Below are 68,221 nucleotides of genomic sequence, written 5' to 3' on the forward strand. Positions count from 1 at the left end.
CCCTCAATAAATATTTTATTAATCTTTAGACTTCGGGACGAGCCGTTTAGCGAATTTCACGGTTTTCCCCAAAGATGATAACGCGTAGTTGCTGTAGGCGCGTATTTTAATAATATTACTTTCCTAAATTCGGGTGCACATTTATGTGACCCAAATCCAAATCTCAACGAAGTCGAAATGTGTTAACAATCACGGGTGCATTGGTGCGACGTGATTCGAGATGCGTTTTCACGACGTTGCAATTCTTATTAAAAATAAAAATAAAAGCGTTTGACTGATAAAAGCACATAAGCTAGAACATGTTTGAAATCAGATAAAATCAAATACAACAGTTGAGCGACCGTGCTAGAACCACGGAACCCGGGAATGCCTAACACCTTCTCCCGGGTTAACAAGAACTCCTTACTTGGATTTTTGGTTCGCGGACTGTTAACAGAGTCATAATTTCCTCGGATCNATAGGCAAGCCTGTAGGCATTTCCAAACTTGCAATCCTAAACTATTTCTAGGACTTAATTTTTTTTCCTAATCCTAACAGGTTTTTAAAACCAATAGGCAACTGCTAGGGTCATTACTCCTGAGTTTATAAATTGCTTGTCTTCTGCATATTCACCTAGACACCCTGCCTCAGGATACATTTTCAAGTTTTGGCAATCAGGAGCCCGCCTGGAGAACAGAGGCATTTGTTCCAAGTTTTAGCAATCAGGAGCCCGCCTGGAGAACAGAGGCATTTATTTTCAAGTTTTTAGCAATCGGGAGCCCGCCTGGAGAACAGAGGCATTTATGTTCAAGCTTTAGCAATCAGGAGCCCACCGGGAGAACAAGGGAATATTTCAAATTTCAGCAATCAGGAGCCCGCCTGGAGAACAAGGGAATACTTCTTAAGCGTCTGCAGTCAGGAGCCCACCTAGAAAACGGACACATGTTTCAAGTGGTAACAATCAAGCATCATTCGGAGGAATGGCAGCAATATCGCCAATCACAATGCAAAACAACAACAGGAATACCATCGGAAGATTACAAGATACAAGTTCAAGGCAACACAAGAACAAGTTACAAGACATTGACCCTCTTGTAATTCGTAGATCATAGCTTAGGCTAGCTTCTTTTCATTTTAACATGGTGTAATAAGGAGGTCAGCGAGCAGTAGCAACAGCAACAGCAGTGAAATCACAGCTCCTGGTAGTCCCAGCTACCAAACCTTCCCGAACTACACTGACCTGATTCCTGTTTAGCCCAGGATATGTAGGCGAGCTCTGAAGCAGGGTGCGGTCAACTCTTTCAAAGTGCTTCACATGGAATATGCGAACGGGCAAAAATCGCTCGTTTCCGCTCACTTATCTTTGCACGAACTCTTCGTGTTTCCGGGCAAAGAGGGGCAGCTGTGAGCACGTGATTTTTGCCCTAAGCAATAATTCCCAAAATTTCAAACAAAACAATTTCTTTAGTATTTTGTAATTTTTTGTGAATTTTGTGGCATTTTTTGGTAATTGTTGCATTTTTATTTGTGCATTTTAATTCATATGAAAATACAAAAATATGCATTTTTGCATTTAGGATTTAATTTCATATTTTAGTATTAATTTGTTTTAGAACAAAATGTTAAGAAAATAACAAAAAGGGTCCATTTTGCATTTTTTTTTGTATTAGTTTGCATTTCTCTTTAGGAATTAATTAGGAAATATAATTGTTAGAGTCAATTTGTTTTTAGTTTTATTTTAGCATTTTATAAAATCAGAAAATAAAATACAAAAAGCAAAATAAATAAATACAAGAAAACAAACAAAATATAATAAGAAGGCTGCCCTGAATTGGGCCATTGTCAGTAAATTCGGAGCCCAGGTATTAAATCAACCCCCAGGCCCAAAATTACATCAACCCTGAACCAGCCCACTTTTACCAACCCGGTCCAGCCCCTTAATGTCTAAACGACACCGTTTTTGGTTCTTGAATCATGACCGTTGGATCTCATCAATCCAACGGTCAAGAACTAACTAGGTTTATTAATATAAAAATGTCCTAAAATTCCCCCTACCCCCTTTCCTGTCTCAGAACACCCCTCAAACCCAAAACCTAATCCGCGCGCCTTCCGTCATCGCCGCCGGCCGGAAATCGTCTCCGCCGGCGGCCTACCTCCAAATACTCCCAAAAATACACCACAGCTGCTCCTCACCGTCCCCATTATGAATCCAGCCTCGCTCTTTCTCAAATCCCATCCGAACCCCTCGAATAACCAAAGCAGTGGTCGCCGCCTCCGGCGTACACGGCGGCGCCACCACCAAACGACCCCAGCTTCACTCCATGTGTTCTCCCCAAGGTTTTCTTCCCAAATCCATAACCACTTTTGTCCAAATCCTCCTACATCTCCTCATATTTGAGATCAAAATAGGAATTCAAAACCCTAATTTTCAAATCGCGGATTTCTGTCTATTTTTGGACTGTGATAGTCCTTAGTCTTGTGTTTCTCATAGAAACACATGATTAAGGACAAGTTCCAGTCCAAAGTTTGCAAAGACCTGGCCGAGTTCATAATCCAATTAGGTATTTTTGTTTTTTCCCTTTCTTTTAATTCTGATTTTTTTGTTTGTTTCTTTTATTTTTCTGTTTTGTTTTTATTTTTATTTTTTGATTTAGTATGTGTTCTAGCCATTTTAATAATTAGTGCAGTATTTGATTTTAAACGCATGATTATAATTAGTCTGTTTCGATAATTTTGTTTCATTTTAATCTTAGTTTAATTGTTATATCAACTCTGTTTGGATACTGTTTGGCTTTGATTAANAAGTCCCGAGCCATTGGTCTAGAACTTGCCCTGAATGTTTGTTGAGGCAAAATCTTAAGTGAAATTTGACTTGGGAAGTGATTATAGGCTCTCTTGATCCAAATGATAGTTGAACAAATTCCATAGCCTACCAATGATATGATCCCTAGTTAACCCTTTTGAGCCTTAGACCTTTTTCTTTCAAGAACCATGTTACAAGCCTATACCCGTTCTAAAAGATACCCTCTCTTGGCACCCGATCTTTCCTTGAGCACATGGCAAATGTATAAGTTTGGGGGGAGAGACGAGGATGACAACAAAGTGGTATAAGGCACAAAAATGAAGAAAAGGAAAGGCAATGAAAAAGAAAGAAAATCAAAAAGACAAAAAGAATGGTCAATGTGAGAAAGAATAAAAAGGGATTCAAGAAAAGTAAAAGAAAGAAAGGTGTGGAAAGTTGAAAAAGGAGAAAAGAATTGAAATGCATAAGAAAGAGTGACAATGGGTCTCTCTAACCCTTTGGAAAGTGGTGAAATGACTCAAAGAGTCAAGTGAATTGTGCGAAATGAATCAAAAGAAGTGCTTAAGGGAAGATGGAACCCACTTAGACCAAAACATTTCCTACCTGAACCAAAAGCCTTCACAATGACTCCACAAAAGCCCTATATGATCTTGAGTTGAATGAAGCTTACATTAGTGGATACTTACATAAGGGGAAAGCATATGGTACCTAGAGCCGGACTTGTGACCTTTTCTTGAGAGAGATGAGTGAATTCCCATTAACCTCGATTTGTGTGGCAATACTCTATAAAGATGAGGTTTGCTTAGGGAGAGTTGAGGAAGTGTAAGTTTGGGTTCCACAATGACTAAAGTAATTGAAAGAGTTCGTTGATGTGTTGAGTCAACTCTTGATGCTCTTGTGTCACAATTGATCCATGGTTTTTCAAAGGTTAAATGTCGTTAATGATGCATTCGTATTGAGGGCAATGGTTAGTCCCAATTGATGCTTGTTGAGGTTACATTAGGATAGCTGAAAATTCTTGATTTGTTTGCTTGAAGACAAGCAAAAGCTTACGTTTGGGTGAGTTGATAACTAGGGATTTTGACGTGTTTCATGCTCCTTCTTGCTTATGCTTTGATTATAAATTCTTACAAAATAGTCCCAAAAGGCTCAGAAGTTGTTCTTGATTGCAGGTTTGATCGACAAAGTGACGAAATGTCAAACATCGGCTCGAAAGGAGTGAAACCTGCTTAAGTACCTAAGACAAGGCAAAACTCAGGAGAACAGGCCTAGTGCGGTCGCACTACTCTTTGTGCGGTCCGCACTAGAGAGATTTAGAGAGTCAGAAATTAAGGCTTCAAGCAACGCGGCCGCATTCCATTATATGCGGTCCGCGATGAAGGCATCGCGGCCGCACTACCATTATGTGCGGTCCGCGGAAGAGAAGTTCAGAGAGATGAAATATGCCCAGATTCAAGTCATCGCGGTCCGCGGTCATTATTTTGCGGACCGCATTGGAGACCTCCGCGGCCGCGGTCCATTCTGTGCGGTCCGCGGAGCCTGAGTTCAGAGAGCCAAGACTTCAAGACCAAGAGCCTAGTGCAGCCGCAGTCCATTTTGTGCGGCCTGCACTGACCCCACAGGAGCATTTTTGTCCAGTTTTTCGAGCTTAGTATAAATAGAACCTTTTTCCATTTTTAGGGTAATCAGTTATTTTATTTTAACAGCTGCTCTCGCGAGAACATCATCTGTAGCCATTTTTGGCATCTTAGCTTAGTTTTAACGATAGATTCTTGTATTTTACTTTAGTGTTAAATTAATATGTATTTTTCTTCATCTATTTCTCTATTTTCTTGTTCAAGCATGAGTAGCTAAACCCATTAGCTAGGGTTGTGGCTCAACCCTAGTGTGGGTAATTGATGGGTGTTGTGATTTAAGGTTAGATTGAATATGGGTGTTTGTATTGGGTCAATTTTATGGTTTAATTTATGAATTGGTGGTTGCAAACACTGGTTTGTGCTAAGTTAACTTGGCTCTTCTTGAAGAGAGCCTAAGTCTCCAAAATTGACCCAACAAGGAATTGGGATGGACTCAAAAGAATTGATAGTCCCAATTAAACGGTTAAATCTCGAGAGAGTAATTACCCGACTTGAACCCTAGTTGCTTGAGCTAATTTGTCTACCCATTTGGTCTCGAGAGAGTCAATTGGGCAAAATCACTCTCTCTACCGAGAGGTGTGAGAGTGGGTAAAATTGTGCAACGGTTATACATATTTCCCCAATCGTGTCAATCAAACCTTAGAAGCAATTACCCATCAATTAGCCACCTAGGTGAAGGTCACTACCCTAGTGCCCCTTAATCCATTAGATACAACTTGTAGCAATTTATTCTTATTTTAATCTAGTTGAATTTTCAATTAGTAGTTTGATAAAAATAGAATCAAAAAGAAAATCCAAAAATGAATAGAAGACCAATTAAGAACACACACGCGATCCTAAGCTAAATAGATACTCAACTTCAATCCTAGCTCTCTGTGGATTCGATCCCGACCCACAAATCGGGTAAAAGTTATTGTGACCCTCTCTCGCTACTTTTTAGTGGTGCGGAGTTGGCAGCGATCAATGACCTCAGGGTCGAAGCTCCAAATTAGTAAGTTCTTAACGAGGCAGCACGGAAATCATGAAATATCTCCAAAAAGAAAGCGTCCCGAATACTCGGAGACTGGCGCCAAAGAACTCGGCATACGCGCGACCTCAGGGTCGGAATCTCCAAAGTCGTAAGCCCTCAATGAGGCAATCCCGAGCTCACGAGTAACGACTCTCAAGCCAAAATGAAGTCGATGACTCGGAGACTGTCGCCAATCGCCATTCAGCTAAAAACTCGAGGCCATAAGACCATGAGCGGGAAGACTAGGTCTTGTAAAACTTGCACAAAGCAACAACACAAACTGTAAGACCTCAAAAGGCATGAAAGTTTTGTAAGACCTTACTACAGGCATAAAATTGATCTCGAAGTTCAGGCTATATATCGAATTTGTAAGACCCCTAAAAACGCATACCCTCGATATAGATGCCTAAACTACAATACTCGGGACCAAAAAATGGCTCCGGCCAAACATAAATGACTACGGTCATACGGCTGCACCAGCCAAACTAACGCGACTCAGTGACGCCCGACCGTCGCTACAAAATCATAGGCCATTACTTCGAATCTACTTCGAAAAGAAACGGTTAAACAGGCTACCCTCAACGGACAAAAGAGCTTCGACCATGTCAGCTCCAAATCATAAGGCTTCGAGCTACTCAGCCTACGAGGCAAACCTTACGAGGTGATCGAACATCGCCGCAAATGACTGGAAATCAAGGTTCTTCCCGAACTGACGACAGGTCAGGCAAAATCATTGCAAAAATCCTTAACGAGAGAAAAATAAAGCCTACATATGCCTAAGGGCAAAGCGTAAGAGCCATTGTCACCAGCCTAGCGAGCCTCAGGGCCACACATATGTCTAAGGGCAAAGTGTAAGAGCCATCATCGCCAGCATACATAAAAGATCGCTTCGATCGAAGGAGTAAGAGCCATTGTCGCCCGCCCAATACTAACGTAAAACTTGAGGGTCAACTGAGCTCGAGTCGTAGCCTGACTTGGAGACTGAATCCAAAAGAGTTAAAACGTAATAGCCACTTCGCCGACCCATGCAAACATAAAAAGCTTGAGGGATATATGAGCTCGAGTCGAAACCCGACTCGGAGACTTTGCCCGAAATAGTTGAGCAAAAGCATAAGTGCTCAAATTCCTACTTAAACCACAGGTCACATCGACCGAGCGTGTAAGAGCCCCCGGGCCTGCCAAATGAGCCCCAGGGCCGTATCACGAATCTAAGGATTCTCACTAAACCAGTCCACCTAGCCATAAGCAAAACAGAATGGGGGTACAGAAGAACTAAAGCCGCAAAGGGTTTTTCTTTTCAGGTTCATACGCGGAAAAATACATTTTCCATCTACAAATATACTCTAAAAAGGTACCACATATGGGATGGCGAGGTCTATGCCCCAACCCCGAGAGCTACAGCCTATCGGCCTCATCTTCACTTTCCTCGACATCGGACAGGAGTAACAGAGCATCGCGCTCGTCCGCCCTCGCTCGCGCTAACTCTTCCGAGAGAACAAAACCCCTGACACTGATCTCCTCGAGTACCTTTCTCCGAGATTTGCAACGAGCATATTCTTCGATCTTCTCTCCACGATCAAGGACCCTCTTCAACTCGGCTTGGGCATCGGTAGCGTCCTTCAAATGAATCTCCATCTCCTGATCGGCCTTAGTACAGTTCAGTACCGCTACGATCCGGGCATCAACGATCTCAGCCCTAACCTTCGAGAAGTTCGGATTCAAGCTTCGTGGTCATATCCACTTGAACTGAAGCGTTGCCATGAGCCAAGCGGAGTTGGACCCCGAGGGCTGAAAGCTTAGCCGATGCATCTTCCTCCTCTGAGGCTTGGACCTGCGCCCGAGCTCTCAGCTTGCTACAGTCGTTCCTGATTCGGTCGGCCTCGCCCCTAAGATGCTCCAAGGCCTCCATCTTTTTCTGCAGCTGAGATAGGCGAAGATTTAACCTTAGAAGTTAAGAAGCGAAACACGTACTCAACCAGGACGGGAAGTTACCTGCTCCATCAAATAGCTCTCATAATTCAAGCTCCGGTACACCTCGCATCGCCAGTATGCCAACTCGGCTTCCTTCTCCTCACAAAGGAGCCTAAGGGATCTACCCTCATCCAGGGCTTTCCGAAGCTGAGCTCCATGACGGAGCAGCTCGGACCTAAGCCTGTCAAAAGCCTGCAAAATGAAAAACCCGGTAAGAAAGGGAAGATGCGGATTCGGGAGGCCTATGACAAAGCTCACCTCAAAGTGAAGATGGAAGACTTCCTCGAAGGCCAAGCACACATCTGTTGATCTAGCCCCATCAGCCCAGGAAGAATCGACCTCGATCGAAGCACGATCACTCGGAGGAGCCATCTTTTCAGAACCAGAAACCTCGGGCGCGACAGACCCGGGCGATATTTCCGTCTCGAAGGCCCGGCCCCATTTTGCCTTGACACAAGCGCCATCTCCCTACAAGTACGTTTCCAATTTACTATTGACATCCTTTGGCACGAAAGCCTACAATCCCTCCTCCTCTCTAGAGGGGCACAGCCTCGCCCTCGGATGCTCTTCGATACCTGCAGCAGCAAGAATAATACATAAAAGGGAAGAATGTCTCTCCAGATAAACAAGGGACAAGGAAAGGCAATATACACACGCACTACGACGTTTTGCTTCCCATCTTCCCTGAGATGCAGCTCGCCACCTACGCTTGTCGCAAGTCGAGTGGGTCGCCAGCTTCCGAATCCAAACAGGCAGATCAAGAACTTCGCCCGGTGCCCATGAAATCGCTGCTGAAAAGAAGGAAACATGATTATGAGACTAGCTTTCAACATGAACAAATTTGAGAAAGCATAGGACGCTCCACCCACGCGTATAGTTCCATTCTTCAGGGAATGGCATAAGCTCCATGGGGATAACGTCAGCCGTCCGGACCCAGACGAACCGACTAGTCCACTCTCGATCTCCGCCTTCATCATCATCAACAACAAAAGGCGTGGACGAACGGCACCGCAAGGTTAGCAGACCTCGAAGATGAAAGGGCCGGTACAGCCCGATGAGATGGTTGAGCGTGAATTCAAGCCCCGCCTTCTCCACAAAAACCCTCATCATCGACACAATTCGCCAAAACGACGGGTGTACCTGTGCTAAGGTAACCTGATACTTCACACAAAAGTCGAGCACGACCCTATCAAGAGGTCCCAGTGTGAAGGGATACGTATATACATTCACGAACCCATCGGCAGGGTCAGTGATACCCTCGTCCGGGGAAAGCACCTGTAGCGCTACCTCCTCTCCCCATCGCGTTCTCTCCTCACCAACTCAAGGTGCTCCTCCCTTATCAAAGACGTAGTCTTCAAGATAAACTTCCGCGGGTCCTGAGCACTAGGAGCGGAACTCTCCCCTCTCTGACAGGCAAACCCCGAAGCAGCAGTCATAGCTATGGCAAGACTAGAGGAACTAAAGCAGGAACCTGCATAAACACTCCGGTACTAAGTTAACGAAGGGCTCGACGCCGAAATGGAAGGAAATATCTAAAAAGTGGATCTCCCAAGAGGCGGAAGCAACCCCATATATACGTAGAAACAGCAATAGCCCGCCTACCCGATATATAGCCCGGGAGGCCAATGACTTCGAATGCCAGTCCCGAGGCAGTACTCGACCTCGAGGACCTCCACCAACATGAAGCTAGTCTTTAAGAAGCCAACAAACACCATCTCCAGTCCCGAGGTAGTACTCGACCTCGAGGAACTTTATCAACATGAAGCTAGGCTCCAAAAAACCTCCAACACCATTATGGGGCCCGAGATAGTGGCCGAACTCGAAGGGTCCCCCCGAGAAGAGGAACAGGAAATTCGAGCTCCGCCCACAGAGGCTCGACCTCAGGACACCGCCTAAATCTGGGTAACCCATCGTTTGGGACCTATCAACAACGTCTTAAAAAGGTTATCTACGCCAAGTTCAAAACAAATCTCCAGGTTTCCAAAGCCAACCATCACTCAAACACCGCCCTCAATAACTTCAAGCCTCACAGTACTATCTCCGTGTGACTCGAGGGTCCCGACGGCCCGGGTCTATCAGACCACTTCAAGCTTGGTCCAAGGAACAACGGTGGGCTCAGAAAGGAGCCATTTCTATCGACCAAAAACCGAAAGGAATACTCGCATTCGAGTTAGATATTGATCAACGTCAACAAAGGCATACATTCAGGGTCCCCGCAAAAAATAAAAGAACATAACAAACATCAAAGGCAGAAATCGAGAAGTATCTTTATATTTATGAAAATTTGCTGACAACAGCCCTCGAGAGGTCCTTACATATGATTACAAAGGCCTACAAAGGTTTCCTACACAGAAGCAAGGAAGCAAGAGGGAATATGCGAAGCGAAAACCTAGTCTACCCTCGAAGGTCCATCTCCGGTAGCAGTATCTCTGAAGTGCCGCCTCCCCGAGCTTGCGTCCTCAAAGGTGATACCTTCGACTGCCACCTTCTCTAGGTTCCCAGCCCAATCCCTCAAAATAATATCTCCGAGGGAAAAGACGAAGAAGAGGAAAGGGGGAGGACGCAGAAGAGGCAGAAAAAAGAGACATAGCCCGTCGAAGCCGAAGGTTAAAGATCCAGCGAGCCCCAGTCTCGACAGCCGTTTGTGCCATTTTATCCCTTGGGAAAAAACCCAAGGAATGAAGTGCCACACTAGGCCAGGGTAGGAAAGTGAGCAGCGATGTAGAATCCGAACGCCTGTCCATACCGGAAGAAACCGGCCGCCGCTGTCTCATCGCCTCGAGCCGATGATAGCAGTAATAGCAGCCGTAAAAACAACAGCAGTAGCGTCGAGATGGTATAATCTCGTTCTACATGGAGAAGCTCGGGCAAAAGGCCACTACGCAGCCGATAAGAATGATGCCATACAACCTCAGGGCCGTGAACCCCAAGCATGGCGGTTAATAATAAAAGAAGATGGTGAGAAGATAGTGCAGGAAAACAGGTGAATGAGTGAAAGAAAACACTTAGCTGAAGAAATAGCGCCAGAATACCCCTATTTATACGGGAAGATCACACGGTCTTCGATGCCTTTGAAAGACGGATCGGCAGGTGCAGTCAATGTGTTCTTGAAAAACCAAATCGACGGCGGTAATGCCACTTTGAAGAACGAGAATCGATAGCGCATTGAATGACACCAAAAAGATAATACCAAGGGATTTCCCGGGTGTCACAAAGGCCCGCGTCATAGGTTGCGTTACCGATATGGCATCGGCACGGGGAACTCAAAGAGTTGGTCGTCAAAATTCATTTCCTATCGCTTCGGTCTAGGAAACGCGGAGACTATCTGTATACGGCAAAATTGGAGGGACCAATTTGCCGCCATCGGAGGATTTCGGAAGATCGCCTCGAGGCCGCAAAGATGCGCTCGAGTCTTCTCCCTCGGAGCCCATCGACACCCGACCTTAAGAGGATATTGGTCGGGGATAAAGTAAAAATGGGAGTTCCCAAGATGCGGCTAAGTCTGACAAAGCCTAGCCAGGTTATTCTGAGCCCTAATCGGGGCGTCACTTCCAGCCTTCCCATCTCCACACCTTTACAGCTAATGTATGCCTTACCATATAAGTTTCTCCCCCTTCAATATAAAGGGGATTCTGATTATTTTATAAAGGACGGATGTTGCTCCAAAGACTCTACATGAAATATATGATAACTCTCTCTCTTTCTCTCTAATACACTCTCTTGATATTGTTGCTCTATCTTATTATCTTCGTACTCGCTTTAAATTTATTGCTTGTTATTGGCCATAAAGATCCTCCTTTAAATATTATTACATCTGTTAGCCCTTCCCCGATCTCCCCTGATAACTCGAGTCCTAGCTCGGGACCCGACCTCAAGGCCCCAAATCGACTAGCTCGAGGCCCCGAAAGGCTATCTCTCGATTCGATTACCGCTTTATTTTAGCTCGCGTCTCACCCTTAAACTATACACACATAGCATCAACTGCTCCACAACTAGCATAAAAATATATCACGTATTTTTAGAGTCCCATCAACAAAACTAATTGTTATTACCATTTTCACCGTAAACAAGACTAAGTGTCTCAATTCACTCTAAAACCTCTCCGGACTTGAACCAACTAACCCGGTAAGTCAAAATACAGCTGAAGAACACAAAAGGAGCAGGAAATGGGGGAACAAGGCTATAACTCTCGAAATGACCGAACGGGTCGTTACATTCTCCCCATCTTAAACAAACATTCGTCCTCGAACAGGTCTAGAAACATACCTTAAGTATCAAATAGGTGTGGATATCTGCTCCGCTTCTCCCGCTCGGTCTCCCAAGTAGCCTTCTCCACGGTTGACCTCTCCACTGCACTTTCACTGAAGCTATATCTTTTGATCTCAACTTTTGGACATGCCGCTCCAAAATAGCCATTGGCTCCACATCATAAGTCAAATAACAATCCAACTAAACCGTGCTGAAATCCAGAACATGCGATGGATCGCAAATATACTTTCGAAGAATAGAAACATGAAATACTGGATGGACACTCGATAAACTAGGAGGCAAAGCAAGCTCATAGGCCACCTCCCCAATCCTCCGAAGCACCTCAAAAGGCCCAATGAACTGAGGCCTCAGCTTGCCCTTCTTCCCAAATATCATAACACCCTTCGTGGGTGAAACCTTCAGTAGAACCTTCTCCCCAACCGTATAAGACACATCACGGAACTTTCTGTCGGCATAACTCATTTGTCTTGACTGCGCCGTGTGAAGCCGCTCCTGAATCAATTTCACCTTATCCAATGCATCCTGAACTAAGTCTGTGCCCAATAGCCTGGCCTCACCCAGCTCAAACTAACCCACTGGAGATCTACACTGCCTCCCATATAAAGCCTCATACGGAGCCATCTGAATACTCGACTGATAACTGTTGTTATAAGCAAACTCCGCTAGTGGCAGAAACTAGTTCCATGACCCCCAAAATCAATGACACAAGAGCGCAACATGTCCTCCAAAATCTAAATAGTGCACTCGGACTTCCTGTCTATCTGAGGGTGAAATGTTGTGATCAACTCAACCTGAGTGCCCAACTCTCGCTGCACGGCCCTCCAAAACTGCGATTTAAACTGCGTGCCTGTCTGAAATGATAGAAAATGGCACTCCATGAAGGCGAACAATCTCTCTGATGTAGATCTCAGCCAACCACTCTAAAGAATAAATAGTACACACAGTAAGGAAGTGCACGGACTTGGTGAGCCGATCCACAATCACCTAAATAGCATCGAACTTCCTCGAAGTTTGTGGGAGCCCAACTACGAAATCCATGGTGATCAGCTCCCACTTCCGCTCTGGAATGTCTATCTGCTGAAGCAAGCCACCCGGTCTCTGATGCTCGTATTTCACCTGCTGACAGTTGAGACACCGAGCTACAAACCCAACTATATCTTTCTTCATCCTCCTCCACCAATAGTGTTGTCTCAAATCCTGGTACATCTTCGCGGCACCCGGATGGATGGAATACCGTGAACTATAGGCCTCCTCTAGAATCAACTCCCGTAGCCCATCTACAATGGGCACACATATTCGGCCCTGCATCCTCAATACCCTGTCACCATCAATAGTCACATCTCTGGCGTCATCATGCAAAAACTTGTCCTTGAGGACAAGCAAATGAGGATCATCATACCGACGCTCTATGATACGATCAAACAAGGAAGACCAAGAAACCACACAAGCTAGGATCCGACTGGGCTCCGAAATATCCAATCACACAAACCGATTGGCCAAAGCATGAACATCAACAACAAGAGGTCTCTCACCAACAGGAAGGAATGCAAGACTACCCATACTCATCGTCTTTCTACTCAAGGCATCGGCCACCACATTGTCCTTTCCTGGATGGTACAAAAAAATAATATCATAGTCCTTTAGCAGCTCCAACCATCTCCGCTGCCTCAAATTGAGATCCTTCTGTTTGAAGAAGTGCTGGAGGCTACGGTGATCACTAACACCTCACAAGACACACCATAGAGATAGTGCCTCCAAATCTTCAACACGTGAACAATGGCAGTCAACTCCAAATCATGAACATGGTAGTTCTTCTCATGAGGCTTCAACTGACGCGAAGCATAAGCAATCCCCCTACCCTCCTGCATCAAAACACACCCGATACCGATCCAAGAAGCATCACAATATACTAAATATGAACTAGAAGCTGATGGCAGAACTAACACTAGGGTTGTGGTCAAGGCAGTCTTAAGCATCTAAAAGCTCGCCTCACACTCATCCGACCACCTGAAAGGAGCACCCTTTTGGGTCAATTTGGTCAAGGGCGATGTAATAAAAGAGAACCCTGCACGAACCAACGATAGTAACCCGCCAAACCAAGAAAGCTACGAATCTCTATGGCTGAGGACGGTCTGGGCCAACTCTGAACCGCCTTTATCTTCTTCGGATCAACCTGAATGCTCTCACTGGACACCACGTGCCCCAAGAACACAAATGAACTGAGCCAAAACTCACACTTGGAGAATTTAGCATAAAGCTTCTCCTCCCTCAACCGCTACAACACAATGCGCAAATGTTGGGCATGCTCCTTCTGGCTACGAGAGTACACCAGGATATCATCAATGAATACAATAACAAACGACTCGAGATAAGGCTGGAACACACTGTTCATCAAATGCATGAACGCTACTGGGGCATTGGTTAGCCCAAAAGACATCACAAGGAACTCATAATGACCGTATCGGGTTCTGAAAGTTGTCTTAAGAATGTCTGAATCTATAATCTTCTACTAGTGATACCTTGACCTCAAATCAATCTTGGAGAACACCCTCGCCCCCTGAAGCTGGTCAAATAAATCATCAATACGAGGCAAAGGATACTTGTTCTTGGTTGTGACTTTGTTCAACTGCCTATAGTCAATGCACATTCTCATAGTGTCATCCTTCTTCTTCACAAAAAGAACAGGTGGACCCCAAGGTGACACACTAGGCCGAATAAACCCCTTATCAAGGAGTTCCTGAAGCTGCTCCTTCAATTCCTCTAACTCTGCCAGTGCCATACGATACGGTGGAATAGAAATAGGCTGAGTGCTCGGCACCAAATCAATACCGAAGTCAATATCCCTGTCCGGCATGCCCGACAGGTCTGCTAGAAACACATCCATAAAATCCCTCACCACCGGAACTGAATCAATAGTAGGAGTCTTTACACTGACATCCCTCACAAAAGCCAAATAAGAAAGACAACCCTTCCCAACCATCCGTTGGGCCTTCAGAAATGAAATCACTCTACTAGGAACATAACCCGATGAACCTCGCCACTCAAGGCGTGGCACTCCCGACATAGCCAATACCACCATCTTAGCGTGACAGTCTAGAATAGTATGACACGGACACTATAAAAAAACTGGAATTAGCTACGAACGTTGTCGCTAATCTGTTGCTAAAATACTCGTAGCTAGAAGAATTTCTTGATAATCCGTTGCTAATCTATCGCTAAATGAGATTAGTTACGGATTTTTCTGTTTAGCTACCGAACTTGTTCGTTGCTAAAACCTGATTTTTTAGTAGTGGGAGACAACCAATCCATGCCCAATATAACATCAAATTCAACCATACTAAGCAGCAACAGATCCACTCTAGTCTCTAGTCCCCCAATAGTCACTACGCACGACCGATATACACGGTTTACAATAATGGTATCGCACACCGACGTAGATACATGAACAGATGATATAAGAGACTCACGGCGCGTATCCAAATAATAAGCAAAATACGACGACACATATGAAAAACTGGAACCAGGATCAAATAATACAGAGGCATCCCTGGCATCGGGTCTGGCAGGGAGTGCATAGAAACGGGCCTGACCGCCACATGATCGGCCTCCCCGTCTAGGGCGACCCCTAGTTGACTGACCTCCACCTCGAGCTGGCTGAGCGGGTGGTGAAGTAACTGGTGCTGAAGTCGAAGGCTAACTCCTCTACTTAGATGAACCTCCCATAAGGCGGGGACAGAACCTCTTGATATGACCCAAATCGCCAAACTCAATGCAACCGCTCCCTGTAAATGGCGGTGGGGACTGAAGGGAGCCCCGAGCACTAGGATACCAACTAGAAGGCCCCGACATAGATAAACCCTGAGCTGATGATGCATGAGTAGAAATATGAGCTGGAAGGGCACTGAGAGATGAATGGCCTTGCTGAGAACGATGAGAACCATGGCCAGATGCTGCACCACGGTGAACTGGGCGGGTCGTCTGAGCATGCCTGAAAGGACGACCTCTGCCGTGGTGAAACTGACCCCCAAAAGGAACACCACCAAAGCTACCTGAACTACGATACCTCTTGGCCTCCCTCTCAACCCACTCCTGACTGCAAATCAGCTCTATCTCCAGAGCAATGTTAACAACCTCCTCAAAAGTAGCACCGGTCACCCTCTCTCCAGTCATAAGCACCCGCAACTCAAATGTGAGGCCATCAATGAACCTCCTGATCCTCTCCCTGTCTGTGGGAACCAACTAAACCGCATGACAAGCTAACTCAGAAAATCTCATCTCATACTGCATCACAGACATGTCATCCTGATGCAACCTCTAGAACTGCCTGCACAGCTCCTCTCTGTGAGACAACAGCACATACTTCTCTAGGAAGAGAACAGAAATTTCCTGCCACGTAAGTGGCACTACACCAACCGGCCTACGCCTCTCATAAGCCTCCAAACAAGTGAAGGCAGCTCCAGTGAACTAAAATTTAGTAAACGAGACCCCACTGATCTCCAGAATACCTGTTGTACGGAGCATCCTCTGACACATGTCCAAGAAACCTTGGGCGTCCTCGCCCTTTGTACCGCTGAAAGTCGGAGGCTGAAGTCTCCCAAACCTCTCCAATCTATGCTGCTCATCATCAGGCATGATTGGAACCACATAGTCCTGAGCAGGTGCAACCAGCTGGGCTGGTGGTACCCTCGATGTCCGAAGCCCCTGAACAACCTGCCTTAGCTGTTGTGTGGGCTACACTCCTGCCCCTACCACGACCTCTACCGCGACCTCGGCCTCTCGCGGCCCCAAGTGGTGGTACTGGTGGTTGTTCGTCCTGACCGATAACACGTGTCCTCACCATCTGTGAGGGAATAGAAAAATAGAATTTTAGTTCCCAGTATCAACATATTCGTACGATAAGATTTCAAGAATGTGAAGTTTCCTAAGAATTCTACAGCCTCTCGAAAATAAGTATAGATGTCTCCGTATCAATCTGCAAGACTCTACTAAACCCGCTCATGACTCGTGAGACCTATATAACTTAGGCTCTGATACCAACTTGTCACGACCCTAAACTCAAACATGTCGTGATGGCAGGGGTGTAGAAGCCCCAAACATCGGGGTGTCATTGAGTCATGAGCCAATACTACAAACTGTTCTGATACTATCTCCAGTGATCAACAACAGAAAATAATTAGCAGCCACTACCGTGGCCAGAGATACCTGGATCTGCACACAAGGTGTAGGGGGTAACATGAGTACACCAACTCAGTAAGTAACAAGTCCAAACTATGGACTGATAGGTAGTGACGAACTTAACCTCAACAGGTAAATAGAAGTAAACTGTGCAAAAAAGTAAGCATGATTTCAATTCAAGTATTTAGCTCAAGCAGTAAAGTAAATACAGATCTGAACAATGTGAGGCATAAAGCTCAGCTAATTTCTATGTGCCAATGCACAAAATGTATGAAAATGCACCATGTACCTCCACTCTCAAGTGCTCAACCACTCGGTACTGTATATGGCCATCCGGCCCAGGGAAGATCCATCCCGGAATATATACACATCACTGACAACAGTCACTCAGCACCGAGGAAGGCCATTACAGCCCTGTGGAGAAGATCCATCTCCAGGTATCAATGTTTCGGACAATATCCATCTCCAGGGAAGATCCATCCCTCAATAATATCAACTGCGCTCACTTGGGGTGTGTTACAGACTCCGGAGGGGCTCCTGCAGCCCAAGCGCTATCATAATCATCAATATAGCCGCTGCGGCGTATAGCCTGATCCCATAAATGTCACTCATAACCAGGATCTCGGCCTCACTCAGTCATTAACCTCTCTAGTCTCACCACGGGCTCACAATGTCATGAAAATAACCCAGAACAATGATATGATGAATCAATAATTAACTGAGACTGAGATATGATATAAAAGAAAAGCATGATCATGATTGAGTATGGAATATAAAGAAAAAACTAGTGAGATGACAGCAAGAAACGACCGCTAAGGGTCCAAACAATACCGGCATAAGGCCTAAACATGATATCTACCATGATTTACAGCTCAACTACATTATCACATGAAGAAAACATGGCTATCAACAGGATAGAGTCACTAAACGGTGCCATGGAATCACACAGGCCACAATTCTCACGGTGCACGCCCGCACGCCCGTCACTTGGCATGTGCGTCACCTCAATACTAATCACATAACACATAGCTTAGGGTTTCGAACCCTCAGAACCAAGTTTGGAAGCGTTACTTACCTCAAACCAAGCCAAAATTCTACTTCGCGACGCCTTTGCCTCTCAAATCGGCCTCCAAACGTCCCCAATCTAGTCACAAGCAATAAAATACTATCAATATAGGCTAAAGGAACCAATTCCCCGAGAAAAATACCAAATTATAGGCTAAATGCCGAAATTCACTCAAACCCGGCCCCCAGGTCCACGTCTCGAAATCCAACAAAACTCACTCGAAATACAACAAAACTCACAAAACTAGGAAGCTCATTCACTCATGAGTCTAACCATACCAAATTTATCAAAATCCCACCTCATTTGGTCACCCAAATCCTCACAAATCCACTCTCCAATTTTCAAACTCTAAATTCCCAAATTTCTAGCTCAAATTCCCAATTAGATTATGAATAAAGACGTAGATTCATGAAATTTATACCATTATAGGTTAGAATTACTTACCCCAACATTGCTCCTTGAAATCCTTCGAAAAATCGCCTCTCTCCCGAGTTCCTCAAACCTAAAATCGAAAATGGAGAACAAAACCTCGAGTTGGGGTTTTCTGCCCAGCAAAACCGCACATGTGGTCCTATTTTCGCTTCTACGACACCGCACCTGCGGAATTTCCATCGCAGGTGCGGAACTCACTTAATGCACCAAGTTCCGCATCTGCGGCCAACCCATCGCACCTGCGGTGTGCACATGCGACCTCACCTTCCGCTTCTGCGGAAAAGACTAAACTCCTCTATGTCCGCATCTACGGCTCCCGAAGCGCACTTGCGACGTCGCACCTGCAGTCCCCACTCCGCAGGTGTGGAAACACAGCAGCAGCAGCTTCAGCTGTAATTTCCAAGTTCCAAACTCCCCTTTAACCATCCGGAATCACCCTGAGCCCCTCGGGACCTCAACCAAACATACCAACAAGCCATTTATCAACATACGAACTTAGTCGAACCTTTGAATCACTCAAAACAACATCAAAACACCAAATTACACTTGGATTCAAGCCTAAGAACTTCTAAACTTCCGAATTCCATAATCGATGCCGAAACCCGCTAAACCACGTCTGAATGACCTCAAATATTGCACACAAGTCAAAAATGACACCACCAACCTACTCCAACTTCCGAAAATCCGATTCGACCCCGATATCGAAATTTCCCGACCAAAATCGCCAAAATTCCAACTTTCGCCAATTCAAGCCTAATTCTACTACGGACCTCCAAATCACATTCTGAACGCACTCCTAAGTCCAAAATCACCTCGGAGCTAACGTAACCATCAAAATTCAAATCCGAGGTCGTTTACAGATAAGTCAACATCTGGTCAACTTTTCCAACTTTAACCTTCTCATAAGAGTCCAAGTGTCTCAATTCACTCTAAAACCTCTCCGGACCCGAACCGACTAACCCGATAATTCAAAATACAGTTGAAAAACACAAAAGGAGCAAAAATGGAAAACAGGGCTATAACTCTCGAAACGACCGGGCGGGTCGTTACAATAGTTCTCCTCCCAATTACAGCTTCCTGCTCCTGGCGACTTGGAGTCGCAGAGGAGTTCTGTGCAGTAATCAAGGTGGTGGCATATGAGTTTTTCTCTAGAATTGTTGGTATTATCTGGTTCGCCCTAGTTGGGGCAGTCTGTTGTTCACTGTTACGCGCTGGTGGATTGCCCCCCGGCGGCTCCATCTTGGAGGAGCTAGGTTTGCAGATGAGAGCTTTAGGTCGTGCGCGTGTCAATTAGTAATTAGTTAAAGTTAATATTGGTTGATTTAGAACATAGGTTAACTTTCTTTTTTTTTTTTTTTTGGCTCACTGTAATTATAAAGATGTGGACTAGATTTTAACATTTTAAAATGAACAGTACCATACCATTTTTTTGGTAATTTTAGTGATTATATATATTTAAAAATTCTAATGCTTGTTTTATCAATGTAAGAAATATTGCCTCTTAAACGGAATTTTGTAACTTTAGGTTGCAAATGAAAGATGTAATAGGAGTCAAACCTTTTTACAAAAGAATTAAAATTAAGTTTGGGCGCTCGGATTTAATTTTCATCGATAAACTCTCTAGCCAAAAAAAAAAAAAAAAGTTAAAAAGAGAAGGAAATTTTGAAAGGAAATAGATATTCAACTAAAACTAGTGCATATTCTCCTAAAAAGAAAAGGAGAAAATCCAAAAGAAAAGCAACACAAATAGAAATGTGTTATACAATTTGTTCTTCATAAAATATTACCAAACTATTCCCATATTAGGGGAACAATGAAATTAAAAGAAGATAAGGATACCACATAACGAAGTGTTAAATTAAAGGCGCAATAAAGATATGAAGTACTGCTGGCTTTGCTGTTTTCCTCTTCACTGTTCAAATCCCTAAAAGCAGATCAATTTCCTAATAACATTTCAGAAACATTTTATACGTGGATAACCATATTGTCATATAAATATAGTTAGCCATATGTTTTGTTCATTTAAATCGAAAAGTACATCGAAAGGGCAAATTAAGAAAGAAAAAGAATTATGATGATATCATGATAACACCATAATTTCCTCGTGGATATTCCACATGATCTCTGTATATTTTCTCTTCCAATTAGGTGTACTAGCACACACAAGATTTGAGATTGTAAATTATAATATTTAAATGCTACTAACTACTGTGAACATAACATACATCTATCAACAAGAGTTTGGTGAAGTGACAAGTATTCGTTTATCTTTAATCAGAAATTTCAAGTTCAAGTCCTGATATAAGTTGAAGTCGTTTTTGTTAGAAAGTGTTGTACTTCCCTCCCCTCAATATGGGACTTTCCCATGCAAATTCAAATTTAATCAGGCTCTAATACAGGTATTAGACACCAAGAGAAAAAAAAAATAGATATATGTGGGGCAAATGTGATATACATGCTTAAACAAATATATCTATGCAAAAATATATAATAGAAGATGGAATGGGAAGGGATAACTCATAGTATGTGCTTTGGAATTTTGTTTCTTAATGCAATAAACAATTTGGGTTTTTGTCCTAGTGTTGTCCAACCTATAATATAGATTAGAGAAAAATAAAAAAGAAAAAATTGAGATCCTTGATAAAAAGCTGTTGGTCATGAGTCATCTTGTTCTTCTTTGTCATTTTGTCCTAGTGTTGTCCAATGTGATGCTAACTAACTTTTGATGAACTCATTCATTTACTAAGATAATCCCATTTTTAAAAATAAATAAGTGCTTTTGTAGATAATGTAAGATGAAAGCATAATAGATTTGTACATAAAGCCAAAAAAAATACTTGAAATCATGATCAAACTAACATTCGAATTCGTGATTAGAATCTACTTGAGAAAAAAATGATGAATATATATGAATAACTACCCACTGTTCAAAAGCGCATTAGAATGAGTTAGAGATGCAAAATATAAAATAAAACTTAAACAAAGATTTACTCATGAGTTTTTGGGAAGAAGAGATACAGAATTTATAGCCTTATATTATTTGGATACATAGCACTGTTCAAGAATGTTATACTAGTTCGTAATGGAGAACGTAAGAGTTTAAATGGTTTTGGACTACATTTATCGCCTTAAATTTTTAGCTAGATTAGATATTCAATTCTTTCGCATAATATATGAGCAAAACCTTTGGTAAATCCATTTGCATAATTATTTATTGCTCTAGGGTTCTCTCTCAAATTAGCACATAGAGCCACTTTGGGCTTCTCTTTATACATCTCAAATCATCTCACAATCTACTAATATTATTTCAGCCTCAGTCACTAGCATGTTGAGCCTCATATATCGTAAAAATAACTGGATTGGTAATTTTTTGGTACAACTATTAGTGTTTAGTGATATTTAAAATTATAATGGCAAAGTGACTACTGATCCGATTAAATTGATGTGTTTGCTCCCAACTAAAATACCGAACAAAACTCTATCAATCTGTACCGGGATTCAAAACATTGATAAGTGGAACCTTAGTAAACTATGTTGGTGTGATGACCCGATAGGTCATCTTATGATTTAAAACTAAACTCTGTGTTCAGATACCTTAAAAACCTCATTTTATCCCTCCTCAATTTGTGTGCGCTGTCCGGACGTGTTTCCGGAAAGCTTTTGTATTGAAAGTTGATAAAAATAAGAACTTTTGATTAAAAACTTCATTTGAGGCGTTGGCATTTGCGAGCTTCTCATCGCAAATGCGAAGAGAAGCTGGGTCATACAGTCTTCGCAATTGCAAAAAATTATTCGCATTTGCGAAGTAAAGCTGGGAGGGGCAGTGATCGCAAATGCGATCATTTTGTCGCATTTGCAGAGATTCAAGTTCGCAATTGCGAACTTATCTTCGCAATTGCGAAGGCAGCAGATATGTGAAGGACCTCACATTTGCGATGGTCCCTTCGCAATTGCGAGCTTCGCAATTGCGAAGCTCAGGTCGCAAATGTGACATCTGCAGCTGATGGAAACGGACTTGAATGGGATTTTTCATTCATTCTTCAAATTTTCTAAACCTAAAACACAAGAGATGATTTTCCAAAGACCAATTCTTCCCCAAAATATTGGTAGGTGATTCTAACTCATTTTCTTTCAATCTTTCATTACATTTCACAAATCTTCAACCTAAAATCTAAAGTTTTCTTGGTGGATTGGGAATTTGATAAATTGGGAATTTAGACCTCAAATTGAGGTCGGATTCCAAAACCAATTACATATCTGGGCTCGGGTGAATGGGTAATCGGGTTTTAGTCCGAATTTCGGGTTTGGACCAAGCGAGCCCGGGTGTTGACTTTTATTGACTTTATCAATAATGGCCTAAATTGAATTCTTATTGATCGTAGGTGATTCCTAAGGCTTATTTTGAAACGTTTGGTTGGTAATTTGCTAGATATTGTTGGTTCGGAGGCGTGTTTGAAAGGCAAAGTTGTGATTGAGCTTTGTGTGGCCTTTGGAGCAAGGTAAGTGTTGTGTCTAACCTTGACCTGAGGGAATTAGGAACCCTCGGACTTTGTGTTATGTGAATTCCATGTGAGCGGCGTATATGCAAGGTGACGAGTGCTTATACGCCGCCGAATTATCCATTTTACCTGATTTATCGCTTTTCCTTAATTGTTTTCCCTCCTATCTTAATTGTTACATGCTCTAAATGTTTTCCATGCTTAATTGCTACGTGTTAATCAATATTTTCTTCTGTTAACCATGTTAGCTCTTTTCATAGTTCCCCTAATCCCTGCTATTTGCTTAATTTGACTTGTTCGTACCTTCTAGCTGTAAATTGTTGGTTTGGTCTCGCTGTGTGGTATTATTTGTGTAGATTCTATATTGAACAAGGTTCCGTTTTCTTGGTTCAGTTGGTATCTATTTATCGTAAAGGCCTTGTGATTTAGCCTGTTGATTTGACTGTGTACATTGACTGTTTGACATTGATATGGTGGGATCGGGTTGCTCGCCGCAACAGGTGTAATAATGGAGGATTGATATGGTGGAATAAGGGTGAATATGTGTACGGTGGGATCGGGTTGCACGCCGCAACAGGTGGAATAAGGGTGGATTGATATGTTGAAATAAGGGTAAATTATAAAATTAATATTGATATATGGTGGGATCGGTTTGGGCGCAGCAACAACATATATGTTTTTATTTCTTGAGCTGCGTTGTTTTACGGTATTTTTATTTGAGCTGGTAGAGATTGGTAATTTTGGACGACACTGATTTATTTTCGAGGCTGTGGTTATCATTTTCTGTTGGTTGTTTAGTTCTGTACCGTATTTCAATTATTCTATCATTATTATATACTGCGTACAAGTTTTAGCGTAGGTGACCCGCCTTAGCCTCATCACTACTTCATCGAGGTTAGGCTCGGCACTTACCAGTACATGGTGTTAGTTGTACTAATATTGCACTCTACACACTGTGCAGATTTTGGAGATAGTCCCAGCAGCAGTTACTAACGAGCTCGGATCGGACATTTACGGAGACTTGAGGTACGGCTGTTCAGCACCCGCAGCTCCTGGAGTCCCCATCCTCTTTTCTTCTAGCTGTACAACTTCATTCAGATAGCTTTGTACTTATTTCAAACCTTTATGTATATTACTCTAGAAACTCGTGCACTTGTGACAACAGGTTTAGGGAATTGTAATAGACGTTGGTTGTTTAGCTTCCGCGTTTGTACTTAAAACATATCTGTTATTTTAGTTCGTTATTAATGTTATCGTTTAAGATGCTAAAAGAAGTAAATTATTCTAACGTTGGCTTTCCTAGCAAGTGAAATGTTAGGCGACATCACGATCCCGATGGTGAGAATTCTTGGGTCGTGACAAGTTGGAATTAGAGAACTAGGTTACATAGGTCTCACGAGTCACGAGCAAACTTAGTAGAGTCTAGCGAATCGGTACGGAGACGTCTGTACTTATCTTCCGGAGGCTGTGGAGTTAGGAACCGTTTCACTTCTATTCTTCTCTGTCGTGCGATTTTATTCTATCATTGATGATTGAACTCTTCTATTCTGTTCTCGCAGACGGCGAGAACGTGTACCGCATCTTCAGCTGATCAGCAGCGAGAGCCCCCAGCAGCACCTCCTACGAGGGGCAGGGGTCGAGGACGAGGTCGTGCCAGAGGCCGAGGAAGGGGCAGAGCTCAACCCCGAGCTCGAGCAGCAGCACCATCGTTGGAGCCTCAAGTAGAGTTTGATGAGGAGGTTCCAGGCCCAGACTGTGCTTGTCGGACTAGCTCAGGTCCCGGAGGGGTTCATCGCCACCCCAGTGCTTCAGGATGCTTTGGTTCGTCTAGTGGGCCTTTTGGAGAGTGTTGCTCAGACCGTCACATTTCCTGTGGCACCAACCGTCTCTCAAGCTGGGAGAGGAGTCCAGACCCCCGCTACTCACTCTCCGTAGTAGATGGCACCCCAGTTTCAGACTCCAGTAGCCCAGCTAGTGGTGGCAATTCCGCCGGATGTTGCAGCACAGACCGATGATGGATCAGCTATGTCTTCTAAGGCTTTGTGGAGGTTGGATAGGTTTACCAAGCTTTTCCAGTTCACTTCAGTGGTGCATCTTTAGAGGATCCTCAAAACTATTTAGACAGCTGTCATGAGGTGGTACGGAACATGGGGATAGTGGAGACCAATGGGGTCGACTTTGCTGCATTTCATTTGTTAGGTTCCACCAAGAGATGGTAGAGGGATTAAGTGTTGACCAGACCAGCTGGGTCGCCTGCTCTTACTTGGGACCAGTTCTCTCAGTTATTTCTTGTGAAGTTCCTTCCTATCACTCAAAGGGAGGGTTATCAAAGGCAGTTCAAGCGTCTTCAGCAGGCTCTATGACTGTCACTCAGTACGAGACTCGATTTGTGGATCTGGCCCGTTATGTTATTCTTCTGCTTCCTATCGAGAGAGAGAGGGTGAGGAGGTTTATTGAGGGGCTTGCTCAGCCTATCAAATTACAGATGGCTAAGAAGACTGGGAGTGAGATTTCTTTTCAAACGGCTGCTAATGTCGCCAGGCGAGTCGAGATTGCTCTATCCTAGGGAGGAGGTCAGGGGTTTGACAAGAGACCTCTTCATTCTGGTGGGTTCAGTGGTGCCTTATCTGGAGGCAGGGGTACTTTCGGTAGAGGTCATCCTCCCAGGCCATATCAGTCACCACTATAGGTATCCCGCAGTGCTTCAGGGAGTCGTGGTCCTTATGTGCCTCATTCTGGGCAGCTAGCCTACAGTGCACCGCCAGCTCTTATTAGTGCACCTCCTATTCAGAGTTATAACCGTGGTCATCCAGCCTGTTTGGGTCAGTCTCAGTTTTAGCAGCCACACAACTAGGATGGATGTTTTGAGTGTGGTAGTTATGGGCATATTAAGAGGACTTGTCCGAGATTATTGGGCAGCACGCCACAGCAGAGTTCTAGTGCCATGATTCTGAAACCGATTGCATCATCGCGTGCTCAGCCAGCCAAAGGTAGGGGTTAGGGAGCCAGAGGTAGAGGTCAGGCCGCTAGAGGTGGAGGTCAAGCCGTTAGAGGTGGAGGACAGGCCGCTAGAGGTGGAGGCCAGCTAGCAGGAGGTCGTCATAGAGATATAGTTCAGAGTGGTGGGGCCTAGCCCCGATGCTATGCTATTCCAGCCAGGCCTGAGGCTGAGTCTTCTGACGCGCTTATCATAGGTACGATTTCAATTTGCCGTAGAGATGCCTCTGTTCTATTTGATCCGGGTTCTACATATTTATACGTGTCATCCTATTTTGCTTCATATTTGGTTATGCCTCATGATTCCTTGAGTGCTCCTGTATATGTGTCCACCCCTGTGGGAGATTCTATTGTTGTAAATCGTGTTTATCGTTCGTGTATGGTTACTATTGGAGGTCATGAGACTAGCGTAGATCTTCTGCTTCTCGATATGGTTGATTTTGATATCATTTTGGGTATGGGTTGGTTATCACCTTATCATGCTATATTGGATTCTCACGCCAAGACAGTGACTTTAGTCTTGCCGAGGTTGCCTCGATTAGAGTGGACGGGGACCCATGTCCATTCTACCTGCAGAATTATCTCTTATATGAAGGCTCGATACATGATCGAGAAAGGGTGTCTAAATTATTTGGCTTATGTCCGTGATTCTAGTGCGGAGGTTCCTCCTTTGGATTCTGTGCCTGTTGTTCGTGAGTTTCCAAAGGTGTTTCCAACAGACCTGCCGGGGATGCCACCTGACAGAGATATTGACTTCTGTATTGATTTGGCTCCAAGCACTCAGCCCATTTCTATTCCGCCATACCGTATGGCCCCGCCAGAGTTGAAAGAATTGGAGGAGCAGTTGCAAGACTTGCTTGATAAGGGCTTCATTAGACCTAATGTCTCTCTCTGGGGTGTGCCCGTGTTGTTTGTATAGAAGAAGGATGCATCGATGAGGATGTGCATAGATTACCGGTAGTTGAAAAAAGTCACCATCAAGAACAAGTATCCACTGCCAAGGATTGATGACTTATTTGATCATCTTCAGGGTGCCAAAGTGTTTTTGAAGATTTATTTGAGGTCTGGCTACCATCAGTTGAGGATTAGGGCATCTGATGTCCCTAAGACAACTTTTTGGACTCGGTATGGGCAATATGAGTTTCTAGTGATGTCATTTGGGCTGACAAATGCCCCAGCAACATTCATGGATTCGATGAACTGGGTGTTCAAGCCCTATCTGTATTCCTTTGTGATTGTTTTTATTGATGATATCTTGATCTACTCCCGCAGTCAAGAGGAACATGAGCAGCATCTTTGGATTGATCTACTCCCGCAGTCAAGAAGAACATGATATTTTGTTCTTCGGGTTATTGCATATGCTTCACGGGAGCTGAAGGTTCACGAGAAGAATTACCCTGTTCACGACTTAGAGTTGGCAGCCATTGTTCATGCGCTAAAAATTTGGAGGCACTATCTTTAAGGCATGTCGTGTGAGGTGTTCACGGATCATCGGAGTTTGCAGTATTTGTTCAAGCAAAAGGAGCTCAATTTGAGGCAGAGGAGGTGGTTAGAGCTATTGAAAGACTATGATATTACCATCTTGTATCATCCTGAGAAGGCCAATGTGGTGGCCGATGCTTTGAGTAGGAAGTCAGTTAGTATGGGCAGCCTTGCGTATATTCCAGTCGGTGAGAAACCGCTTGCATTAGATGTTCAGGCTTTGGCCAGTCAGTTCATGAGGTTGGATGTTTCTGAGCCTAGTCGTGTTCTAGCTTGTACGGTCGCTCGGTCTTCATTGTTTGAGCGCATCAGGGAGCGGCAGTATGATGACCCTCATTTTATTGTCCTTAGGGACACAATGCGGCACGGAGATGCCAAGTAGTTTACTGTTGGAGATGATGGAGTTTTGAGGATGCAGGGTCGTGTTTGTGTGCCTAATGTTGATGGACTTCGTGAGTTGATTCTAGAAGAGGCCCACAGTTCCTGGTATTCTATTCATCCGGGTGCCGCCAAGATGTATCCAGACTTGCGATAGCATTATTGGTGGAGGAGAATGCAGAAAGATATAATGGCATATGTGGCTCGGTGTCTAAATTGTAAGCAAGTAAAGTACGAGTATCAGAGACCTGGTGGTTTGCTTCACAAGATAGAGATTCCTGAGTGGAAGTGGGAGCGTATCACTATGGATTTCGTTGTTGGACTCCCACGGACTTAGTGGAAGTTCGATGCAGTTTGGGTTAATGTGGATAGACTGAGCAAGTCAACCCATTTCATCCCTGTGGCAGTTACCTATTCTTCAGAGTGGTTGGTAGAGATTTATATCCGCGAGATCGTTCGTCTTTACGGTGTGCCCGTGTCTATCATTTTTGATCGAGATACGTAGTTTACCTAGCATTTCTGGAGGGTAGTACAACATGAGATGGGCACGGAGGTTGAGTTGAGCACAGCATTTCATCCTCAAACAGACGGACAATCCGAGCGCACTATTCAGATATTGGAGGGTATGCTACGCGCATGTGTTATTGACTTCAGAGGCTCATGGGATCAGTTCTTGCCGCTTGCGGAGTTCGCCTACAACAACAGTTATCAGTCGAGCATCCTGATGGCTCCATATGCGGCTTTATATGGTAGAAGGTGTCAATCGCCGGTCGGATGGTTTGAGCCGGGGGAGGCTCAATTATTGGGTACAGATTTAGTATAGGATGCCTTGGATAAGGTTAAAATCATTTAGGATAGACTTCGCGTAGCTTAGTCCAGGCAGAAAAGTTATGCCGATCGTAAGGTCCGTGATGTTGCATTCATGGTCGGAGAGAGAGTGTTGCTCCATGTGTCACCCATGAAGGGTGTAATGAGATTTTGAAAGAATAGCAAATTGATCCCTAGGTACATCAGGCCTTTTGAGATTCTCTAGAAAGTGGGTGAGGTGGCTTACAAGCTCGCATTGCCACCTAGTTTATCAGCAGTTCATCCAGTATTCCACGTGTCCATGCTCCGGAAGTATCACAATGATCCATCCCACGTGTTAGATTTCAGCACTGTCCAGTTGGACAAAGATTTGACCTACGAGGGGGAGTCGATAGCTATTCTAGACAGGCAGGTTCGTTAGTTGAGATCGAAAAGTTATCCTTCAGCTCGAACATACCTACCTTTTTCCCAACTCAGTTACCTTCCTATGTCCGTTCGAGGACGAACGGTCGTTTTAGAGGTGGAGAATATGATGACCCGATAGGTCATCTTATGATTTAAAACTAAACTCAGTGTTTCCAGGCCTTAAAACCCTCATTTTATCCCTCCTCGATTTGCGTACGCAGACCGGGCGTATTCTCGAAAAGCTTTTGTGTTGAAAATTGATAAAAATAAGGATTTTTAATTTAAAACTTCATTTGAGTTGACTTCGATCAACATATTTGGTAAACGGGCACGGATTCGTGCTTTGACAGTCCCAGTGAGTCCATATCGAAATATGGCACCTGGGCATATACCTTGAATCGGACTCGGAGGTCCCTAGCCCGAGTTATGAATTTTTGTTAAAAATTGAAATCTGAAAAATTATTGGTTTTTAAGAAAAGTATTGATGTTTGATCTTGTCGGTATCGGGTCCGTATTTTGGTTCCGGAGCCCGGTAGAGGTTCAATAAAATATTTAAGACATGTCTGTGAAATTTGGTGAGAAACGGAGTTGGTTTGACGTGATTCGGACGTCCGGTTGTGAAAATAGGAATTTCAAAGTGTTCTTGAAAATTTCATTTGATTTGGTGCTAAATTCGTGGTTTTAAGTGTTATTTTGGTGATTTGATCGCACGATCAAGTTTGCATGATATTTTTAGACTTGTGTGCATGTCTTGGTTTGGAGCTCCGAGGGCTCGGGTGAGTTTCAGATAGGCTACAGAGTGATTTGAACTTGGAAAAATTTGCTAGTGTAACTGAGGAGTTACAGGCCTCTGATCTCGCAATTGCGAGATCAGGCATCGCAATTGCGACCTCTGAGGGGTATGGCATTTGCGAGCTTCTCATCGCAAATGCGAAGAAAAGCTGAGCCACACAGCCTTCGCAGTTGGGAAGAATTCTTCGCATTTGCGAAGTAAAGCTGGGAGGGGCAGTGATCGCAAATGCGATCATTTTGTCGCATTTGCAGAGATTCAAGTTCGCAATTGCGAACTTATCTTCGCAAATGCGAAGGCAGCAGATATGTGAAGGACCTCGCATTTGCAAAGGTCCCTTCGCATTTGCGAGCTTCGCAATTGCGAAAGCTCAGGTCGCAAATGCGACATCTGCAGCTGATGAAAACGGACTTAGACAGGATTTTTCATTCATTCTTCAAATTTGCAAAACCTAAAACACAAGAGGTGATTTTCCAAAGACCATTTCTTCCCCAAAATATTTGTAGGTGATTCTAACTCATTTTCTTTCAATCTTTTATTATATTTCACAAATCTTCAACCTAAAATCTAATGTTTTCATGGTGGAATTGGGGATTTTTGGGTAGAAATTGGGAATTTGATAAATTGGGGATTTAGACCTCAAATTAAGGTCGGATTTAAAAACAAATTATATATTCGGGCTCGGGGTGAATGGGTAATCGGGTTTTGGTCCAAATTTCGGGTTTGGACCAAGCGGGCCCGAGTGTTGACTTTTATTGACTTTATCAATAATTGCCTAAATTGAATTCTTATCGATCGTAGGTGATTCCTAAGGCTTATTTTGAAACTTTTGGTTGGTAATTTGCTAGATATTGTTGGTTCGGAGGCGTGTTTGAAAGGCAAAGTTGTGATTGAGCTTCGAGTAGCCTTTGGAGCGAGGTAAGTGTTGTGTCTAACCTTGACTTGAGGGAATTAGGAACTCTCGGACTTTGTGTTATAAGAATTCCATGTGAGCGGCGTATATGCAAGGTGACGAGTGCTTATATGCCGCCCAATTATCTGTTTTCCCTGGTTTATCCCTTAATTGTTTTCCCTCCTATCTTAATTGTTATATGCTCTAAATGCTTTCCATGCTTAATTTCTACGTGTTAATCAATATTTTCTTCTGTTGGCCATGTTAGCTCTTTTCATAGTTCCCCTAATCCCTGCTATTTTCTTAATTTAACTTGGTCGTACCTTCTAACTATAAATTGCTGGTTTGGTCTCGGTGTGTAGTATTATTTGTGTAGATTCTATTGAACAAGGTTCCCTTTTCTTGGTTCAGTTGGTATCTATTTATCGTAAAGGCCTTGTGATTTAGCCTGTTGATTTGACTGTGTACATTGACTGTTTGACATTGATATGGTGGGATCGGGTTGCTCACCGCAACAGGTGTAATAATGGAGGATTAATATGGTGGAATAAGGGTGAATATGTATGTACGGTGGGATCGGATTGCACGCCGCAACAGGTGGAATAAGGGTGGATTGATATAGTGAAATAAGGGTGAATTATGAAATTGATATTGATATATGATGGGATCGGGTTGCGCGCCGCAACAAACATATATACTATTTACTGTTATTGATATTGTTATGGTGCAATAAGGGAGGATTATGTGTTGTCTGGTAGGATCGAGTTACGCGGCGCAACAACCTATATGCTTCTATTTCTTGAGTTGCGTTGTTTTCCGGTGTTTTTATTTGAACTGGTAGAGATTGGTACTTTTGGACGACACTAATTTATTTTCAAGGCTGTGGTTATCATTTCCTGTTGGCTGTTTAATTTTGTACCGTTTTTTAATTATTCTGTCATTATTAAGACTGCGTACAGGTTTTAGCGTAGGTGACCCGCCTTAGCCTCGTCACTACTTCGTCGAGGTTAGGCTCGGCACTTACCAGTACATGGAGTCGGTTGTACTGATACTGAACTCTGCACACTATGTAGATTTTGGAGACGGTCCCAGCGGCGGTTACTAGCAAGCTCGGATCGGACATTTGCGGAGACTTGAGGTACGACTGTTCAGCGCCCGCAGCTCCTGGAGTCCCCATACTCTTTTCTTCTAGCTGTACAACTTCATTCAGACACCTTTTTACTTATTTCAAACCTTTATGTGTATTACTCTAGAAGCTCGTGCACTTGTCACACCAGGTTCAGGGAATTGTAATAGACGTTGGTTGTTTAGCTTCTGCATTTGTACTTAGAACGTATCTGTTATTTCAGTTCGTTATTAATGTTATCGTTTAAGATGCTAAAAGAAGTAAATTTTTCTAACGTTGGCTTGCCTAGAAAGTAAAATGATAGGCGCCATCACGATCCCGACGGTGGAATTCCGGGTCGTGATAATTGGAGTTTAAAAGTTGTTGAACGAATGACTCCTAATTTTGAACCTTTACTAGAGCAAAATTCAGGAACGATTCCTAATTTTTAAATATATACTAGTGCAAAATTCATAAACGGTTCCTGATTTGTATTTATAGTGTACTTAAGCAATTTTGAATCGTTACTAGTATAAAATTCAAACGATTCCTGTTTTTGAACCTTTATTAGTGCAAAATTCATGAAAATTCATGATTTTTGAATTTACATTATACTTCAACAATTTTTAACTTTAAATACAAACTGGTTAGATTATCGGTTTTTGAACCTTTACTAGTGCAAAATACAGGAAAATCCAGAAAACGATTTATGATTTAAATTCACATTGTACTTCAATAATTTTAACCTTTAAAAGCAAAATTCAAAATAAATTACTAGTTTTAACCTCTACTAGTGTAAAATTCATGAGCGATTCATGGTTTTTGAATTCGCATTATACTTTAATAATTTTTAACCTTTAAATACAAAATCTAGGATAAATTACTAATTTTTGAACCTTTACTGGTTTAAAATACAGAAAAATCCAGGAATGATTAATGATTTTTGAATTCACATTGTACTTCAATAATGCTTAACCTTTAAATATAAAATTTAGAGTAAATTACTAGTTTTGAACCTTTACTAATGCAAAATTTATGAATGATTCACGATTTTTGAATTCACATTATACTTCCGCTATTTTTAACATTTAGTTATAAAATTCAAGATTACTAGGTTTTGAACTTTTTTTACTAGTGTTATCTAGGAAAATCAGGATTAGGAACAATTTACGATTTTTGAATTCACATTATACTTCAATGTTACGCCTGGCTTTGAAAAATCAAGGTTAAATTTCAGATTTTAGAAGATGAGAAATTTAAAATTAAAAAGTTTTTAAATATAAAAAATTACTATCATTTCTTTTTGAACAAACAAAAAAGAATATATAGGAGTATACCATTTGTTTTAGTCTACAAATGCTTTTACAACTGTGTTGTCACTATATATTGACTATATAGGAAACTTAAATTTCGTATTTTTTATAAATATACCCAATGAAATATAAGTTGTGATTAACTTTGACTGGGATCGAATCCAAAGGGCAAATTCCTTGTAGTCACGAGTAATTTGATTATTAAACGAATGGATTGACCATATAAGCTTGTACAAGTTCAGTTGTTTGCTTTAAACAAACCAAATGAAGCAGGTTCAGAAACAAGAAAGCAAACAACTGAACGAAAATGAACAATCAGATCTGAAAAATTTTCTCTGTTATATTCATCAATATCCAGTACATGTCTATATATACACTTGCTAGAAAAAGAATAATAAAATAAAAAGAAAACACATAAAGAATATTTGTACATGCGTCCTACTCTAATTAGTTTATTCATAACTAACTAATATTCCCTCACATGGCTTTCACGTGAGGGAAGTTTCCAGCTCTTATTTCATCAGATGGTCTTCATTTAATCCATCAAGGATTTAGCTAGCTTAATCCAAGGGTCTTGGATTCTCCACGTGTATATCCAAAAGTCTAATAATCATCACTTATAGACTTAGGTTGTATCGAACACTCTTTACTTTGGTCTGAAATCACTGAAGCCATTAAATCTGCTTCTTCTTCTTCATCTCATCTTCTTCTCTAACTCTTGATGAATCACCATGAAAATCAGAATTATGAGGGGGCTTTTTCTTCTCAACATCCCCCTCAAGTTAGAGGGAAACTTGGTGACTCCTAACTTGCCCAAGATATCTCGATGAGAAACCCCAGAAAGAGGTTTCGTGAAGATGTCTGCAAGTTGGGCTTTAGAAGGAACGAAAGAGAGAGTAATTAGGCCTGAGAGAAATTGTTGACGCACAAAATGACAGTCAATTTCGACATGTTTTGTGCGTTCATGAAAAACCGGATTCCGGGCGATGTGAATAGCTGCCTTGCTATCAGAGTGAAGGGAAATTGGTAGAGTAATTGGTGCTGATAGATCCTCGAGAATTCGTACCAACCAGGTAAGCTCCGCAGTAACCCTTCGCATAGATCTATACTCTGCTTCGGCAGAAGACAAAGAAATTGAGATCTGTTTCTTTGATTTCCAGGAGATGGGAGCTCCTCCTAGAGTTATAAAGAAACCACTAACAGACCTTCTTGAATCCCTGCAGGAAGCCCAGTCAGCATCACAGAAAGCGAGCAAAGAGAAAGACGACGCTGCTGATAAGAGGATTCCTTGTCCAGGATCAGAACTGAGATATTTGAGAACTCGCAAAGCAGCAGAGAGGTGTGACACACATGGTTTCTGCATATATTGACTGAGGGTAAGAACTGCAAATGAAAGATCTGGTCTTGTATTTGTTAAATAATTCAGCTTTCCGACTAGATGACGAAACAAAGTTGGATTTTGCAGGTATTCTCCATCATCAGCCTGAAGCTTGAGTGCAGGATCCAAAGGAGAACTGACTTTAGGCAAATGAGACATATCAAATTCTTGCAACATGTCTAAGGTGAACTTTCTTTGACTCACAATGAATCCTGCTTGTTCTCTCAAGACTTACATACCTAAAAAATAGTGTATACTTCCCAAGTTCTTGACTTTAAATTCAGAATTGAGAAAGTCTTTAATGTCTTGAATTTCTGCTAAGTCGTCTCCTGTGATTAGGATGTCGTCAACATAAACAGCTAAGATAGAGATAAGACCATTTGTGCGTTTAAAGAACAAAGAATAGTCATTCATTGAAGAAGAGTATCCTTTAAAACTTAGAGCCCCTGCTAGCCTAGGATACCACTGCCTAGACGCTTGCTTTAAACCATAGAGTGACTTCTTCAAGAGACAAATATGCTTAGGACTAGGGGGATCTAAACCTGCTGGAAATTTCATATATACTTCCTCTTGCAAATCGCCATGCAAGAATGCATTGTTGACATCTAGCTGAGACACATTCCAATTCTTCTTGGCTGCAACAGTGAGCAGACACCTTATGGTTGTCATTTTCACCACTGGTGAAAAGGTCTAACTGTAATCTATTCCTTCTCTTTGAATATCCCCCCTGACCACCAACCTTGCTTTCAACCTCTCAATTCTGCCATCTGACAAGTGCTTCACCTTGTACACCCATTTACAAGGTAAAGCTCTTTTCCCTTTAGGTAGTTCAACCACTTCCCATGTGTGGTTGTCTTCTAGAGCTTTGATTTCTGCAGACATAGCTTCTACCCATCCTGGATGTTGACAAGCTTGGCTGAAAGTAGAGGGTTCTGTTAGTGTAGAGAGGGATTGCATGACATGTTGATTGTTGGGTGAGAGAGATGAAAAACGGTACTCGTTAGGGACACAGGGCTGACTGAAACAGGCTGTTGCTAAATTTGTTAACATAATACTGCTGCAAACAAAGTCTTTTAGGTAGATTGGTTGAGTAGAAACTCTTCCTGATCTTCTCAAAGGTATAGGTTCTCTAGGTGCAGAAGAAATTGTCCTAGTGTGAGAAGACTCTAGACTAGAAGGGACTGAAGTTGGTGATGTTGGGGAAATTGAATGGTGATGAGAAAAATGAGGGGAACTTGATGACAGTGGTGAGAAAATATCTGATGTATTATGTTCTGGAGAAAAAGGTGGTGTTGTATCTTGGAATGTGGTTGAGTAGGTAGGTTCTGTGGTGGAAGTTGAAGTTGGAAAGATGGGATGATGTGCTGTGTTTGTTTCTGTAAAGGGAAAGTGTGATTCATGAAACTCCACATCCCTAGACACAAAAACTTTCCTTGTAGATAGCTCCAAAAGCTTGTAACCCTTTTGTTGCATTGGATAACCAAGTAGGACACAGGTTGTTGCCCTCTCATCAAACTTACCTCTGTGAGCACGTGATTTTTGCCCTAAACAATAATTCCCAAAATTTCAAACAAAACAATTTCTTTAGTATTTTGTAATTTTTTGTGAATTTTGTGGCATTTTTTTGGTAATTGTTGCATTTTTATTTGTACATTTTAATTCATATGAAAATACAAAAATATGCATTTTTGCATTTAAGATTTAATTTCATATTTTAGTATTAATTTGTTTTAGAACAAAATGTTAAGAAAATAACAAAAAGGGTCCATTTTGCATTTTTTGGTATTAGTTTGCATTTCTCTTTAGGAATTAATTAGGAAATATAATTGTTAGAGTCAATTTATTTTTAGTTTTATTTTAGCATTTTTTAAAATCAGAAAATAAAATACAAAAAGCAAAATAAATAAATACAAGAAAACAAACAAAATATAATAAGAAGGCTGCCCTGAATTGGGCCATTGTCAATAAATTCGGAGCCCAGGTATTAAATCAACCCCCAGGCCCAAAATTACATCAACCCTGAACCAGCCCACTTTTACCAACCCGGTCCAGCCCCCTTAATGTCTAACGACACCGTTTTTGGTTCTTGAATCATGACCGTTGGATCTCATCAATCCAACAGTCCGGAACTAACTAGGTTTATTAATATAAAAATGTCCTAAAATTCCCCCCTACCCCCCTTTCCCGTCTCAGAACACCCCTCAAACCCAAACCCTAATCCCCGTCGCCTTCCGCCGTCGCCGCCGGCCGGAAATCGTCTCCGCCGGCGGCCTACCTCCAAATACTCCCAAAAATACACCACAGCTGCTCCTCACCGTCCCCATTATGAATCCAGCCTCGCTCTTTCTCAAATCCCATCCGAACCCCTCGAATAACCAAAGCAGTGGTCGCCGCCTCCGCCGTACACGGCGGCGCCACCACCAAACGACCCCAGCTTCACACTATGTGTTCTCCCCAAGGTTTTCTTCCCAAATCCATAACCACTTTTGTCCAAATCCTCCTACATCTCCTCAAATTTCAGATCGAAATAGGAATTCAAAACCCTAATTTTCAAATTGCGGATTTCTGTCTATTTTTGGACTGTGATAGTCCTTAGTCTTGTGTTTCTCATAGAAACACATGATTAAGGACAAGTTCCAGTCCAAAGTTTGCAAAGACCTGGCCGAGTTCATAATCCAATTAGGTATTTTGTTTTTCCCTTTCTTTTAATTCTGATTTTTTGTTTCTTTTATTTTCTGTTTTGTTTTTATTTTTTTATTCAGTATGTGTTCCAGCAATTTTAATAATTAGTGCAGTATTTGATTTTAAACGCATGATTATAGCCTTTAATTCAGTAGTTTGATTGCTGAATGTGTTTTAGTCTGTTTGGATAATTGTTTTGCAATTCGATTTTGTTTCATTTTAATCTTAGTTTAATTGTTGTTTCAACTCTGTTTGGATACTGTTTGGCTTGATTAAATCAATAGTTTTGATAGTTTAATTAGTGTTAGTTTAATTCACTTCAATGATTGTTCCTTAATTCAGTAGTTAGGGTTAATTGATTGGTTATAGCTGATTTAGATTAAATAAGGTTAACCATAGTCAATATTAATTAAAGTAAAGGGGCTTGGGTTGGTCAGTAATTCCAAGAGGGTTTCAGGGGTAGTTTAGGCATGAAAAAGGGTAGTTTCATTAAGATTGGTAAATTCAAAACTAAGGCAAGGGTAGTATAGGTATTGTATAGCTAAAAGAACACCCTAGGGCCTTCTAGAATAGGACTTTAGTGTAGGATTCAGTAAACTTAGGGCAGTAACTTGTGTAACAAGTTAGAAATTGAAGGTTTAATAGGTAAAATCTGAAATAAAAAAGGGGGGAAAATAGTGAAAAGATTCCAGAACCTTCTGCCCCATTTTTTGCCTATAAAAGGTACTCCTAATGCCTTCACTAGAAGGAGGAGACACCCCTGAAAATTCCCAAAAGTTTTGAGCCTCCAAAAATCTTCCCCCAAAACCCTCTCGGCAGATCTAGCTTCAATTTGAATTTCAAATCACTAGAAGTTCAAAACTCTCTTTAAGTCTTAAATTCTACCCCAAAAATCATAAAACAATAGAAAAATCAGTAGAAAAACCAAAAAAAAAAGACTGTTTTCATCGAAAAATTCAGTTTAATTTCAGCATTCAGTTCAACATTTGATTGCTGAAGTTTCAGAGGTTTACTAGAGTTAATTTCAAGTGTTTTTGGGTTCAATTAAGCTGTTTGATCATCTATTGGGTGTTTATTCTGTTGATTGTCATTCCTGGGTGTGCATTGGGTATTTTTGGAGTTGAAATTGATCCGGTTGCTGTGTTATTATTCCTTGTTGATTTGCTGAAATCACTCTTGGGTTATTGTTGTGGCTTTGCTGCGCTGTTGCTTGTTATTGGATTGAACTGACCTCGCTTCTCTCATTTCTGTCCAATATTCAGGTACACATTTGTGTCTCTCAAATCATTTGAAGTGAAATGAAGTGCTGGCAAACCTTGCCTATTGAATTTCCTCTTTGTTTGCTTTAATTTGATGTCAAATAAAACTCCTAAGCATGTGTTGGATTACTGAATGTATAACTGACTACAAGTTTATCAATTCATTCTCTGGAATCTTATGGACTTTTGTGTTAGGACTGGATTGTGTAATTTGAACTGCAGTAGCTTGATATGAACTGTTCTAATTATACTTTGGTAGTAGAATGTTAATTAGCTTAGAAATCTCATGTTTGGTAATTAGTTGGATGGTTAAAGATGAAGTGACAGCATTTGTTAGCCAATTCGATCTATGTATTCTGTGTAAACCTGTCAAACTAAATAATAACTCGGGCTGAAAATTAGTCATTGATTCTGATCAAGTTATATCTCACCTCTATGCTGTTTGGTTATAGGAGTAAAACGGTTATTCAAAACAGGANGGACTATTTTAAATTTTTGCATATTCAAACTACATTTAGAAACCATGCCTATAGGGTATTTTAATGCTGCAAACTGCATTTAGAAACCATGTCTATAGGACTTCTTGTTCAACTTCATATCTAGATAACCTGCCTATAGGGATCATCTAAAATTCTGCACATTTTGTCACCGTTTAGATATCATGTTTTAGGGCCCAATTGATTATAACCCAGTAGCATGCTGAAATCAGTAACGCATAGAAATCATGCCTATAAGGACTCTTAAATAAATCTGATTAGCTTCATTCACAGTCAATGTTAGATATCATGCTCCTAGGGATTAAAATCGGTAATAGTAGATACTATCACCTACAGAATCTGCAACCAGTCTAATTTAATTTTGTCCATCCTGAACCTCTTTTCAATAATCTAATTCCCTTGCTTAATAAGTTTTAGCAAGCCTGCCTACAGAATTCAAACAATTCGTTTTGAGTTCTACTGTCTCATCACCTTCTGAACTAAGTAGATATCATGCCTATAGGACCCTGTCTAAACACTTAGGCAAACCTTAGGCAATATAAATAAAACTGAATTCGCCTCTGTTATTTGTTACAATCAGCAGGTAGGCCCGATTCTGTTTCCTAACTGAGTCATGTAATAAGCCAGGCCTGCTGCAATACAACAATCTCCTCTTCCCTCAAGTATATATTTTAGAATCAGACCTTATTCATTTTTTTAAGTCGTGCTATTGCATTGTTTTGTTTGGAGGAGGTATACTTGAGCCTTATGTGTTTATGTGTTTCCCCTTTAATGTGCAGTCTTTATATGTTTTGTATGTCGCCTTAGAATTTTTACCTTTGAAACTTCAAATAAGCCTAATATCCCTCCCTTTTAGGATTAGTAGTCCTAAGCGCCTCCGGGACTGATAGGAATGGGACGGGTAATCGCATGCAATAAGTAATCGAGACCAATCCGCGCTTAAATACCTTAACGGAGTGGGAAGGGTAGATATGGATATGATGACCGGTGCGTTAATACCACGTGTAGCCCCTCTCTTGAGGAGCGATTACCGTGTGTTGCATTGATGTGATCCATATTAAATACAAACCTAGGACCCCCTTCCTTCACTTCCCTTTTCCTTTAAAAGCATTGCAATTCCTGTTTAAAATCCGCTCTTTTAATTGCTCTTTCAAACTTTGTTTACTTCCAAACTATTGTGTACTGTAATCCCTTCTTATTTGAACCTTATCTGCTTATATGTTAATTGCACCTAAAATTCACAGTAACTGTCTGGCCGGGAACCACGCTAGTGGATCCTGAGGGGTGCCTAACACCTTCCCCTTGGGATAATTTTAAGCCCTAACCCAATCTTTGGTTATTCAAACAAACTTAGAATTGAATCTCTATTGGTGTCCTAATGCACATTAATCATTAGGTGGCGACTCTTCAAATGCAAACCTAGTTCCTATGAGCACGTGATTTTTGCCCTATGTGAATTATTCCCAAAAATTCAAACAAAATGATTTCTTTCATCATTTTGCAATTTTGTGGATTTTTGTGACATCTTATGCTAATTGTTTGCATTTATTTGTGCATTTTAATTCATATGAAAATATAAAAAAAATATACACGTGACATTTGCATTTAGGATTTAATTTCATATTTTAGGATTAATTAGGGATTAATTTGTTTTAGAACAAAATACAAGGAAAATAACAAAAATAGTTCACTTTTGCATTTTTAATTGTTTAATTGTGAATTCGTCACGAAATAGATTTTTAAATAATTTTAGGATTTAATTAGCTTAACCTTGAAAATATATTTAGGTCTTTATTTTAATTTTTTGCATTTTTCTTTATAAAGTGTGAAAATATAAAAAGTACAAAATGAAAACAAAGATAAGTAAAAGAAATAAAACAAAATTTTGTTTTACAAAAAAAAAAAAACAAATTAGAGAAGGTGGACTGGTCTTTGGGCCAATATTTCTGCCTGTTCCTGGATTTCTCCTTTGTTTACCAGCATTGGATTTCTTTTGTTTTGGTGGTGTTTATAGATAGTGGTAGCTTGTAATTCGAAATTCAGTAGCTGTTTGACTTTAGGATTTGTGATATGGATTTGTTAGTTGTTTAATTTGCAGGAAAAGATTATTTGAACCATGGTTAGTTAGAAGAATTGGGTTGGGGATAGGGTAGTGGTTTCAGGAATAAAGCAGGGGTGATTGGGGCAATTCATGGGTAGAGGATCTTTTAAAAACTGAACTAGAATTCTCTAGAACCCTCTAGAGTGGGTTTAATTTGGGATCTTAGGAAAACATGGTGGGTTTACTTGTGCAACAAGCTTAAAAATAAAGGACCAAGGGTGAAAATGAATAAGGACTAACAAAGAAACACTGAAAATATGAGAGACCTCATTTGTGCCTATAAAAGGGCATGACCCTTACTTCATTCACAAGTTTTTCAGCTCTAAAATTCCTCCCAAAAAACATTCTTCAAGTTTTCATATAACAGAAATTCAAATCCAAACTCCTTTAGATCTTAGCTTTTCTTCAAAAATTCAAAAAAAAATCAAAAAAATATAACAGAAAAAGTCAAAAACACTGTTACATTTGAGTTCCTTGGATCAATTTTTAGTTTGTTTCAGCAATTGTCTCGAATCTCTGGCTAGTTTAAAGAGGAAAACAACTTGAAAATCCTTGTGTTTGGTTGACTGAAGTTTCAGAAGTGCTCTGGGTTTAAATTCGAGTTAGCTTTGGGTATATGTGAACTGTTTTGGGTGTGTCATTGATTAAAAGTGGTCTTGGATGGTTGATATGGTTTTCTGGGCTTATGGACCTCTGATATGTGCTGCTGAACTGCTGTGATATTGTTGATTCCTGTTGCTGTGATTCGCTGAACTGCTGCTGACATTCCTCTTTTCTCTATTACTTTACACTTCCAGGTACACATTTGAAACTAATTTGAAGTAGCTTTGAAGTGAAAAGATGAAATGAAATGCTCAGCCCTCTGCCTCTTGAAATGTGTTTGTCCGGGCTGCCCTGGTTGAATAAATAGTAGTTGATCTGTATATACTTAAGTTTAAGTTTGATTTGTGTTTACATGGTTCCTGGGTTGTATAATTTGGACTGCTTGGGACTGTTTGTGATTTTTAAACTTGATATTCCTCATCTAGTAGTAGCTTGATACAGAATAGTGTTAGTATAGTAGTAAATATCAAGGGTAATACAATTAATTCAGATTTAGTTATCATATCCCTTAGAAGTTGAGATAGAACTCAAAATAGATGCACGTTGGTAATAGTACAAGAGCAGTGGTATTTTGTAATTGTTCATACGCTAGTTAATCTAGTTGCTTCACTTACAGATTTAATCCACGCACCGAAATTCATAAGAATTTAACATGTTTGGTTAACCTTGTATAAATTAGTTGAATATGTGTAGGATAATTGGATTCAAAGGGTAGCATGTTAGATTGAATTTAGAGTTGATTGTGTTATGGCCAATAATGAAGGCAGTGGTGAGTGAATCAGTAAACCAAGATGCAAATAAAATCAGTAAGAGATTTGGGCTCCTCTAAGGCCCCAAACGTAACCGCTTCTTTGCTCAAACCAGACTTGGGCCCGACTCTGCTTAAGGCCCAGTGCTGGAAAGCCCTCTCCCTCTCTTATAGTTAAATAATTTCTCCTTTGGGGTTGCTTTGAAGCCCAATCTGCTGAAGATCTTAGTTTGTTTATTAAGTTTGATTCAATATCGTGACGTAATACTTCTATGGATGGATTATTAGTAGTGTTAATTCATTAGGGCCTTTTCTTCTATTTTAAATGACAATATATAATAAAAATCATAGTTCCTTTAGATCGCCCTTTACATAATAAAAGGAGGCGAGCCCCGCCAAACCAAATGCATAAATTGCGAGGCCCTCTTTAAAGGTTCCTGTTAAAATACTTAGAATTCGGGTGAACCGTTAGCGAATTTCACGGTTTTCCCCAAAGATAATAAAAGCGTAGCTGCTTTAGGCGCATATTTTAATAATATTACCTTCCTGAATGCGGGTGCACATTTATGTGACCCAAATCTCAACGGAGTCAAAATGCGTCGAAAGCCACGGGTGCACTGGTGTGACGTGGTTCGAGATACATTTTCGCGACGTTACAATTCTTATTAAAAAGACATAAAATAAAAGCGGTTAAAATAAAAGGCACATAGGTTAGAATATGTTTTAAAATCAGATAAAAGCAAATACAACAGTTGAGCGACCGTGCTAGAACCACGGAACCCGAGAATGCCTAATACCTTCTCCCGGGTTAACAGAATTCCTTTCTCGGAGTTCTGGTTCGCGGACTGTTAACAGAGTCATAATTTCCTCGGATCGGGATTCAACCGGTGACTTGGGACACCATTAATCTCCCAAGTGGCGACTCTGAATATTAATAATAAATCCCGTTCTGACTGTCCTTTAATTGGAAAAACTCCTTTACACCCTCACAGGTGTAGGAAAAAGGAGGTGTGACAACCTCTACCTTGCTTCAAAGTAGAGGCATAGCATAGACATCCAAAATTCCTGAAATAGTCATACTTAGGTTTGTGATGAAAAAGAACTTCAAAAGGAGTTTTTCCTTGGGGAACACTAGAAGGCAATCTATTGATAATGTGTGTTGCAGTCAGAATAGATTCACCCCAATATGATATAGGTAACCTGGATTGAAACATAAGACCTCTAGCAACTTCTAAAAGGTGTCTATGTTTCCTCTCAACAATCCCATTTTGTTGAGGTGTTGCTACACAAGACACCGATGTATAATTCCTTCTGAAGCAAGGAAAGCTGCTTCTTGTGACCCTTTCCCCAATTCTAAAGCATTGTCAGACCTTATCATCTTTACTTTTGTACTGAACTGTCTTTCCACCATGGACAAGAATGATTTTAGCATAGGAAATGCATTGCTCTTAGAAGACAGCAAAAATGTCCATGTTCCTCTACTGTAGTCATCCACTATAGTGAGAAAATATCTAAATCCATTATAGGTATTGGACTTGTAGGGTCCTCATGTATCTACATGTATAAGGTCAAATATATTTCTAGATTTAATAGTGCTGACAGGGAAAGGTTTCCTTGTCTGCCTAGCCTTAGGACAAACATCACAAATGAAATCAGAATTTGAGTCACAATGAAGGAAATCTAAATGTTTCATTGCTGAAAATGGGAGATGTCCCAACCTTACATGCCAAAGCTTAATATCAGAAACAGCATTAACATGAACAGGACTAGAAAAAAACATAGACTCTGAAATGGAATTTCTTCCTTTTTGAATTGAAAGTACATTACTACTGAATATTCCCTTAGACTTAAGATTCCTAGGTTCCAATATGTAGAGACCCTCTCTAACTTCACCAAAAGCTTGTGGACTCTTCATTGAAAGGCCCTGCAACACACACTTAATAGGTGTGAATAATACATCATATTGGAACTGAATGCAAAACCTATGTACTGATAGTAGATTATACTTGAAATCTGGAATATGTAAGACATTATTTATGACATGACCTGGCAGAATAGAAATACTTCCTATATGAGTAACAATTACCTTGAATTAATTAGGTAAATTGATGTTCAAAGGAACAGGAAGTTGAGTTAGAAACAAGAAAGAATTGGGATCAAAACACATATACTCTGAAGCACCTGAATCAATGATCCAGGTGTCAGAATTTAGAGTAGTAAATACTGAACCTGAGTACTTTAGAATAGTACCAGCAACTGCATTAGCATTTATTCCTGAATTTCCTGCTTGTGCCAATTTTGCTTGCTTGTACATGCTCACCATTTCTGCAAGTTGTTCCTTGTTAAGGTGCTGTCCAAAATTGTTGTTGTTTTCAGTATTCTGTCCTGTCTGATTTTCATTATCTTCATGAGTCAGGACTGCATTTGCCTTGATATGATTTTGATAGTTCTTTTGATTGGTGAACTCAAAATCATCTGGGAATCCAATGATTCTGTAACAATCCTCTTGAGTGTGCCCTATTTTTCCACAATAAGTACAAGACACATTTGGATTGTACTTCTTCTTTGCTTTAAACTTCTGCTGTGGTTTGTTGAATTTCTGTGCTGAATTGTTATACTTTGTTCCCATAGTTGTTGGTCTTTGTGATTGGTTCCTGTTTTTCTGAAAGTTCCTCCCCTGCCCTGTGACCATAAAAGCTGCAAAATCAGCTAGAAGCTGAGCATTAGGTTGTTTCACTTCTCCTGTTGCCATGAAGGACAATGAATCTGAGTTAAAATGTGCATTTGCATAAACTTCTCTCTGATTTTCATCGTGCAAAAGAAGAGAATATGCTACATCTATGCTGGGCAAGGGATTCATCATCAGTATGTTTCCTCTAGCTTGTGCATAGATGTCATTCAATCCCATTAGGAATTGAATTAACCTCTGATCTTCAAGTGATTTTGTTAGTTTTGCTTTTCCTTCACAAGTACACACACAAGAGCAACATATCACCACATTTAAAGCATCCAATTCATCCTATAAACGTTTGAGTTTGGTGAAATATCCTGCAATGTCGCTATTTCCTTGGACTAATCCTGACATCTCCTTTTGCAGATGATACAGCTTGGCTCCATTTGATTTTCCAAACCTCTGCTCCAGGCTATCCCAAAGCTCCTTTGCAGTTTTGGAGTATATCACACTGTCTGCGATATCTTTAGAAAGAGCATTAAAAATTCAGGAAATCACCATGTCATTGACACAGCTCCATTGTTCAAGATCTGGGGAACCCACATCTGGAGATTCGCAGGCTCCATTGATGAACCCAAGCTTTTTCTTAGCTGACAGAGACAACAAAATAGATCTCCTCCAACCTGGATATCCTCTTCCATCAAATAAAGTATTGACTAGAGTCATCCCAGGAGAGTCAGAATTGTTGAGGAAGTATGGGTGATTGATGTCATAGGCTACAGCTTTTCCAGTACTAGTGCTATCTGCAGATTTGCTTGTGTCACCCATTTTAGCTTAGTGAATATGATGAGTTTGATTATAGGGAATCAGATGATGTAAATATTTCAATCCTTTGGACTGTTGGATCGAGCTATTGCTCTGATACCATGAACGAAAATGAACAATCAGATCTGAAAAATTTTCTCTGTTATATTCATCAATATCCAGTACATGTCTATATATACACTTGCTAGAAAAAGAATAATAAAATAAAAAGAAAACGCATAAAGAATATCTCTACATGTGTCCTACTCTAATTAGTTTATTCATAACTAACTAATATTCCCTCACATGGCTTTCACGTGAGGGAAGTTTCCAGCTCTTATTTCATCAGATGGTCTTCATTTAATCCATCAAGGATTTAGCTAGCTTAATCCAAGGGTCTTGGATTCTCCACGTGTATATCCAAAAGTCTAATAATCATCACTTATAGACTTAGGTTGTGTCGAACACTCTTTACTTTGGTCTGAAACCACTGAAGCCATTAAATCTGCTTCTTCTTCTTCTTCATCTCATCTTCTTCTCTAACTCTTGATGAATCACCATGAAAATCAGAATTATGAGGGGGCTTTTTCTTCTCAACAACAACAGGGACTTTCCTAAATCATATATAAAAGTCTAATCATTCTCCAAGGAATTTGCACTAACATATTATAAAGTTTTAACACTTTTTTACAACTCTTCCTAGTAAAACCATGATATTTTCTAGAATACACTTCGTATCAATGATAGATGTAGCTTTATAGATGCGGGTTAAAGAATTCAGAAATGTATGTGAAATAATAAAATTTTGTGAACAATCATTACACGAGTAAATCTGATCAACGAAATTAAGGTTACAGTGAGGCATTTGAGAGAGAAAAGAGAGAGAATCTTCCATATATTTTGATTAGAAAAGAAAATAATAGTCCTTTGTCTAATAACTCGGGTCTTTGTACTGTTTATACGTGAGCTCTTTGGCCCAAACTAATTAGCACTAAATTGGACATATCTATTACATACAGAATAAATACACTTGGCCTGTATAAACCAAAAGAGATATCAATCCATATATATAGTTCCAACAGCCCCCCGCAAGTGGAGGGTGACAAAACCCCCAACTTGAGAATGTGCAAATGATGAGCAGGGCCAGGCAGGATTTTGGTGAAGACATCAGCAAGCTGGGAGGCACTAGAAGTGTGAGACAAGGAAATCAGCCTTTCAGCAAGCTTGCTCCTAACAAAATGGCAATCCAGTTCAATGTGCTTTGTCCGCTCGTGAAAGACTGGATTCCTGGCAATGTGGATGGCAAACATACTATCACAAAAAAAAAAAGAAACATGAAGAGCAGAAGGAATGCCAAAATCACCAAGCAGCCTGCAAATCCAAGTAATTTCTGCCACAACTTTACTCATGGACCTGTATTCTGCTTCAGCTAAAGACAAAGAAATCACAGCCTACTTCTTGGATTTCCAACCAATCAGACTCCTGCCAAGGAAGATACAAAAGCCAGAAAAAGACCTTTGACTATCAGGGCATGAGCCCAGTCACTACCACAATAAACTTGTAAAGACAAATCAGAAGAATTGTTAAAGAAAATGCCAAAATCAGAAGTACCCTGCAGATATCTGAGCAGATGTAAGGCACCCTTCATGTAAGACGCACAAGGCTGGTGCATAAACTGGCTAAGGTGCTGCACAGCAGAGCTAAGATCGGGTCTGGTATGAGTAAGAAAATTAAGCCTACAAACCAGACATCTGTACTCCTCGGGTTTAGGAAGGGGATCACCAACTCCAGCCTTCAACTTAACATTCAGCTCAAGAGGACAAGTAATAAGAGAGCATTTAGAGGAATGGAACTCAGTTAAAAGGTCAAGGATGAACTACCTTTGATGTAGGAGAACCCCAGAAGTAGTATGTAATACCTCAATACCAAGAAAACAATTAAGAGACCCCAAATCTTTGATTTTGAATTGATCATCCAAAAAACTCTTTAATGAAGAAATTTCATAGAGATCAGCCCTTATAAGAATAATACCATCTACATAAACAACAAGAATGACCAGAGAACTGCCAGAACTTCTAGTAAACAAGGAGTAGTCATTGAGAGAATGACCATAGCCTCTAGAGTGCAAGGCTTGAGATAGCTTGGCATACCATTGTCTAGAAGCTTGTATCAGTCCATATAGAGATTTATGTAGTCTACACACCAACGGAAGAAAAGAAGAAGAAGAAGAAGAAGAAGAAGAAGAAGAAGGGACAGAAAGACCAGGAGGCAACTTCATGAGGACTTCCTTATCAAGATCACCATGCAAGAAAGCATTATTAACATCGAGTTGAAACAAATACCAATTCTGCTTTATAGCTACAACAATTAAGGTCTTGATAATGGACATCTTAACAACAGGGGAAAAAGTTCCATGAAAGTCAACACCCTCTACCTGAGTGTCACCCCTAACTACATGTCTGGCTTTTTGTACCTCTCTACATTTCCATCAGCTTTGTACTTAACGTTTTATACCTATTTGTAACCAATTGATTTTTTGCCTTTGGGTAACTCAACTATTTCTCAAGTCTTATTAGACGTAAATTCCTTTCTCATAGCATCCTACCATTCAGGGACAATTGCTGCCTAAGATAAGAGTGAGGCTCACGAACATATATGTGAGTAACAGTAGGAGCAGATGTACTAGAGGCAAGGACCAAAGAAGAAGAATGGAAAATAAAATCCTTGAGATAACCAGGAGAATTGTATGGTCTAGAAGACCTCCTCAAGGTTGGAGGAGGAGTGAAAACAGTAGGAGCAGGAGATGGAGAAGATGAGGAGAAAGTAGCAAGGGAAAAGGAGGGACTGGAAGGAGAGAAATGGAAAGATCCAGAAGGTGAGGAAGGAGAGGAAGAAATAGAAGGAGAGTCATTAACAAGAGTGGAAACAAAAGGGAAGGGATGAAAGGAAGCAGGACTAGGATAAGGAAGAGACTGAGAGGGATTATTAATAGAGTGAAGGAAGGGAAGATATGCTCATGAAAAGTAACATATATGGAAACAAAACAAGTCTTAGAAGCAGGTTGTAGAGTTTATACCCCGTTTTGGAAAAGTGATACCCAACAAAAAAAACACAAGGAATTGATCTAGAAAGGAACATATGCTTTTAGGGCTTGGTATCTGTAAAATAACACAGGAACCCAAAAGCTCTAAGATGAGAGTAATTAGGTACAAAACCAAATAAGAACTCATAAGGATTCTTTCCAAATAGTATATCATAAGGGAATCAATTGATAAGGCAAGTTGCAGTAAGAACACAATCTCCCCAAAATCTAATAGGAAGATGAGATTGAAATAGAAGAGCTCTAGCACTTTCTAAGAGATGCCTATGTTTTCTCTCTACAATCCCATTTTGTTGTGGGGTATAGGGACATGATATTTGATGCAAAATGCCTTTTGCTAGAAAAATAGCTACAGCCATTTGCACTAGACCCCAACTCTAATGTATTATCACTCCTGACAGTCCTAACTTGAGACTGAAACTAAGTTTCAACCATGGTAACAAAACTCTTCAGAAGATCAAAAGCATTAATTTTGTCACCTATTAAGTGAGTCCAAGTAGACCTAGTATAATCATCAACTATGGTTAGAAAATATTTGGAGCCATTGTAGGTAGGTGTAGAATAAGGCTCCCAAGTGTCTACATGAATGAGTTGAAAAGGTGTTGTGGACTACATGGACTTGTCAAGGAAAGGCAGTCTAGTTTGTCTTGCTAAACGACACACAAGACATACAAAAGACTGATTAGGTGAGAACTTACAATTAATATTGAAAATGTGCTTCATTTATAGAAAGGAATGTATCCAAGTCTACAATGCCACACAACGTCAACAATGTTCACTTTATTATTTGCCACAATGGTAATTACAGTTGTAACATCAACATGTTCATTGGAATTAACTACAGGGGCAGAATATGAAACATAAGGAACATAAGTAAAAGAAGTAGGGGAACAGGGAGAAGAAATTTGTTGAGCAAGTCGATTTGCATGCTGAAATAGTTTGTAAAGACCACTCTCCAGTCTCCCAAGTACTACTGGATTCTTCACTGAAGGGCCCTATAAAGTACAAGCAGACTTGGTGAACTGTACAATGTCAACATCATGACACAATAGCTTGTGACGCTAATGAGATTATATTGGAAGCTAGGAATATAAAGGATATTGTGAAGTATTAAGTCAGAAAATAGAGCCAATGAACCAGTATTAGTAACCTTGACTTTATATCCATTGGGAAGAGACACAAGATAAGGAACATGCAAGGTTTGAACATTAAAAAGTAAGTTCTTAACAGATGTCATATGGTCAGAAGGCACACCTTTTCGGGGAAGTAACATACTAGCAAAATTGGCAGAAGCCATGAGATTAGAGCTAGAAGGTGATGTTTTATACTTCAATACCACACAAGAGACGTGGGGGAGGATGATTTGTGTGTTCCCCAAATTTCACATGCACTGGATTATCGAAGGATCTGGTTCTTCTATGCATTCCTTAATCTACTATTGCGGAACAAATAATGCAGAAAGTAAAGAACACAAGGATTTTTATGTGAAAAACACCCGGCTCATAGGTGAAAAAACCACGACCTACTACCCAGTAGGATTTCCCCCAAATATTTCACAACAACTCTGAGCTAATAATAAAGTTTACAACCTCTTGCAAACCTAAGGATTAACTCTAACCCTTGCAACCAGCTACAAGCTGTTGCGACTACTTCAAGTTAACTCTAACTTGAAAGATACAACTCGAGTTTACAACCTCTTGCAAACCTAAGGATTAACTCTAACCCTTTTAGCAACATGCCACAGGATGTTGCGACTACTTCAAGTTAACTCTAACTTGAATAATATAACTAAGGTACCTAGTACAATCTGCTTGTAAGAAAGCTGAAAGGTAAAACTCAAAACGCCTACTACACTTTCAACTAGAAATAAAGAAAGATAAATAAAACTCTTTATGGAACTGGTTCTTTAATCCAGTTCTTGTAGCTTCAGGATCACACTCGTGAATCTCACATGAATTGCTCACAAAATGCCTTGCTATTTTGCTCTCAATTCGTGCTTTCACTTCTGTATATGTGTGTCACATGTAAAAGAGAACACAACTGATATTTATAGAGTTGGTAGAATAAGGATTAACTAGAGTTCTAATGCTTTACTTTTTCTTGGTGGAAGAGTTCTAGTTATCTTCAACTTCTAACTTATTCCTTATCTTGGATAGAGTTCTCTTCAAGTAAGGAGTCTTTCTCCTTATCAAATATGCAATATTTTTGTTTAGGGATTATCAGAAATAACCACTTATACTTATCCCTTGCACGTGCATGCCTTTTTCTTGAATCTGACAGTGACCTGTGTATACTGTCCGTGGACCCGGTTAATGCATGTGTTCCTTCGTCAATCAACAAAACCAAAACCTCTCAGGTCAACAGAAAGGGAAGTAGAGACATGGGCTTGTTGTCGAAGTAACATTATCAGCTGGGAATACTGGTCCTTTGTAAGCCCAGGTACTGCAGAAAAGCTCTCAGACTCAAATTGTTTAGCACTACCAACATGCATAGAAGGAGCTCCGGGAATGCCAAAAGGTTCAAGCTCAACATGTGCAGCTGATATTTTAGGACCCAAAGTCTTGTTTGGCTTGAAGTTAGATGGAAAACCATGAATCTTATAATACCTGCCAATACTGTGATCAGGCTTCTTGCAGTATTTGCAAACTACAGAAGCCTTGGAAGACTCAAAAGACACACTGTAAGGAATCCCAGACTTTAACACACCAGTGTTGGACCAAGCAGAGTTAGAAGGAACATCGGATTTTGATGCACCAGCATTGATGAGGCACAATTGGAGGGAAATTGAGTCCCACCAGACACCTGCCTCTTTTTCTCATCAACAGAAGAATGCTATACATTGTACCAACAGATAGAAGAGGCTTCATCATTGAAATGTTGCTTCTAGTTTAAACATAGGTCTCATTCAATCCCATCAAGAATTGCTAAACCCTTTGTTCTTCATTATCAGCTGATTTATCCCCACATGTACATACCCTTGCCTTACCAGCAGAAACATATGCAATCTCATCCCACAATTGTTTGAGCTTATTAAAGTAGGAAGCTATATCAAGAGATCCTTGAGATATGTGTGCTAATTCCTTTTTAAGCTAAAAAATTCTAGCACCATCGGCCTTACCATACCTTTCTTCTAATCCAGCCCAGTTGTCTCTAGCGTACTCAAAATATTCAACACTTCGATAAATTTCTTTGGACAATGAATTAGTTAGCCAGTATATGACAAGGTCATTGCATCGTTGCCATTGTCTGGCTAATGGTGATCCCTCAACAGGTCTTGCAAATGTCCCATTTATAAAATTAATTTTATTTCTAATAGAAAGATCAACTAGAACAGTTCTTCTCCAACTACCATAACATGTTCCATCAAGAGGAGTGGACACTAAAGATGTTCCTAATACATCTGAAGGGTGCACATATAGGGGATGACAGGGACGAGTATAGTCATCTTCAGAAATATTGTGCGTGAATTACTAAGAGCAACAAAAGAAGGACTGGCATGTTCATGAGTATCATTCGTCATTATAAATAAGGATAACAATCAATCACCAGGAAAATAACAGAAAAGTTCAGATATACCAGCCTCTCTCGCAACCGGAAAGAGGACGACCTTCAAAATTAGGGAAAGCAGAAAGGCTCAAACCCTATATTCTACCAAACGAGCTTGAATTCCAAATGTGCACAAAATCACCACTGTAGTTGTTAAAGCTTGAAGAAGCAGACGTAGTAGAAGAGAAATCCAACCGAAAACTAGAAAAATTAGCCAAAACCACCACCAAATCGACGAAGACCGTCTGACCTCGAAAACTCCAGCGAAAACTTTCAAGGGTAACACCGATCTGAAGCGCATGACGAGATAACCACAGATCTTTGCTCTGATACCATGTTAACAATCAATATACGAGCGAGTCTGATCAATAAAATTAGGGTTACAGTGAAGCATTTGAGAGAGAAAAGAGAGAGAAGCTTCCAGATATTTTGATTAGAAAAGAAAATAATAGTCCCGTGTCTAATGAGTCGAGTCTCTGTACTATTTATACATGAGCTCTTTGGCCCAAATTAATTAACACTAAAGTGGGCCTATCTATTACATACAGAATAAATACACTAGGCCAGTATAAACCAAAAGAGATATCATCCCATATCTGTAGTTCCAACAAATTTCAACAAATATTAAATTTTGAACTCATAATTTTAAAGATTGAACTTATCAAATTAAAATCTTGAATTTCCCGTTGCTTCTTCTTTAAAAATAGAGATCACAAAGGACATTATGTGGGCGTTTGGACATAAGAATTGTAAAATTTCAAAAAAAATTAAAAAAAATTCAAGTGAAAATGGTCTTTGAAAATTAGAGTTGTGCTTGGACATGAATATTATTTTGGGTTGTTTTTGAAGTTTTGTGAGTGATTTGAGTGAAAATTTTGAAAAACAGCTTTTGGAGTTTTTCAAATTTTCGAAAAATTTCAAACTTCATCTTCAAGTGAAAATTAAAAATTTTATGGCCAAACACTGACTTCAAAAAAAAAAAGTGAAAATTTTTCGAAAAAAGTGAATTTTTTTTGTGTCCAAACGGGGTCTAAGCATTACACAAGCAACATTACACGTCAGAAAAAGTAAAGAATGTCCCTAATATATACTCCCTCCGGTTCATAATAAGTGACCAATTTATTTTTAGCACGCCCATTAAAAAAATACTCAATTCTATACAAAAATACCTACTATGACTAAACTACCCCTAATTAAACATTTAATGTGAGGAGTAAGAAAACTTTTTAGGGATATGTACATAGGGGTTATTTTGTAAAAACAAATTGAATTCTTTCTTGATTACATAACTGGACACTTATTTTGAACCAAAATGACAAAGCAAATTGGTCACTTATTGTGAACCTGAGGGAGTATCTTTTTAAACTTGTGGAGGAGAAAGAACTGTTTAGTTCAATATTATTGCAATTAAATATACTCCAGATCCAAGTAAAATCCCAGTCAGCCACTTCTGAAAATCCACTCCTTTTTGATCCAGAGAAATATTCTAATTGAACAAATACAGAAGTATACATAATTAAATAAAAATATTTGTCCTTTGTCATGAAAGATCAAAGAAGAGACAGATATTCATGTGTAAATGAATAAAATAACTTCACCCCAACTTTTCCAGCCAACTATATAATTCAGCTGGTTGACGTATTACTTCCATTGTGCACTCTACTCCTTGCTTCCCCATAACACCACCTTTACAAACTTAGCCATTTTTTTCAAAATTAACCTTCCATTTTCATGGAAAAAACTAATGTCATTGCCCATCTCATGGGTTTTCCAGCAAAGTTGAAGGATAAAGTTATGGAAATTGTAAAGAAAACAATGAAAATTGGGAAAGATGATCCAAGAAAAATTTGGCATGCAGCTAAAGTGGGATTAGCTCTCAATTTAGTCTCATTGTTCTACTATTTTAGGCCTCTATATGATGGCTTTGGACAATCTGCAATTTGGGCTGTTTTAACTGTGGTGGTTGTTTTTGAATTTACTGCTGGTAAATTCTTTTGTATTTTATCTGAGTTTCCGTCAATATAGTTTTAATTCGTGGTTCTTGTCATGATTTTCTTTCCTGTAGATGTTTTTTTTTTTTTTTTTTTTTTTTTTTGTATTTTTAATTTTAGAGATATTAATTATTCCTTTTTTGTTTCTTTCAGGTGCAACTTTATCGAAGTGTCTAAACAGGGGATTTGCCACATTGCTGGCTGGGGCATTAGGTGTTGGAGCAAAATATTTTGCTGACTTGTTTGGAAAAGAAGGGGAGCCCATAGTTCTGGGGTTTTTGATCTTTACACTAGGTAGGATATTACGCAAGTCAAAGCATATTTAAATTTCTCCTAGTGGAAAAAAATGAGAATTTAAAAAGTATAACTTCAATCTCTCATTTTACGAAAAAAAGAAAGGAGGAGGATGATGTTTCAGTTTTACAAAACAATAATTAATTAACGTACACAAATTGCTAAATTTTCTAAAATGACATAATGAAAACTTTCCTAGTATGAGATAACATTATTAGTACATTGAAGAGCGGAAATAGAAACGTCAAGACTGAAAAAAACTTCTTGTAGTACTTACAAGAATGCAAGTGAATGAATCATAGCCCAGTGCATTGTCATTTGAATGATGTCAGGCGATATTACTCGGACTTTCCAAAAATATGCTAGTCGATACATGTTGGATCCTCCAAAAATGCACTATATTTGACGATGCAACACGTACCAGACTGTATTGTTAAAAAATCTGAGCGACATAAATATCACGTATGTCTTTTTATTTTTTTCACACACTAAAATAAGAAAGACTTATAGAAATAATTAATCTTCGACGTAATTCACTTTAAATTTTCAGCTTAAAATTTATTTACTTAATTGTATCTTGGCCATAGTTCAATTCTAATTTTCATACCCTTTAAATACAGAGTTTAATCAGGTTCGTTGTGGCAAATATATATGCAGGTGCTGTAGGTACATTTACGAGATTTTTCCCCCACATGAAGAGGAAATATGACTATGGAATCTTGATCTTCGTCTTGACCTTCAGTTTGGTCACCGTCTCCGGTTACCGTGTCGACGAGATACTGGAACTGGCTCATCAGCGGCTGACCACCATTCTTGTCGGCGCCGCCACCTGCATGATCATCTCTTTGGTTGTTTGTCCAGTTTGGGCTGGTGAAGATCTTCATAAGCTTGTTTGTGGTAATCTTGATAAGCTTGCAACCTTCTTAGAAGGTCAGTGCAAATTAAACTTGTTTTTTCATTTGTTTCGTTTTATCTTATGCACTGAATATGCAACAAAAATATTTACATAATTAGGTCACTTATTAGACAATAATAGACAAAACACTAACGTTAATTACTAATATGATAATTAAATATGGTTACTAACATACTATCCGAGGCTTGCTCTAACGTTGTTCCAAGTAAGGCTTTTGTCTTAGGCCCTCAAATTTTGGGGACCCCATAGAAATAATAGGTTTATAGGTATTCTTTTAAAAAAATATTTAGTACTTTTCACACAAAGTAGAGTTTTTCTATAACAATGTCTCAAAGAAAAGAAGTTTTCCATATTATACTTGATAAAATTTTACCTGAGATTAACAATGTCTCAAGATAGATTAAATGGGTTGGCTATATTATCAATTGAAAAGGAATTATTAGAGAAAATCGATTATAAAAAAATTATAAAAAACTTTGCATCTTAAAAAGATAGAAAATAGAGTTCAAATAAAAATATATTCATCATAACTTTCTTTTAAAAATTTAGGCAATCAAACTTTGGCTTTAAACCACTCGTGTTTTTGAGCCGCCCCCAATACTATCACTGGCTAAAACTCACTCATAGTGGTAAATAATCTTTACACTGTCACGGTCTATCACTTAAAATACTTTTACTTGTTGGATTCAACTTAAATGCATGCATCGGTGGACCAATTTACATAAAAGATAGATATAATCTTCCATAAAAAGTGGGATTAGTTACCGGAGATTAAGGCATGTCGCATGTTGCAACATGTTATATACACCGCTAATATGTAAAAGAAAATTAGAATGTCCGGATATATAAGCTAAATTACTTATTTATAGCTAGTATTTTGGTATGATTCATGTGGGGGAAAAAAGAACTGAAAAAATGATAATACATTTTTGCAGGTTTTGGAAGTGAATATTTCAGCTTTTCAGAGATTGAAGAAAGTGAAAAAGCTTCTAAGGAAGACAAGGGATTCCTTCAAGCCTATAAAGCAGTCCTTAATTCTAAGGCTACTGAGGAAACTTTGGTGAGTTAAAAAGATTTGATTTCCTTCTATTTCATTTCCAATCACGCTAACAATTTCTTGATTATCCCGTAATTAATTAAATAGGTCTAGTTACAAAATATGCTGTTAATTAGCAATAGAATTCGTCCATTGTTAAATGAGCAAAATCCAAAATTGGTTGGTCGACTGAAACTAATCGTATATGCTAGTCATAAAGTGGATAAAATATTTACATATAACTTTTTTTTAAATAATACACATATAAATGGAAAAAAAAAATTATCGGTTAGTATTTTTAGAAACAACTAAAAATATATATATTTTTCACTTGTTCAATGCTATTTTTTTTTTTTTTTTTTTTTTTTGTAGTTTATGAGAACCACTACATATATATTTACTGACTCATTTAAAAATAAATGTTAATAGGCAAACTTTGCATGGTGGGAACCAGGTCATGGATCGTTCAGGCTTCGTCATCCATGGAAGCAATACCTGAAGATTGGTGTCCTTGCTAGGGAATGTGCCTGCCATCTTCAAGCACTTACTTCCTACTTTAACTCCAACCCTCAGGTAATATACGTTTAATAATCATATACTAAAAGTAATGTTTTCATTAAAAATTAAGAAAATGCAAAAAGTTTTACACATTCCTGAACTGCTGACTTACTTTTAAAATGATCTCTGATTAGTGATGACACACGATTCCTTCCCCGATATAGAAGGCTGCTCTCCTTTTACTACTTTTTAAGGTCAATTTTGTCCATATCAAAGGAGTTAGTGAAGAATATTCCGACTTCTCTCATTTACATGAAAATTTTCTCGTACGATATTATTTTGTGTCATTATTTCATTATATTAACTCTGTAGCATAGTGATTTTAATACTTCTATCTAGTGATGGTCATGGTTAAAAAAGATTTTTACAAAATTAGTTATCTAAAAAAGCGAATGACAAGTGAATAACATGTTTCTCATACTTTTTCTATCTCAATTTACCTCTCATATTTTCTCGAACATTATTAATGAGATGATTTATAACCATACAAATGTCTATGACTTGTTGTTGTTTACAAGTTATATAAATCATAAGTTATTGGATAGAAAATTACTTTTTTAGTGATTTGATTGCACAAATATTTTTTCATACATGTATAGAACTTAAATTCTTACTTTTAGCTCAATATCTAATCCTTAGATGTTATGTTCAGGCACCAACCGAGTTCCATAAGAGAATAGAAGAAGCATGCACAAGAATGAGCATGGAATCAAGTAAGGCTTTAAAAGAATTGGCATCTTCGATCAAAACTATGACACAACCGTCGTCCTCCGCCGCAGATACCCACCTACAGAATTCTAAAATCGCCGTTGATGACTTTAAATCCATACTCGCCACTACCAAAACCCCATTACTGTCCAACAAATTAGACCTATTGGAAATCGTTCCGGCAATAACGGTTGCGTCTATACTCATTGACGTCATAAATTGCGTCGAAAAAATCTCAGAGGCAGTCGAGGAGCTTTCGGTTAAAGCACATTTCAAGAAAGTGAAAAATAAGGAATCTTCGCCATCGCCGAAGAAACAGCCGCAGCAGCAGCTGCTCCACCGTGGAATCGTGAAGCCTGTCGTTGATGACGTTGAGGGTGGTGATGACTCTGTTGTGATTGAGATATGTGGTGGCACGGTGGTGGCAGCGGTGGCACCGGCGGAGGTGAATTCGCCGGGAGGTAAAAAAGGAGAGGCGCAAAAAGAGAGTGTAAATATTTGTTAGCTAATAGTCTGTTAGCATAGGAGAGTTAAAAACTTACTGTACTAGTATAGGTGGGAAAGTAAAACAGACTTTTTAAGTGTAATACTTTCCCTTCTACGTGAGTTATTTTGCAGTTGTATATATAAGTCGTAGCTTCTTAATAGGAGCAATTTTTGTTGTTTTTCTTTTATGCATGCAGTTTGTTCTTGATCTGTTTCTTCCTGGAGCAGTTGTATATATGAGTAAGCTTTTACCTATTTTTGGTGTTCTTCACTATCTATATGTTTCTTTCCTATAATTTTACTCTATCTATCCCATGAAATTATGATTTGTGAGCCTATAAAAGATTACAACTGTCCATACCTTTCATCACCCCGTTTGATATGATTTATTTTGTTCACCCTTTATTACAACTTAATGTAAAATATCTTGTCTCTCTCGTGATTTTGATTTGAATATTTTTTTAATCTACTAACGTCGCCCGTTATCTATGTTTTAACAAATTACTGACGAGGGATTGAAACATCTAAAAGAATTTTGCTTTATATATGGCCTTCGATTTCTTAATATTTGTCATATATTATTAATCTTTGTTACTAATTTTTTTTTATGAAAACACGTACTCTTCGATTTACTAGTATTATAGTAATTACTCCCTCCGTTCCAATTTATGTGAACCTGTTTGACTGGGCACGGAGTTTAAGAAAAAAATGAAGACTTTTGGAATTTGTGGTCCTAAATAAGTCCAAATGGGGCCCAGAGTATTTGTGTGGTTATAAAATCTTCTCATTAAGGGTAGAGTTGTAAGTTTAAGCTAAATTGTTACCAAATTTAGAAAGGGTTCATTCTTTTTGAAACAGACCAAAAAGGAAATAGGTTCACATAAACTGGAACGGAGGGAGTAGTATTTAATACATATGCTTTCCAAACAATATTTTCCAGTCGCCAAATACCGGAATTTTCATGAAGAAAGACTTTTGTGATACCAAAAGCACTACACTACAGTAGAAGGGAAAAGAAAAGGAAAGAAGGTAATAGAAAATGGTATGTACGATGTTTCATTAGCTGATCTTTCTTTGAGAATTAAAGCAGAGGAAATGCATCAAATGATTTTCTTTTGGAAGAACAAAAATTGTAATCCCAATGTATATAATATTGATAGACCTTTGAACAGATTAAAGGCGCGTAAACTCATGTTCCGTACGACTGTACCAAAAAACTGTAAAGTAAAAGTAGCCACCTTATTTTTCCTCTTGGCAAACACTAGTGATGCTCATAAGTGAAGGACGTCTAAGAGGGATTGCAACTTCATTTTTGTATAATAGTAAAAGTGTAGAAGTGAAGTTAAATTACTAGCTAGATTAGGGTACCAACATTATATATGTGCTAAACTCATAATTGTATTGGGGGAAAATAAATATTACACGTGGAATTAATTGTGTGACTGACATGGCAAGACACGTGGGTCATTAGAAAAGTGACAGTTGGAAAAGAGTATTTAAAAAGACGTGAGTCTTAATAGGTACGAGCAATATGTCCGAGGGACGAGAAGGAATGGTTGCTCGAGTCTCTTTAGTAATTTGAAAAGACACCGGTGGAATGAACCAAGGCAGGAAAAAGGATAGATTCATTGGTCTTCAATTAATGAGCATGAATGATTACAAATGTTACAGAATCTTCACGAAACAGTTACGATTACCAATTATAACGTTCCAATATTGTCATTAATGCTCATAATAACCTAGTCATAAAGGGAAAAAGACGTTGTACTTAGAAATGTCTATATAAGGAATAGAAATGTGATTTGTATGGACACGTTCTGATTATTACTAGAATACAATTACTTACTTTTGCTTTATATTGATTACTTTGCTATTCCATACTCTAATTTTCCTTTCTCATTGCAAGAATATTCCTTCTCTTGATTATTAGTAACCCGAGTACTTCTAAAAATAGGCTTTGACCAAAATTCCTATTTTCTGGTTAAACAAATTGGTTCAATTATCGGAAAACTGATAATCTTTTCACTTTCCAAATCCATTCTTCTGCCAAACAATCATGTCAAACGTCAACGACAACAACCAACAAAACCTACAAAACCCACAAAATCAGCAACAGTTGAATCAGCAAAATCAACAAGGAGATGGAACTCCAATCCCCTCACCACAAAACTCTCCTCGACAATCTCGAGAAGGGACACCGGATAGATCTAAATCGTATGTGAATATCAACATGGGGACGATCAAGATATCGATGCAGCATTGAAAAACTTAATTGTAGAACAAGTCAGCAATGCTCTATAAGCTTTTGTTAGTGGGTTGCCAACGGTACCACCAACTCCGCCTCCAAACATCACATCCATGCTCAGGACTTGCTAATTCGGGCAGCGGAGGAACTCCCAGCGAATCTCGCGATGGAGGGTCAGGTATCCCAGTTAATTCTGATTTATAAAGTTTAGTACTAACTTTGCAGAAACCGCTCAAGGAGCAGAACGATCGCATAGAACAGATACCTGGTGTTCCACCTATAATCAAAGGAGTGGATATGGACAAATACTCTCAACAACCTTTGAAGCCAAGTACTGCTCCTTTGCCTATTCCGAAGAATTTTAAAATACCCGATATCCCAAAGTACGATGGGACAACAGATCCCCGAGATCATGTGACTGCATTTACAACTGGCGTAAAGGGCAACGATTTGACCAAGCAAGAGATTGAATCAGTACTGGTCAAAAATCCGGTGAAACGCTCACAAAGGGAGCATTGACTTGGTATTCTCTTTTACCTGAAAACTCTATTGATTCTTTTGCTGAGCTTGCAGATTCGTTTATAAAGGCACACTCGGGAGCTCAAAAAGTTGATAAGAGGATGGAAGACATCTTCAAAATAAAACAAGGAGATACGGAGTTTCTCAGGGAATTCGTAGATAGGTTCCGACGTGAAAGGATGATGCTACCACGTGTACCTGACAATTGGGCGGCTATGGCATTTGCAAGCAATTTAAATGACAAAAGCTCAGAAGCCATGAGGAGACTTAAAGAAAGCTTACGAGAATTCTCTGCAATAACTTGGAATGATGTTTACAACAAGTACAACACGAAGCTGTGGATAGAAGAAGACACTATCACTCAGTGCCGGAGAGATAAGTTCAAGGCGGCCAGAAACTGAAAAAAGGTCTGGTAAAAACAGGTACGAACCTTATATGGGACCAGTAGGAAAGGATTCACGTTCAAAACAAGAAAACCCCAGGTATGATTCCAGATCAAAGGATAGAGATTCGGGTTCGTCATCCAGGTTCGGAAAGGAGCGAGATAAGAGAGACTACAACAGAAGCTCAAAAGCAAAGACTGGTGGTCACAGCTTCAATGTTAGCACGTATGAGTTGGTAGCTTTTTTAAGAAGCATGGGAGATAAAGTGTGGTGGCCAAAAGAAATGAGATCAAACCCGAACGGGAGAAACCCCGATTTCGGGTGCGATTTTGAAAATGATCACGGTCAGAAAACAACAGATTGCAGACTGCTACAAGGTGAAGTTGAGCATTTATTAAAGCAAGGTTACTTAACCGAATTGTTTAGTGAGAAAAGTAAGCAAGCATATATGAAGAATAGGCAGGAGCCACCAAAACCTCCATCACCAAAAAGAACCGTTATTGTCATAAGCGGAGGAGAGGAGGTCAACAACGTAACATATACGGCAACAAAGAAGGTGTCAAAAATCACGGTTACCCATGGGAAGCGAGTTCGCCAAGTTTTGGAAGAAAATAGTATAATATTTGATGATGCAGACGCAGATGGCGTGTTGATCCCACACAATGATGCACTGGCAATATCTTTACTTGTACATGATACTAATGTAAAACGAGTTTTGATTAATCCAGGTAGCTCTGTAAATATCATTCTGCTAAGAGTGGTAAACGAGATGCAAGCCGATGATAAATTGGTACCCAAAGCACGTACCTTGTCTGGTTTTGACAACTCGAGCGTCGTTACAAAAGGGGATATAATACTCACCACATTGGTAGAAGGAGTAGTCAAAGATACTAAATTTTAAGTAATAGATATGGACATGGCGTACAATATGATTCTTGACAGACTTTGGATTCACGAGATGGATGTTGTTCCATTACCTTACATCAAGTAATCAAGTTCCCTTCGCAATGGGGAATAAGACAAATCCGTGGTGATCAACAGGCTTCCCGAAGCATTAACTCAGTGGCAGATTCAAGCGTAAAAAAAGACGTTGCATGTGAAAAATAGCAATTACAGAATTTAGTTTAGGGTTTAGCAGCACAAGCCTCAACTGCAGATGGACAAACGGATGTAGACTCGAGGCCCGATACTATTCAAGAACCAGAAGAAAATGAAAACATCAAAACAACAATAGAGGAACTGGAAGTAGTGGTGTTGTTTGTGCATTGGCTAGACAGAAAAGTCTACATCGGGACCAACCTCAGCCCAGAGATGATAAGTAAGTTAATTGAGTTTTTAAAAGCTAACGCAGATCGCTTTGCTTGGTCCCATTCAGATATGACAGGTATACCACCGGAGGTAATGACCCATAAGCTGAATGAAGATCCGACGTATCCGCATGTCAAACAGAAGAAAAGGAAGCAAGTATCTTTCAAAAACCAGGTGATTCAGGATGAAGTACAAAAGCTTTTAAAAATCGGGTCTTTCGCGAGATAAAATATCCTAATTGGCTAGCTAATACTGTAGTGCTGCCCAAAAAGAATGATAAGTGGCGAGTTTGTGTAGACTATACTGATTTGAATAAAGCTTGCCCTAAAGATTCTTTTTCATTACCGCACATAGATCAACTAATTAATGCTACTGCAGGACACGAACAATTAAGTTTTTTAGACGCCTATTCAGGTTATAATCAAATAAAAATGGATCCTTCAGATGAGGAAAAAACCTCATTTATTACAGACAGGGGGACTTACTGTTATACAGTGATGCCTTTCGGCCTAAAGAATGCTGGAGCCACGTACCAGAGGTTAGTAACTAAGATGTCTCAAGAACATCTGGGAAAAACCATGGAGGTTTATATCGATGATATGCTAGTCAAATCACAACATGCGGGGTATCATATTCAACATCTGTCAGATACGTTTCAGATTCTCCGCAAATTCAATATGAAGTTAAATCCCGAGAAATGTGCATTTGGCGTGTCGTCAGGTAAGTTCTTAGGTTTCCTTGCTTCTAACTGTGGAATTGAAGTAAATCCAGCGTAGATTAAAGCTATTGAAGAAATACCAGATATACTTACAAGCAAAAAAGAAGTGCAGAGGTTAATAGGTAGGATAGCAGCATTGGGGAGATTTATTTCTAAATCTTCGGAGAAAAGTTTTAAGTTCTTTTCAGTGTTGAAAAAGCAAAATCAATTTGAATGGACTGAAGAATGTCAACAAGCGCTCAAAAACTTAAAAGCATACTTGTCAAATCCACCGTAGCTGTCTAAACCAAAGGATGGAGAAAGGCTACTCATCTACCTTGCTGTTTCAGAAGTGGCGGTAAGTGCCGTATTAGTTCGGGAGGACAACGGTAAACAATCTCCGATTTATTATGTTATTAAGTCTTTATTGGATGCCAGAACTCGATATCCTCATTTAGAAAAACTTGCTTTAGCATTAATTATGAAATCTAGAAAACTAAGGCCTTATTTTCAGTGTCACCCTATTTCTGTAATGACCGGCTACCCCTTACGTAATATATTGCATAAGCAAGAGTTATCTGGTAGGTTAGCCAAATAGGCCATAGAACTAAGTGAATGACATCACCTATCAACCTAGGACTGCAATAAAATCACAAGTTTTAGCAGATTTTGTGGCAGACTTTAGCCTAGGGATGGTAACAGAAGTAAAAAAAGAACTGCAGGTATTTAACGGGTCTAATCCAGGTACTTGGACCCTATTTACCGATGGCTCTTCAAATGCAAAAGGAGCGGGTTTAGGCATTGTCCTTATCCCACCTGCAGGAGAGACTATACGGAAAGCCATAAAATGACATCCTATTACTAATAATGAAGCAGAAATGAAGTTGTGATTGCAGGTTTAGAATTGGCACAAGAGCTCGGAATAGAGCAGGTCATTTCAAAAGCGACTCGCAGCTCGTGGTTAATTAAATGCAAGGGACTTATATAGCTAGAGAGGCGAGGATGCAGCAGTATTTGGAAAAGGCACGAGATTTGATTAGACAGTTCCAAACTTGGAAAATCGCAGATATCGAGAACGTCGAAGCAGACGCGTTGGCTAACCTCGCATCCACTGTAGAAGTGACAAATGAAGAAATGCATCTGTAATACATTTGTTTCATTCGACACTCGACCAAGATAAAAACAAGGTAAATTTCAATAATTTGACCTGGGATTGGAGAAACGAGATCGTCAATTTTTTGCAGTACGGAATATTACCTGAAGATAAGAAAAAGGCTCAGGCACTCCATCAAAAGGGTGCCCATTATTGTTTAGACCGAGGTAATTTATATCGAAAACTATTCGGCGGTCCTTTAGCAAGGTATCTCAGACCTTCTCAAATGGAGTATGTGATGAGAGAAGTACATGAAGGACATTGTGGAAATCACGTCGGAGGAAGATCCCTGGTAAAATCTCTAATTAGAGCAGGGTATTACTGGCCAAAAATGGAAGAAGATGCAGAAAATTTTGTGGCCAAATGTGACAAGTGCCAAAGATATGGTAACAACATGCATCAACCAGCAGAGTTACTACATTCGGTTATTGCACCGTGGCCTTTTATGAAGTGGGGGATGATATCCTGGGTCCATTACCACAAGCCAAAGGAAATGTACGATTTTTATTAGTGCTCACTGATTATTTTACTAAGTGGGTAGAAGCAGGTGCCTTCAAACATGTACGAGAAAAAGAGGTCAGAGACTTCATTTGGCGAAACATTATATGTCGGTTTGGGGTTCTAAAAAAAAATCGTGTGTGATAATGGCCCACTGTTCGTAGGTGCGCAAATCACAGAATTCTTTCAGAGTTGGAAAATTAAAAGGATCACTTTAACACCTAACATCCTGTGGCCAATGGACAAGCTGGATCAACAAACAAAGTTATTATTAATAACTTGAAGAAAAGACTAGAGGAGTCAAAAGATAAGTGGGCAAAAGTGCTACCTAGAGTCTTGTGGGCTTACCGTACAACAGCAAAAATAAGTACAGGAGAGACACCATTTTCACTTGTATACGGTGCTGAAGCCTTAATTCCGGTTGAAATAGGAGAGTCAAGTACGAGACACACCCAAGCAACCGAAGATTCAAATGAGGAGGAGATGCGAGAAAATCTCGATTTGCTTGAAGAAAGGAGAGAAACAACTTTAATAAGGGTGGCTGCGCAGAAACAAATTATTGAGCGACATTACAATCGGAAAGCTCATCTTAGGTACTTCAAGATTGGGGGCTACGTACTCAAGAAAGTTTTCCAATGCACAAGAGCAGCCAATGTAGGGAAGTTGAGTCCAAATTGGGAAGGACCTTACATGGTTCGAGGTATCGCTGGAAAAGGTGCATATGAGTTGGAAACCATGGATGGAAAGGTTCTACCCTCGAGTTGGAATGTTGTTCATCTGAAGAAGTACTATTTCTAAGGAAAGGAAATACCCACGATCAAGTACCCCTTAATTACGATTTTTATTTTGTATAGTTAAAATTATACTAACAATTTTAGATGATAAGCAAAAAGCTAGCCCGCACCAAATGATGATATTAGACCTGAAAGACACGTGAAAGCAACATAATTCTCGGACTAGGGTTACAACCTTTCTGATGGAAATATAAAGGGTTAAGCAGTCATCATCTAAATTATATATGCCTCCGAGTCCCGTACGTTTTTCCTTTTTCAGGAAAAGGACCACATGGAAGGAATAATCAAGTGCTCGAGATTTCATACTTCAGAGCTCAAACACTTGGGGGACTATATATATAAGGAAGGCAAAGAAGACTTGAACAATCAGACTTCAAGTCAAGCCTAAAAGTCTACTCATCCGAAAGTTCAGAGCAAAGTCACAAGCCAAAAACGCAAGCCTAATTCAAAAACCTATGAAGAATACACTCGTGGATGTATATTCCAAAAATTTTACGAATGTATAGGTTAAAGGCAATATTTAGTCATGGGTTGCCAATATACCCTCGAATTTTTTACAAATCTGTTGTAAAGAAAATAGTTACGAAAAAGTCATAGATGTTGAACCATTATTAGTAACTTTGTTTGATCTCTTTGAACCTAGCTCTTGAGATCTCCAGTCTGCTAGATAGAGTTACCGCCATGATGACTTGTCTTAGGCCTTAATCCCATTCCCTTCAATGATCTTCAACTGCCTCTATAAATAGACCTTTTGTAAGTGGATCCGATACGTTATCTCGACTTTACGTAGTCAATCGTGATAACACCACTAGAGAATAGTTGTCTAACGGTATTGTGTCTCTATCGTATGTGACGAGATTTTCCGCTATACATAACGCTCCCCGCCCTTCCAATTGCCGCTTGACTATCACAATGTATACATATAGGTGACAAACGTTTGGTCCAAAATGAAATATCTTCCAAGAAATTCCGGAGCCATTTAGCTTCTTCACCGGTCTTGTCTAAAGCTATGAATTCAGACTCCATCGTAGAACGGGCAATGCACGTTTGTTTAGCTGATTTCCAAGACACCGCTCCACCCCCAATTGTGAAAACATATTCACTCATGGATTTAACTTTAGATGATTCGGTGATCCAATTTGCATCACTATATCTCTCAATCATTGAGGGATTTGTTATAATGCAGAGTATAGTCTTGGGTATGTTTCAGATACCCCAAAAACTCGTTTCACTGCCATCCAATGTATTTGATTGGGATTACTTGTAAACCGACTCAATTTTTTAATAGCACATGCTATATCTGGTCGCATACAATTTATGATATATATCAAACTTTCCAATACTCTTGTATAGTCCAGTTGTGAGTCATTTCTACCTTCATTCTTTTGAAGTGCATAACTCACGTCAATTGGAGTCTTGGCAATCTTGAAATCCAAATACTTGAACTTGTCAAGTACTTTTTTAATGTAGTGAGACTGTGATAATGCTAGACCTTGTGGATTCTTGTGAATTCTGATTCCTAAGAACGCATCGGCAACTCCTAAGTCTTTCATGTCGAATTTGCTAGCCAGCATGCGCTTAGTAGCATTTATATCTGCCATATCTTTGCTCATTATCAACATGTCATCAACATACAAACAAATAATGACTTCATGACCTGGAGTGTTCTTAATGTAAACATATTTGTCACACTCGTTGATTTTAAAACCATTTGCCAACATTGTTTGGTCAAATTTAGCATGCCATTATTTGGATGCTTGTTTAAGTCCATAAAGCGACTTAACTAGTTTGTACACTTTCTTTTCTTTACCAGGAACCACAAAACCCTCAGGTTGTTCCATGTAAATTTTTTCCTCCAACTCTCCATTTAAGAAAGCTGTTTTAACATCCATTTGATGGACTTCAAGACCATACACGGTCGCCAGTGCCACTAACACCCTAATAGATGTTATCCTTGTTACTGGCGAGCAAGTGTCAAAATAATCAAGACCTTCCTTTTGTCTATAACCTTTGACAACAAGTCTTGCCTTATATTTGTCAATAGTGCCATCAGCTTTCATTTTCCTTTTAAAGATCCATTTCGAACCTAAAGGTTTATTTCTTGGAGCAAGATTAACGAATTTCCATGTATGATTATCCAAAATTGGTTGAATCTCTCTATTGACTGCCTCTTTTCAAAATGCTAAATTAGAAGATGACATAGCTGCTTTGAAAGTTTGAGGCTCATTTTCAAGCAA

The 68,221-nt window shown here is 39.8% G+C and overlaps 2 protein-coding genes across 2 annotated transcripts; one reads left to right on the forward strand and one right to left on the reverse strand.

Annotated features, from left to right (window-relative positions):
• Positions 36,735-45,776, reverse strand: LOC109233661. The gene is made up of 5 exons (XM_019399535.1): positions 45,521-45,776; positions 45,305-45,472; positions 44,400-45,238; positions 43,878-44,201; positions 36,735-36,887 (listed from the first exon to the last, which is right to left on the reverse strand). Exons 1-5 carry the CDS (start codon positions 45,774-45,776, stop codon positions 36,735-36,737), a joined length of 1,740 nt encoding a protein of 579 aa, XP_019255080.1.
• Positions 54,061-58,620, forward strand: LOC109233884 (aluminum-activated malate transporter 8-like). Its single transcript, XM_019399737.1, has 6 exons — positions 54,061-54,382; positions 54,543-54,683; positions 55,341-55,613; positions 56,535-56,659; positions 57,065-57,208; positions 57,846-58,620. The coding sequence occupies exons 1-6, from the start codon at positions 54,130-54,132 to the stop codon at positions 58,404-58,406; spliced, it is 1,497 nt and encodes a 498-aa protein (XP_019255282.1). The 5' UTR covers positions 54,061-54,129; the 3' UTR covers positions 58,407-58,620.

Source organism: Nicotiana attenuata, chromosome 10 (genome assembly GCF_001879085.1).
Source record: "Nicotiana attenuata strain UT chromosome 10, NIATTr2, whole genome shotgun sequence".
Taxonomy (NCBI): Eukaryota; Viridiplantae; Streptophyta; class Magnoliopsida; order Solanales; family Solanaceae; genus Nicotiana; species Nicotiana attenuata.

What these genes read in the sequence shown, in the direction of transcription:
- LOC109233661 (XM_019399535.1), bottom strand. Translation starts at nt 45,776, where the DNA reads ATGGGTGACACAAGCAAATCTGCAGATAGCACTAGTACTGGAAAAGCT. An exon ending in AGATCTTGAACAATGGAGCT is followed by an intron (nt 45,473 to 45,520) that starts GTGTCAATGACA and finishes CTCTTTCTAAAG; the next exon opens with ATATCGCAGACAGTGTGATA. An exon ending in TGTTTCTAACTCAACTTCCT is followed by an intron (nt 44,202 to 44,399) that starts GTTCCTTTGAAC and finishes TGTGTGTTGCAG; the next exon opens with GGCCTTTCAATGAAGAGTCC.
- LOC109233884 (XM_019399737.1), top strand. Translation starts at nt 54,130, where the DNA reads ATGGAAAAAACTAATGTCATTGCCCATCTCATGGGTTTTCCAGCAAAG. An exon ending in TGTTTTTGAATTTACTGCTG is followed by an intron (nt 54,383 to 54,542) that starts GTAAATTCTTTT and finishes TGTTTCTTTCAG; the next exon opens with GTGCAACTTTATCGAAGTGT. An exon ending in ACTTTAACTCCAACCCTCAG is followed by an intron (nt 57,209 to 57,845) that starts GTAATATACGTT and finishes TGTTATGTTCAG; the next exon opens with GCACCAACCGAGTTCCATAA.